Source organism: Arachis stenosperma, chromosome 8, assembly GCF_014773155.1.
Source record: "Arachis stenosperma cultivar V10309 chromosome 8, arast.V10309.gnm1.PFL2, whole genome shotgun sequence".
NCBI lineage: Eukaryota > Viridiplantae > Streptophyta > Magnoliopsida > Fabales > Fabaceae > Arachis > Arachis stenosperma.
Window position 1 is genome coordinate 32,147,803 of NC_080384.1, and position 70,652 is coordinate 32,218,454.

Below are 70,652 nucleotides of genomic sequence, written 5' to 3' on the forward strand. Positions count from 1 at the left end.
ATTATATTGTGGTATCTAGAATTAGAGATTATCCAATGTATCTGACAAAAAAAAGTCAATAAATTTAATGTATTAAACTAAAAAGGATGTGTGGATTAGTTAATCTAACTTTTTCCTAAATCATAAAATTAATTAAAATTAATTTAATAAAAAATAATAAGTAAAAAGTTAATTATTACTCAGGCATAAATAAAAAATAATTAAATTATAATATAATTTTTTAAATTCTCAATATTAATAAAATTGTCTATTAGAATATCGTTTTTAAATTAGTGTAAAGAATAAAATAAATTATGTAAAATATGTCTCATAATTAGGAGCATATATATATAATAAATAAATAAAATAACAAGTCACCAAAAATAAATAAAATAACAAAAAAATAAAATGAAAAAAAAAGTATGTTTAGATATTTAATTTTCAAATGTTGTATAGTAGCGGAATTTGAAATAAAATTTTGTGGGACAAAAATTTAACACAAATTTTAGCCTTTCCTTTAAAAAATACATCAAATTTTTTATTTTTCATGATTATTTTATATAAAAATTTGAATATATATCCTGTAAAATATGTAAAAAAGAAGTTAGAAGGATAAATATTAAAAATTATAATATTTATTAAATTTTTTTATCAATTTATACAAATACAATAATATCAATACTTATTGAATATTCTAATATTTTTTATCATATAAAAATTAAATTAGATAAATAGTGAAATATAAAATAATATTAAATTAAATAAATAAAAAATACCTAATTTTTTTATATTTGAACTCAAAGGTAGATGGAGTGTTGCTTGTTGAATAGAGAGTTACGAAATGCGAATACAGAAGCTGCTAGCAAAGCAACGTTTTTATAATGATGATTTTTATCTTTTATTTTTTTTAGATGATCTTTTTGAAAGATTACCATGTGTTCATAACACACAGCGGAAGAAAAGAAAGTAATCCTAAAGATCTATTTTGTGCTTAAACTTTATTCCAATAATAAATATATAGTAGATCAGATCTAAATACCTTTAGACACTTTAGCAAAAACTTTATTCTTCGATTGTACGAAGACTCTATGCGTATCCACACCGAGACTAATCTTTACTGTCAACTCCTTGATCAATGGACATCTGATCTAAATTGAGAAACCTCTTGCAACTCTTTGCATGCCATAAAATTCTTCTCCAAGAATTAGGCTCACATACGTTTATGTGTGTAGAGGTAAAAGAATAAAACTCTTGTTATTCGCTCCTCATCGGTAATTCCTCTACACTTAGCATACATATATATAGCATGAGATTTGTTACTGATTTTAAATTTGATTCTCAATTCAAATTTAAATCATATCTTGAAATTTCAAATCTGAATCATTCAAATTTTATCAATCATATCATAACTCAATTTGAAAATAGAATCAGTTAGGATCTCATCCAAATTTAGAAATAGAATAACTAATTATTCTCAAATCTCATTTAATATTCTCAATTATCATACTATTATTATATTCTTAGTGCTAGCAAATAATATAATAATATTCCATTTGAATTAATATAATTATTTATTTGATCAAATCAAAATAATAATTAAATAATTCTATAGCAAAGATTAGAACACTCGTTAGTGTGTGACCCCATAGGTTCAATACTAAGCGGGTAGTAAATTATCTTACTAAATTTACTAATCAAGGTTGGCGTCTAGCAACACTCCTCAACGACCCGATAGTATGAAGTAATATATTTTTACTAAGAACCTTAGAAGAACAAAGTATAATTCCTTCCATCTTTCCAACTCTTGGTTAACCCTTAGAGTATGGTTTAATTGTCAAACTCTAACTTGTTACCATTATTATAATGAACTGTGAATGACTTAAGAAACTCATTTTTTCATTCATTCAATTCCCTTGGCCAAGGTTTTATTCATCTCAATCATTATAATCATAGAGCTCAAACTCTTTACCGAGAGTTGACGGATTCCTTATTGACTAATCATTAATTCTACAAGTATTTAAATCATACCCAATATCCATTCAACTAGCACCCTAAGGTATTAGGTGTCCGGAATCAAAGTATAATAAATACATTGCTAATTACTATAACAGTCACAGGTCAAAAGAAACTCTATTACTATGTTCATCTTGAGAATATCCTATTGACAAATATGCGATAATTATAACCATTAGGAATTCTCAGAGTGAGTCAGTTCAATGGTCATATCTCTATATACACCATCTATATATATAATTTAATAAATGAGATCTATTAATCTTCATCCAATTAAGACCATTATATATATATTGATCTTTCTGGATTATTAATGTTCTTTTTAATAATCCTATGACCAAGAACAATTTAGATTAAATTATAAAAGATTTATCTCTCAATATTATGATCACTATCACAATAATAAATCTCTAAATTTAATCAAGGACTTTTATATTAACATTTTAATATAATAACAATAACAAATTATTTGATACATGATTGATTGGATTGTGGTCATACTCCTTATTCCCAACATTCTCCCACTTGCACGAGAGTCAATCATGATAGATTGGATCTTGGGCATACTATTATCTCAATATTTTTTTTATTTTTATCTCTTTTTTATTAGATAACTTTTTTTATTTGATTTGATTGTTAGATGATCTTTTTTTTATAATGAAGATTTTTATCTTTTATTTTATTAGATGATTTTTTTGTTAGATAACTTTTTTTTATTTAATTTGATTGTTAGATGATCTTTTTTTATTCTTATCTTTTTTTGTTAGATAACTTTTTTATTTGATTTGATTTTATCTTTTAATTTTGATGTGTCTTTTTTTGTTAGATAACTTTTTTATTTGATTTGATTTTATCTTTTAATTTTGATGTGTTGTAAAAACCAATAAAGATCCACTCAGTGCAATAAAAGCAAGAGATGAAGATTGAATATGAGTACTTTAAATCATAGTAAAGAATTAAAGCCAACTGAACTATTTTTTATTTTTTAAAGAAGTACTATTAATTTTTTTATAAAAAGTCTGGGGCATGGCCCCTTGTCTTAACTAAGCTCCATCCCAGGTTGTATATATATATTTTTTAAGAGTTTAATTTTGATGCACTGACAGTGTAAAATGTTTTATACATTCACACAATCACATCTGTTCTTTTAGATGATCATTCACACAGTCAATATTAAAGGTAGTTATTTTTGCTGATGTGACGTTAAGTAATTAAATACAAGAAAAATATTGAGTACCATTAGATTTACCATCAGAATTATCGTCAGAATAAATCTGACGGTATAAACCTCGTTGGTAATTGTTTACCGACAGATTTTTTTGTCTGTCCGCTAATTATCGGTGGATTTAGCAGTGGATATTAACTCTTAATTTGGCAAAATTCTGGAGCTTGTTACCGTCGAATTTATTCCCCAGTAAATCCAACAGTAATCTTAAATTTTATTTTTTTTAATTTGTTTAAAAATTCAATATATAATTTTAAATGTTTAAACTCAATAATTTTTAAACTAACAAAATTTAAAATTTTACAATTTTCTATAATAATTTGTCTATAATTTTTTATTAAAAGTTCACAAATAAGTTTACACATCAAAGTTTAAGAATAAAGAAGAAAAATAATAATTACTCAAGTATGAAAAAAAGTAGCACCATAAACATATACTCTAAATCTAGAAAAGATGAATTTACGTAAGGTTCAATATGAAAAACAAGATACCTCATGGTGGCTAAGTAAATTGCATAGTTAAAACTATCTAGACAATAAAATATTGAAAAGAAAAATTAAGTATACAAATGGTATATCTATTTAAGATTCAAAGTAATCCACTAACATGCATATGTATGTCTCTCAAATGGTATATCTATTTAAGGTTATACAATTTCAGCAACTTACAAACCTAATTAGAGGTTTTGCATCATAAACTTACTATCTATAGGCACATTTCCTAAATTACACGCAACCTAACCTAACATTATTTAATTTCTAATCACATTAAATTAATATAACAAACCCTAATCACACACTTCATTAAAAAATTTAATTAATAATTTAATAAAATACCTAACAAATTAAAATTTTAAACAAACAAAAAAAACTGAAAAAAATACAAAAACTATAAAAAAAATTTACCTCTGATAGTGGCTGCAGAATGGTAGAAGTGTGTTGGTGACAGGAGGCAGCAGTGAAACCTATAGTGGGGGAGTTAGGGTTTAGAAACAACCTTACCTTAGCATGGTGGACCCCAGCCACAGTGATAGCGACAAGGCGACGGCCTCCGATCGACGGTAAGGGACACCAACAGCGGAGGCACGGCGGAGGCTTTCCTTAGAGATTCCAGCAGCAGTGATGACGATGTGCTGATCAGCGACGACAATATGGCTTATCGGCGGCGACAACAGCTCCAGGTGGTGGCGGCGCAACCTTCTTCAATGGAGATCAGAGGGAGAAAGATGAGAGAGAGAGAGTTTGCAAATATGAGGGAGAAGGATTTCACGTTTGAATTTTATTCCAAATTTACCGTCGGATTTACCGACAGAAAAATCCAAAGGTAAAATGTTCGTCATTGCCTAAACGACGCATTTTACTAAATCCTGTTACCATCGAAATTTTTTGACAGAAAATCTGACAATAAATTCGGTGCTAATAAAATTAATTTTCATGTCTCTATTTATCGCAACTGTTCAATCATGAACGATATTACATTAGCAAAAATATTACACTCATCTTAATATTATCTTAATTAAGAGTTTTCCCAAAAAAATGCTTGGTTCATTTATATTATCAACACATTACCATTAAACTTTCAATACATAATAATTTGTAATAATATAAAAATAGTGTATATAAAAATTAATGATTTAATGTCCAAAATGGTCTTTAAAATTTTCAACTCGTTTTAGATTAGTCCCCAGAATGGCCTTTGAAATTTCTAACTCATTTTAAATTAGTTCCCCACTTTTTAAAATAACTAAATAAGTTCTTCGTTTTCAAAATCGAGAATCTCCATTGGTCTAAAAGTTACTAGATATTTTAACGTCGTTGATGTGTACAATTAAGTGTCAAGTTGGCACTTAACTACAAGCTGATGTGGACACACAATAAATTCAATTTAAATTGGTATCCCAAATTTAGTTAAAATACCTAAATTAATCTATTCACACTATAAAATTCTAACCCTCAAATATTTATGTTCGTCATTTGTTTTAATACGTTCTTTCTCTCCTTTTTTGGTGTTCTTCTCCATCTCATTTTCTATTATTTTTTCCCTCTTTTTTATGTGAAGCATGATGAGTTGTAGTGATAAAAGTCAAGCAAATTTAAACATGAACAAGATATGTGAGAATAAAAGAAAGGCAGAGATAAAATAAAAGGAGGCAGACAAAAGATGGAAGAGAGAAAATAATAGATAGTTAAGGATCGTAGTTTTTATAAAAAACTATTTTATAGTATGCTCTCTAAGTTAGGAAACTATATAAAGGAGTGAAATCAAAATGTATTCAATTTAATTAAAATCAAAGGAATTCACATCCATAACAATTATTCATTTTCTTTTTTTTCTCTTTAATAATTATATAGCGAGTATATTATTGTGAGTAATATTTAATTTTATATTACTTTTTATCTATTAGAAGTAAAAAATCCACTGTAGACTCAACAGGATATTTTAAATCAAAGTATTGGAACAAACTTTATCAAAACTTTTAAATATTCCTATACTTGCTCTTTTAATTGTCTTTATTAAAACTATGTTAGTAATACCAACATTTGGGTGGAGTAATTTGACATTTTATGGTTTTGTTCATGTTCGTTACTATTGGTTGGTTATTTGTTGGTTCCCTTTGAAAATTTGAGTAGTAATTAGTTTTCTCAAATTTGAGAAGCAGCTAATCAAAAGAGTTGTGATCATTTTTGACCCTGTTGAATTATTTTTTTTAAATAAATACTAGTGTTTATATATGTATATATAATACTAGCATCACCACCATAGAATAATTAGTAGCTAGAAGAGGTTCAAACCTGCTTTCCAATCTTTTTTTATAAATATTTCACTAATAAAATATAATATTATATTGCAGAGGTAAATTTTGAATGTAAATAAGAAGAGTTTGTGAGAGAAAAATGGATTTAAGTAATGAGATAGAAATGCAGCAAGTTTTTTATTTGGCTACGACAAACAGAAGCTCTGGTTCCTTAAGCACATACCTATCTCCATTGTTCTTAAATTGAGACTTCCTCAACGCAAACCCTTGCCACTCTTGACATAGTATCTTTTCTCAAGAACCAGCGTGATAAGATATGCATCCTCTCAATCGACGGTGGCGCGCGTCATGCGCAGAATCCTCGCCGGTAAAGCCCCAGCCTACCTTGAATATTCTCTCAAGAAGAAGTCTAAAGACACCAACGCCACAATCGCCAATTACTTCGATGTTGCCACTGGTGCTGGTGTCCGAGAAATGTTTACTGCTATGTTATTTGCCACCAAAGACCACAAACATCCGATTTTTGCCGTCGAAGCACTTGGAGGCTGCTGGCCAAGTAAGGTTAACAAGAGGATCATTTGGAATTTGTTTATTTGAAGAAGAGAGAAATTCAGTTTGAAATGGCGTCGTTTTATTGCAATTAGATGTTAGACTTAAACGATGTTATTTAGTAAATTATCAAATTGGTACTTAACTGTACATATCAGTAATGTTAAAATGGTTAATGACATTTGAACTAACAAAAATTCGTATTTTTGAGAGTGAAAAATATATTTAGTATTTTAAAAAGTGAGAAATTAAAGTGAATTAAAAATTTTAAAGACCATTTAGAACATTATTTCAATAATTAACTTGAGGAAGATATGAAAATTATAAATATATAAACGCCCCCATGGAGCATACATCAATATAGAAAAATTACATAGGTAGCTCTTTCTTAACATTTATGAAATTATTACAACATGAAAAATAAGGGTTTAAATTTTATTTCTTTTTTCTTTTGTTAAGATGTTATGAAATTAAAAGATTAAGATAGCTGAAATTATAATAACATTAAGTCATGTGTCACCCATGATTTATGTATCCCAACCTCTTTTTGTCGATAATAACGTTAAGTCAAATGATGGTTGATAATAAATATATTGTAAAGTGACTACATGGAGATATGGATACAAATTAAGAGTTAAGATTTTTAAGAAATAAGACAAGAAATATAAAACATATATTCTAGAATACAAATGTGAAGTTTAAATGAGAAAGTAAATACAAGTTAAAAAAAGAATGGAAATCGAAGGCAATAATTGAGGACCATAGATGGATAAAGTGGAGAAAGTGAGTACATTGGCTTCTCATGCAACACAGGTGATAGAAGTACACAACAAAAATCTAATTCAACATATTACATTTGAGGAATGTTTTGATTCTGTATATATTGTTTACTTGATTATTAGTTTATGTTTATGGTCTCATCTATGTTCTTGAGGCTGATTTTGGTCCTTGATGGCAATGTTAAAGGAGATTAAATTTAATCACTTGACATTAGTATTCGGTACTCTCTAAAAAAGTTGAGTTGTTCACTACTGATCTAAAAAAACCTCCTTTTGTCGAATCTAATTTTTTGGTCGCAGAAATTAAGCCTACTTCTATATTTTTCTCTTGTTACACTAAATATATATTTAATTAACAAAAAATATTAAATAACTGTTAAAATTTATTATTTTTTATTATAATATTTTTAATTATTAATATAATTTTTTTAGTTTAGTAATCTAATATAATATATATTTTAGTTTATATTTTTAAATATTAATAGCGAACTGTTCGTCAAAAAAATAAATTCTGATAGATATAATATTTTTCTATAATAGGCCAATTTTTAAAATTATCTTTACTAAACTAAGTAAATAATTTAAAATAATAAAAAAATCAAACTAAAATTACGTATAACTAATAAAATATTTTTTGTGGACATATTTATAAATATTTTTAATTTTTAAAAAATAATTTAATTTTGATATGCATCTCGATATATAATATTATAAAAAAATTAAAATATTATAAAAAATAAAATAAAATTAATAAAATAATTTTTTTAAGTCCCTAAATTTGTGCCGGTGCTACTATAAATAACAAATCTATTTCAATTGTAAATAATTTTATTTTAACATATAAAGATAAAAATTAACGATAAATAATTATTTCATATTTTAGAATAATTAACTATAAAAAATCAATTAGTAATTAATTTATCAAGTATCAATGCAACATATTGAAAATTAAAATTGAGAATATCATGTTTTATTTAATACATGCAAAAATAGAATAAGTATTTAAAAAATAAATTAAAACTAATAATTACAATTGATTAAAAATATCAATTAAATTAATTAATTAATATTTACTAATTTATTAGTAATTTGTATATTCCACACATCTGAACAAATTCTAATAATAACATCACAATCTAGTCTACATATATAACAACACTAAATCTATAAAAGTATCCTAACTATAATTACATCTTCAATCTCTTAAAAGAGAAAAAGAATCAAAGCTAACCTCAAAGTCAATCGCTCCCACAATGTGCTGAGTAGTGTTCAAGCGATTAATGTCTCTGTCCCATGTGTCCGTGTGTGTCAATTTTTGAGTATTTTACAAATATCAAGAGAAATGTTTGAGAAAGAGAAAAATGAAGGAAATGGAGGAGGAAAGGGACCAGAGGGGAACTGTGAACGAGTTTCTTACCATTTTAATCTTTCAAATTAAAAATTTACTATACTGATCACGAAATTCAGCTCCAAGCACTATATTGGTCCTTGAGCCCTTTTTGGTATTGAATCAACGAATGAAATGATGAGTTAACTCTAATTTTTCTCGCTAGACACATGGTTAAATGAAATCGTTTTGTTTTGACGCTTAAACAACACACCAAAAAGGTGATTTTGAAAAATGAATGGAGATAAACGATTTGCACATCATATAAATTCTTATTCGTCTTCTCATTTTTACCTTGTTTAAGGGCCAAAACAAAATGCCGTCGTTTAGTTCTGTATTTAGCGTAATAATTTAGGAGCAACTTAGCATTTCGTTCACTAATTCAGTACTAGAAAGGGTTCAAAAACTAATATGATGTCCAAAAAGTTGATCTTAAGAACTAATATAGTAAATTTTGAATCTAAAAGAGTAAAATGATAAAAATCATAAATTTGAGGAACCATTTTAAAAATTTAATCGGTATTTAAATAAATTTTTTTGTAAAAATTTTACAGGTCCATAGAAAAGATACTTTAATTTTCGCCTCGTCTCTATTTATTTGCAGAAGGAGTCTCTATTTTTATAAAAATTTTGCGAGTCCATTAATTTTTTCGTCGCGGATATAGATTTTCTGGATATCCCTAGGTAAAACATTCATGTTTAAAACTCTGTTAATAAAACAAGAGGAATATATATATATATATATATATATATATATTCAACAACTGAAAACACGGCGAATTTAAAAATAATTTTATTATCGAAATAATAATTTGCGTTGCATATTTTAATATTGCAAAAATAAGAAATTAAGTATTTTGCTTATTGGAAAAGCTCTGCATACAAGCCATTAGGGCTTGTATGCTTTACAAGCTCATTAAACAATAAAATCAAAATACGCGCTACTCCACGTACGTTGATTACACGCGCTATATAACATGCCGCGTATATCTAACTACCAAATTTAAAATATTTGTTTTCTTCTTCGTTTTCGTTATTTTGAGATTTGGTTGTTCTTCTTCTCGCGCGTCTTCCCTCCTTCTTCTCCATCGTTCTTTTCCTCTCGTTTTCTCACTGGTATGTTCTTCATTTACGTTATCTTTTTCCTTTTCTGTAATTCGAGCTTCGTTTTCTATTTTGATTTGTTGTTTTCTGAAATCAAAGTTTGAACTCGTTTTGAAGATAATGGATCATTCAACCTCAGATTGTCAGCTGAATCCAGGCGAAGTGGATTATGAATTTGAATCTAACGAAGTTCCTGAGGTTTGATTTACATAGGATTAGTATAAATTTTCTTTCAGTAATTTGTATAGCATTGTGTACTTGAAAAATTGCTGAACATTGATTGTGAAAGTAAGACGTCAATGTATTAGTTATGATTAATTACCTGGAATTTATAGCAGACGCTCGGGTGTAGATCAATTCTTCTTTGGGTGTATTTTAGCTAGAAGTGTGGGTGTATCTACACTTTACTGGTTTTTTGTTATTTTAATTGAGTTGTTGTTGTTCAGGTGTATTATATCAGACATGATTGGGTGTTTTTTTAGTTTTTGATATGGTGTATTCTGCAGCCTGTGTATTTACAGTTTATGGCTTTAAAGGTCATTCTGTTGTTAAGTTGTTGCGGCTCGGGTGTATCATATTAGACATAATTGGGTGTATTTGAATCATATCTATGGGTGTATTTACAGTTCTGACACGGTGTATTGTGTAGCCTCTCTCGGTTGTTGATGACGAGCTTGTTCCGAAGGTCGGAATGACCTTTACCACCCTTGAAGATGCTGGAAAATTTTACAGGGACTACGCCAAGGCTGCAGGTTTCTCTACAAGAGTTCGGTGCACAAATAGGAAGGGAAACAAGATTAAGAATCAACTGATTACATGTAGCAGAGAGGGAAAATGGAAATCTAAAATATCTCCGACCGAGAAGACCAATCCGACAGCCGGTCTAAACTGTCCTGCAAGAATTTATATGCACACATTGAAGGATGTCAGTGCTTGGATCATTTCAAAAGTTGTGCTGGATCATTCACACCCCTGCTGTCCAAGCAAAGCAGAGATGCTCAAACAGCACAGGGAACTAAGCATGTCCATTCGTCGTACGATAGAGAATAACGAGGAGGCCGGTATCAGACCAAGCAAAACCTACCAATCATTTGTTGCGGCTGCCGGGGGTCACCGCGAGTTAAACTTTATCGAAAAGGACGTGAGGAATTACATTACCAGGGAAGTGCAAAATGTTTCCGAACAAGAAGATGCAAAGGAATTCGGGAAATATTTCTTAAGAATGAAAGAGAAGAATCCGAATTTATTTTTTGAGCTCGAACTCGAGGAGGATCAATCGATTAAGCTGGCTTTTTGGGCCGATGCAAGAAGCAGAGCCGCCTTTGAGTATTTCGGAGACGTCATTTCATTCGATACCACCTACAATACAAACAGGTAACAAACTGTCCCTGTTTATGATGCTAAATTAATTTATTTTTACGAATCCGCAGCAGAGGTGTATATTGGCTGTTTCATTGGGTCTATTTCGAAGCATTTGTTGGGGTGTACCTAATGATTTTGCATTCTGGACCATGTTAATTTGTTTCAGGTATAATTTGGTCTGTGGTTCTTTTGTCGGGGTGAATCACCACGGTCAGTCAACACTTCTCGGATGCTCTTTGATGAAGAACGAAGAAATTGAATCATTCAAATGGTTATTTCAATGCTGGCTTCGTTGCATGGGAGGAAACGCTCCGAAAGGGTTTCTCACCGATCAGTGCGCATCAATGAAAAGGGCTTTAGAGGCCTGTATGCCAACAACAGTTCACCGCTGGTGTATTTGGCACATCATGAAGAAGATTCCAAGCAAATTAAACGGGTACAAGGGACATGCTGATATCGAACAAGAAATGAGCCATGTTGTTTGGAACTCTCATAGCAAAGACTCATTCGATAGGAATTGGAACGATTTTCTGCTAAATTTTGGTCTTGCGGACAACAAGTGGCTTTCAGGTAATGTGTTTTTAAAATCTGCAGCAGAGGTGTAAATTGTATGTTCTTTCGGGTGTATTTTACAGTCTGTGTTTGGGTGTATTATGCAGATCTGTATGAAGACCGTCACATATGGGTTCCTATCTATCTGGATCACCACTTCTGGGCAGGGATGAGAAGCACACAAAGGAGCGAGAGCATGCATTCATTTTTTAACAAGTACATCACTCGGAATAGCTCGCTTATTCAGTTTATCAAACAATACGATAATTGCCTCGGAAGCAGGGAGCAAGCAGAGAGAGAATCAGACGCTGCAGATTTTCATACGGTCATACCGTGTGTAACCAAATCCTCCATTGAAGCTCAGTTTCAAGATGCGTACACTCATGCAAAGTTTAGGGAAGTCCAAGCGCAATTCAGAGGAAAGGCGAATTGCATCACCAGATTAAAGAATTCCGCTCTAGGCTATTCAATATACGAAGTCGGAGAACAAGTTTCCAGCTCAATATTCAACAAGTTCGCTGTTACCTACGACTCAGTTGCAGCTGAGGTAAAATGCCAATGCTTATTATTCGAGTCGAGAGGGATACTGTGCCGTCACGCACTAAGCGTGTTAAGCTTCGAACAAGTAAGCCAAGTGTCCCCTAGATATATACTGGAACGATGGAGCAAGAAGGTAAAGAGGCGACACACACACATCAAGAGCAGCCACGACGAGCCACTAATGGAGCCAAGAAGCAAGAGGTTCGACCAATTAGTTTTTCATTCGCAAAATATTTGCGAATTTACCTCCGAATCGGAGGAGCTGACTGCAATTCTACACCGTGCGTACGATAACGTCATGGCCGAGATGGAAGCATTAAAAGCCAAAAGGAAGGGGAGATCTTCTTTATCCCACGAAGACGCCAACTTGGAATCCGTTAACGAGCTTCAAAGCCCGCCAAGGATTCGAACAAGAGGACGTCCAAAAAACAGGCTAGGTTCAAAGCTAGAGAAACAGATTGCAAATGCCACAAAGAAGAAGAAGACGAAAGTTTTAAGCGAGGTACAAGGAAATGTTCTTTAAATTTGTGGCAATTGAGTTTATTTTTCTCGTTAATAGTTTAGCTAATGTGTGAGTGTTATATTCAGATAAACGTGTTTGATGCTGCATCAGCGGCGCATTCAAATTCCAACCAATATCAAGGACACGTTATGAATTATCAGCTCAGGGTACCAGCAGCAGGGGATAACTCTTTGGGTGTATAGTTTTATAGAATATGGGTGTAAAAGCACTGTTTCTTTTGGGTGTATTTTTGTTAATTCAAAATTTACATATAGACACATATATAGATACATATAGAACAAAAGCTGTAAAAATTCGCAGGTTATGGGTGTATATTTCATTTGATATTTTTCTTCATATTTTAGTACATGTAATTCATACATTTTGAGTATAGCGCAGACAGTTGGGTGTATAGTTTATGCAATCTTGGGTGTATTATTAGACTTGCGTTGGGTGTAACAGTTTATAATTTGCGTTTACCACCTGTAATACAGTTTTTAAATACATCACAGACAGTTTACCAGCATAGATAGTTTAACTATGGGAAAAAATATACATGGAATAGAAGTTGTTGATAATTGGCAAATATTTACATCATTTGTTTAATTTACAAACTACGCAACAGTTGGATTACCCAGTTTCTATATCAGCAGAATTAATCTGACAAAACGGACTCAATAATACAGAGGATGGCTTCGACAGCCTTATAGCACTACTCTCTCTAATTGCCCGATCTCTCTGTTTATTCATCTCACTGAATAGTATCCGGGAAGCATACTCCACTCTATAGTGGTCCACCTCTTCCTACAATTAAAAAGTATATTCTGTTTAAACAGCAATATTAATTCAGTAAAGTAATACAGAGTTATATAGTTCTAAAGACAGTTACCTGTGGCCAATTATCCCATTCATACTTCCCCTTTTTTATGTTTTCCGGCTCAATTAACTCAAGCCACTTCATAACGTAGATAGTACAGTCATAGCTGAAAACGAAGAAAATAAATTACAAATCTCATTTAGGAAAGTTAAATGTTCAGAGTCACAAATTTATACCTTGTTTTTTGGCCTGATATTTTAACATATGATGCTTTAATTTCCTTTTCCTTCTCGCCTTTCTCCAGAGGTTTCCCGCCGGCATATGTTATCAATCTTGAAAATACATATCCCTTAAATACCAAAACAAATCATTAATACACCCGAATGAATGCACAGGATACACCCAACTGAATATAGAATATACACCCAACACAACCTTCGAAATAGACCTATCTATTAAAGTAAAGAAGACAGAGGCAACTTACAGTGAATTTATTAATGTCCTTTCTCTCATCGCTTGGAGCTTTTTTGTGTAGCGGGTCAAGTATTTGACATTTCTGCTTTGTTGTATTTATTAGCCATAACCACCAATGTCCCGAGTGGCAAACAGGAGCAAAAATCTGAAGGATTGCCACATTTCAACAGTGTGTTATTTTATTTGGCATATAAGTAAATAAATAAGCGTACTAACAAATTTAGCAAACGAAAACTTACATATGGATGCGAACTTAATTTTTTTCTATCTATGAAGTGAATGAAACTCGGGTAGGCTTCCACCCTGAATTCCTTTTTCGTTTTCGGGGATATGAATTCCCCCTTTGGGTGATCCGAAAGTGCCATGCTTTGCAAGAATTGCGAAACAAGAAATGAAATACTGAAAATACACAACTTACACCCAATCGAACCCAAAAAATACACCCAAATTAATGCAGAAAATACACCCAAAGTTCGTAGAAGTAACACTTACCACAATATCGGGGGGGAGACAGTATATTTGTTCCTGAAACCTCTTTTCATTTTTCTGGTTTAGGATGAGGCAGATGGCAGATACAATCTAGAAATATATGCCGAAATCAATTTTACATTAATAAACATTGCAGTTTACTTTGGTGTAAAAACATTAATGTTAGTCTAATATTACCTGAGATTCTATATCACTTTTTGCCTGGAGGGATGCAAGGTGCGATATGATCAAAATGTATTCTCCTTTGCCAATCAGAGTGCAAATCTCCTCATACTCGTCAGTATTGCCATTTGCGTCTTCCTTCAGTCTCGTCCCCCAGATGTAGCACTTTTGTTTCATATCATCTGTAATTTGATTTATTCCCCCTGGAGTTTCAAACTTTGCAAAACTTTCTCCCCCAGTCTCCCTCTGAATTTGTGGACTTTCGTTTGTTCCCTTCGCCGCATTGCTTGCTAATTTTTGGACCAAATTGTCTAATTGTTCTAGCATACTTGCAGTTTCTGGAGATTTTTCCCTTTCTGTCTCCTGCGTTGACGCCCCCTCCTGGCTTGAATCAGTCAGTCCAAGGCTGAATGATGGCATCCCTGAATCTGTTTTAGGAACATAGGTTGCTGTCCGTGCCATCATCAACAGCGCAGCAGCGTCTTCTGCGGCTGGATGACTGCGTCATGATGTATAAGAATAAGAGTAAGAATAATAATATACGGATGATAAGCAAAGATTGATTTTAGTCTGATGAACTTACATTTTAGTTGGAGCTGGGAGAAGCGTGGGTGTGGTTTCTTGAAGTTGTTTGGGGGATTCAGGAGTGCTGCACAGTTACACAAAATTAATCATGGCGTAAAAAAAAATTGATCAGGAACAATATACACCCAAACTGTTAGCAAATATACACCCAAACCCTAAACAAATATACACCCAATACTATTTCTTACGTTTCTGTAGTCCCTTCAATCCGTAGCATAGGGGTTGGTTCGAAATCTGTCTCAGGGGTTGTTTGGGATGCCGGCACAAAAACCTGGATCGGGACTCTAAACAAGAAGAAAAATGAAAGGTTAACAACGCCTTTGAAAATAATAAGGTTATAAGGTTGAAATATTCTTGGAAAACTCACATTGCAAGCGCTTCCGACGGTGTTTGTTCCCTCACAACCATCATATTCGAGTCAGTCGGACTCAACCTAAAATAACCCAAAAAAGGTAAAAAATACACCCGAACAATTCAAAAAGAAGACAAGCTTTGTTTTTTGAGAACTTACATAGTTGCAGTTTTTGCTTTTTTTTGCTGCCTTTTTTTTCTTGAATAAAATAATAAAGGGCTTTTTTTTCTAAAAAAAATATATACAGAATTAGAAGTAGAAGGTAATAGAAGAACAAAAGTAACGATTATTTAAAAGAGAAATTACATGCTCTGTGATGGCTGGTTTACGCTACTCTGTTCTGTGCGTTCTTGAGAGGAAGGATCATCACTTCCCAAGTTCACAGCCGGTAGTCTAAACATATTTCATGTTATTCAGACCAAATAAGATACAGGTATAAAATACACCCAAATGAATGCACAAGATACAACCAACCGAATGGACAATATACACCCAACAAAATAAATGAAATATCCCTAGTAAACAACATACACCCAACTTGATCCACAAAATAAACCCAAATGGTTCCACAAAATACATCCAAATCATGATAACAAGATTTTATTAAATAATAAAGCTTCTTACGTTTCAGAGGACACATAGCGACCTTCTGTCGATCGCAGGTCAGCTTGGTTCTCCCTGTGAAACAAGATACAATTATTAGCAAACAAAACACACCAAAATCTCAAATACACAGCCCCGCAAGACATACCCCTCTGCAGCAGATTTATCAACGTTTCCCCTTAGCCATTCATCGATTTCGTCACTTGATATTTCATATCTCTCACTACATTCATAAAATAAGATGTTAACAAAAATAATTACGATGATAGACCGTAATATAGCTTACGAGGTACTGTACCCGTCAAAGTATTGATCTTCTTCAGGAGGTGAATCCTCCACAACAACTTTTTTCTTTTCTTGTTGTGTTCTGGGTGGAAAAAAAAGAATACCAATCAGAAATAAAAAATTAATTTTATCACAAAATATTAATGAAAGAAGTGCTTACTCTTTTGGTGTTGTTTTTGTTTTTTTCTTTTTCTTCTCCTTCTCTGCAGGTGATGATTCTTCGCTCCTATAAGTTAATAATAGACACTTCAATTAATACATGAAATCTTTATAATGAAGCCAAAAGAAAGGAGTAATAATTTCAGGACATTACTCATCACTTGGTTCAGATTCAGATTCTGAATCAGAATCTGACTCCTCTTGCCTCTGCTTTCTTTTTCTGGAGTCCATTCTGGAAGGCAAACAATCATAATTTAGAAAATACTAAAAATACACCCAAATGAATTCACGAGATACACCCAACTGAATATTAAATATACACCCAATGCAGCAAACGAAACACACGCTGCTTAATAAACTACATACACCCAACGTGATCAAACAAAATACACCCAACTCGAAAAAGAAATTACACCCAAGTATGGTTCTTACTTTTTCCCCTTTTTGCTGGGGTGTTTTCTTCCTGAATCCTCTGAGTCTTCTTGAGCCTCAGACTCAGAGGTAGAAGTGTCACTGTCAGTAGTTTTTGCCTCCGAAGACGAAGTTGGACTCGCCTTCCTTTTTTTTGTTTTTTTAATTTCTTGTTTTTTTTTCTTTTTTTTCTTTTTTTTTTCATTTTTTCTCTTATCTCTGCTATCTTCAGAATCCCCTGAAACATGAGATATTTTAGTTAGCAGCATTCAGGTAAATAAAATACACCCAACTTATTATGTTTACTTACCAAAATTTCCTGTCTTTCTGCAGACATTCTTTCCACCAACTGCTCCTTAGTCCAGTTGGCAATCCAGGGCTTTGGTGGTCTTTGAGTCCTGTTCTTGCCTTTGTTTTTTGAAAGATGAAAGTAGATTATCATGAGGGCAAAGAGGCAGCCATTAATTGATTTCTTCTTCTTCTCCTGGTAGTCTGTGATGCCCTTGACCATGAAGGTCAAAACATGCCCCCCCCAGTTTCTCTCCGATATGCCGTCCATCTTAAAAATTGGGGCCAGGTGCACGGGCGATATTTTGTTTATCGTCGTTGGCAAAAGAAACGCCATCTGTATGTAGAGGATGAATATCCTCTTGAACATCAGGCGTTCCTCTTCATTGCCAATGCCGATTTCCATCATTTCATCAGTAAGACTTTTGAGGGTCTTACCCTGGAATCTTCTATAAATTATTTTGTCATCATCAGAAAGTTTCTTATACTCAACTTTCTCAGGAAATAGATCTCCTACAAAAAGGAAGACAACAAAGTATCCAAGTCAGTTCAAAAACACCCAAGCATCAACTTAAATAGACCCAAGCAACAACTTAATATACACCTATAATTTTAAGCTAGTTACCTGTTGCATTGATGCCAAGTGCATGACCTATTTTTCTTGGTGTTATTTGGAAAGAACCATATCCTGTCTTCAGTCTGTTCTCCCCAAGTTTGAAGTTGTTTGCCAGCTCCCTTAAGAGTTGGTGATCCACCCTTAGTGGTGGGATGTGCATCAACCCACCGAATCCGAGATCCCTCACAATTGCCCTCTTCTCCTCAGTCATGTTTCTGAACTTATCACTCAGGAGATGTGTGGCACACTTAAGGTCTTTTGTTTGGTTTCTTGCTGCCATTTTCTCTGAAACGAAAAATACACCCAAAGATATCAGTAAGATACACCCATATATATATGAGTCAGATACACCCATTAATAACAATAAAGTACACCCATTGATAACAGTAAGATACACCCATATATATGAGTCAGATACACCCAAAGATAACAACAAGATACACCCATTGATAACAGTGAGATACACGCATGGATATTATTCAGATACATCCATATATATTAGTCAGATATCACTCAAACATGCTTCAATATCAAGCCACAAGGTCAAGCAGTATACACCCCCCAATCTACGGAATATAGCCCCAAAAATCTAGAACAACAACGTAGAAGAACAGTGTAACAAAGAAACAAGAATAACAGTAAACCCTAGAACAACGACGTAGAAGAAAGGTAAAACGTAGTTTGTAATCTGGAAAATATACACGAATCTTAATGAACTTACGTCGAGTTTTGTTGCTTTGTTTTCTCTTCAGATTCTTGATGGAGAGTTTGATGGTGTTTTGATGGAGGTTTTGAACAACGAGTTGTATATTTTGAACGTCGATTTTCGCTCGAAAATGGAGGGATTTCCTTCTTTTCGAATCGCTTTGGAAAGTGGAAGAAGTGGAAGAAGTGGAAGAGTCTGTCATAACTCGTAGCATACGTAACCGTTTGAGTGTTGAGCGCGTGAATGTGACGCTCTATGTAACCTCTCTTCATGCGCGTGAGTTGTATTTGGGCTGGGCCAACTTGTAAGCTTGTAAGCTTGTATGTGTAGCAGGCCCGTTTGCTTATTATAGATATAAAAGTGGGCGGCGGTAGCCCCTGTGCTGTCCAACCAAACTCCTGTTGAAATTAGTTTGAACTTAAAGTCAATAAGTTTGTCAATAAATTATAATTTAGATGATATAATAATTTCTCTTTTTATTTAGAGATTTTGAATTTAAATTTTGTTTCTCGTAACTTATCAAAAAAATTTTAATGTATTGTAATACTTAAGATTTGGAAATAAAATCAATAAGTTTAATTTATTAAACCAAAATGGATTTGTGGATTAATCAATCTAACTTTTTTTCTAAAATCATAAAATTTATTAAAATTAATTTAAGAATTAAAGTCTTGGGTCAAAATTAAAATCTTCTCTAACCTTTTTTTCTTATTAAAATCATTCTTAACGATACAAAACATTATAAAATCATCTTTTTTATTCATGAATAATATTTTTTAGATAATTGTATCCTTAAATAAAAATAAAAAAGTCTTTTCCTTAATATAAAACACTAGGTCTGACAAGAGGCACGACTATCCTTGAACTCCACCGTTTGGTTCCACCAGATCCATCTCCCTTTTCACGCCACACTCTCTCTCTTCTTTTAAAAACCGCAAGCTCTTCCTTTTTTCCTCTACTTCCTTCTCATTCTCACATGAATATCCTTCACCATCCACCATTCCTCTTTTTTCTCCTTCGCTTGCCTCCAATGCTTTCCGTCGTCACTAATGGAATGAACCCGCGATGCTGACGGAGATGGGAAGAAAGGAAAGCGAAAATGGAAGGAGAGGAGAAATGAGGGAACGACTGGGAGGGGTTCGTTATTGCAAACAGAGAGGGGATGCCAATAGAGGAAAAACAAAAGAATTTTGGCTAAGGCATGGTGTTGCCTGTGGAAGAGAAGAAGATGTAGTTGATCCAGCAACTTTTGCCATGAGCTAAAGATGTCGTTGCTGCCAACAGCCAAACCGTGTACATGCGGTTAATAACTTGATCAAATAATAATTTGTTATTATTTCCTGGATTTTATGGATTATTTTAGCCAAACCTCTGCTTCCTCCCTTCTTCTTTTTTTTCCCTTCTATACCCTTTTCTTTTGATTTAGTGATTTACTTTCTCTTTACTTTTATTATTGTTGTTGATTTTGGGTAGAGTTAAAGTTAAATTTGTGATGATTTTTTTGCAATAAAAAAAAAGCCAAGACATAAGTGTGATGGAGGTGAGAAGAGTGTTAAGGATGAAAAGTAAATGGTATAGACAGAAAATAAAAAGAGAAAACGGAGAGAGAGAGAGAATGAAAAAGAGAGAGAAAAAAGGGACAAAATCATCATATAATTAATATTTTATGTGAAAAGAATGATTTTAAAACGATTTTTAACATTGAAAATTGTACTAATAAAAAAAATTGAGGACGATTTTAATTTTAATTCTAAATATTAAGAACAAAAAAGTACTTAATCTTTAATTTAATAAAAATAATAGATAAAAAGTTAATTATTATTTAAGCACAAATAAAAAATAATTAAATTATAATATAATTTTTTATAATTTTTTAAATTCTCAATATTAATGAAATTGTCTATTACAATATCGTTTTTAAATTACTGTAAAGAATAAAATAAATTATGTAAAATGTGTCACATAATTTGGAGCGCATATATATAAAACAACAAAAATATATATATATATATATATATATATATATATATATATATATATATATATATATATTAAGAGTTTAATTTTGATGTATTGATAGTGTAAAATATTTTATACAATTTATAATTATATCTATTTTTTTGGATGATTATTTACACAATCAATATTAAAAATAGTTATTTTTATTGATATGATATTATACAATTAAATACATATAAAACTATTTTACATTAATAATATATCAAAATTAATTTTTTTTATAGCACTCATGAAACAGTCCGCTAGACAAGCTAGTGGCCAATCCTGCCCTACAAAAACTATTGAGTTTGGCCATTTTCTTAGTTTAACTAATTTAAAATCTCAGTCTAATTCACATTTTAACAATGTAATTGTTCGGTGTCTCGGGTACCGGACGGTTCGGAGTGGTTCTCGGATGAACAGGAGGGGCGTAGCCTGGAATCGGGTCGCAAGGGCGAAGCGGGGAGGCCGACGTTCCGAGCTCTTGATGTGGAGGGGGTGTCACCTGCAAAGACACTCTGACGCCCAAGTTAGTCGAATGTGCAGGCGAAAAAGGGTAAAGTGGTATATGACGTACCTTGGGGGAAAGGTATGACCCTCCCCTTATATACTATGTCAGAGGTGGGTCCCACAAGGACAGAACCCACCTTCCTCGAAGTTTCCTTATACAGCTGTGGCGGCCAGCTGTCCCGAACGCGTGTCCAGGTCGGCAGATGAACACCTCACACCCGACCGTTCGGGTCGGCTGGTTAGTGGGTCGGGCCGGCCCAGTTTCTTTTTGGGCCAGGCCGTAACAGTGCCCCCAACACACCAGCAATAGTCGCGTGGGCTGTTGGTGGCGTGTTATCTCTTTTCTCACGCGTTGTTGCCAAGTTAGCCGTCCGTGAAGGGGACGTGCCTCTTGTGCGCGTGTTTGTTCGTTGCTAGGACGATTATTCGTCGCCTCGTTCCTCGCGCTGAGCATTAAGTGCTCATAATAGGTTAAAAAATCCCGCACGCAAAGACCATTTTGCCCTTAGTCTTTTCGTGCTTCTTTGAATGGCAGTTTTAAAACATTTTCGTATTTGTCTTCATTTCCTCGCTTTAGCTGCCTCCATCCTCTTCTTCTCCAAAAATTTCCATAACGTCGTTCTTGCCTTCTTGTGCATTCGCCTTTCTTCATTCTTCTTCAGATCTTCACAACCAATCTAGGTAAGCATTCATTCCTTTATTTTCTGCTTCGTGTTCATTTTGCATTCGCCTTTGTTCCTTCTTTATGCATGAATTTCTGTTTGCTTGAACTTGTATATTGAATGGCCTTTCGTGTCAAGTAAGTGTGTTAGGGGGGTTACCATTCCAGGGTAGGATTTTGTCAGGATTTAGCTTTAGCCATGCTTAATTTTAGTTGCAGAATAGGTTAAGTGTAGTTTCTGAGTTTTTTCGAGCTCCCGACCTCATAGACTAATCGAGTGGTAACCCCACTGTAGGTATGCCTCGCGTCGTCTCCCGAGCTTCTACCTCCGCCGCGAGTTATGACCCATGCGCTTGGGTGGTTTCTGACTTGAGGGACTCCCCGAACCAGATGGGTGAGGAGGAGCTTACTGAGTTGTGTCAGGCCGAGTACCTGTGCGGGGGTACTGACGAGGAGGCCAACTACGACGTTTTTGTCCCTGCCCCTCATGAGCAGTTATACGAGCTCAACTTCCATACCCCTCGGGTTGCCGACTAAATTTGGTTTTATAAAGCCATGTTTACCCAAGTTGGGGTCTGCATCCCCTTTTCTGCTTTTAAAATGGGGCTCCTTGGTCGGATCTCCGTGGCGACGTCGCAACTGCATCCGAACAGTTGGGTTTCAATCCGCTGTTTCGAGATGGTGTGTGAATACTTAGAGCTGCCGGTGTCCGTCGACGTTTTTCTTTACTTCTTTAATCTCACGAACCCTTCCAAAGAGGGGAAGGCGAGGAAGGGGTTCATGTCCTTCCGATCTGCCCAGGGGCGGAGGATCTTTGGCTTGTTCGAGGACTCTTATCATGGGTTCAAGGATAAGTATTTCAAAGTGCGTCCGGTTAAGGGTCGTCACCTTTTTTGGTTGTCGTTGGAGGGAGAGCGCCTCATCCCGACATATTGGAGTTTCGGGGCGGGGTCCAACGCTTTTATTAAGGTAACTTATAAGGGGATATCGGCTGTGGACCGAAAAAATGCCGACGTGCTGTGGCTGTTTTTGGGAGAAACCATGTGAACCCCCATCTCCTTATGGGTAGCCGGGAAGTTGCCAAGGATTATATTTGTGAGTCACTTTTGTCGTGTCGTTTTTTGCATGGTTGCTTCTTTGGTTTGTTATGCTGATTAATGACTAACTTGTTTGTTTTTGTTGTAGTGAGAATGTCTGCCGAAGTGACCGGCCTTGAAAGCCTGTACAAAACTTTCCTGGCGAAAAGTGATGGGGAGAAGGCCGACGAGCAAATGGTAGTTCCTCCCGGGGACGAGGGGATCATGCGGCCCCCTCACCTCACGACGTCGCCATGTCGGACAAGCTTGTCAATGCGGCGTGCGTTTCCCTTGTTCTCGAGGAGGCAACTGGTACCGGGGACTTGTCCTCCGTTCAGTAGGCTGAAGATGACGACTTGAGGGTCATTCCTACCCCTAAGAGGCAAAGGTCGCACTCCAGCCCCGAAGGAGTCCTTACCGTGATGGAGAGGAACTTCGATGTCGGGTCGTTCATAGACTTCCAATTGCTTCCTGGCACGGAGGAACACTTCCATGGTACCGATCTTGCAAGACAGGCACGATGGATGTATCGCACCCTCCTCCGCGGTGCGGTCATAGCTCGGAAGGCTGAGTTCGAGTTGTCGGGTATGCAATTGCTACGTCGGAAGCTCGAGTCTGCCGCCACAGCCAACAATAAATTCAAAGCTCAAGTTGAAACACTCGAGGGGCAGCTATCCGAGGTGAAGGAGAAGCTTAAGACTGCCGAGGAGAAGGCTGCGTCTGCTGAAGAAAAGTTGAAGACCTCCGATGCCTCCGTATCTCGTCTGACTGAGCGGGAAATGACTTTGGAAAGCCAACTGAGCGCCACGCAAGGTCGAGTGGTCGCCTTGGAAAAGGAACGGGATACGGCCGTTACGGCTGCTAAGACTGCTCAGGACGAGGTTGAGGGACTCAGGAAGAAACACAAGGAGGTCAGAGAGCAAGGAAAGAGTGCAATCTTCATGACTGAGGAGGCTCTTAAGGCTCAGGTGAAGATCGTGGCTCCTGACTTTGATACATCGGCAATCGGGGTTTTCAAGACGATCAAGGATGGCAAGATTGTTGATATGCCTAAAAAGTGAGCTCTTGTACCTTGTGTTTTTTGTGGCCTTGTTGTAGAACTTTTGAAACTATTTTGTCATACTCTATTGGCCGTTTGGTCGGCTTGTGGATATTATATTTTCCAGCTTATCTGGTAGTGTTTACATTTTGTTTCGTTTTTGTTTTGTCGTTGTATGCCTTGTTCCTCGTGTACCGATTACTCGTTATTTATTTACCGTTATGTTGGTATCTACGGCGAGGCCATGTCGTGGCTTTATTATTATCGCGGCCGTTTATTATGGCTTTTTAACTTGGTTGGCTCCCGGGTGATCAGTCCCGGGGCACCGTGCCGTTACCCTGTTTACCGTTCGTTATGAGGAACGTTTTGTTGTGGGATGCGTAGTTGAGGAAAAATAAAAGGAGAAATTTGTTAAGTAAACATTAATCAGCAATTAAACAGGTCTATAACCATGGTAAGAGTTTTAACAACAGTGAATTACTAAACTTGTCGAACCGCCTAGCCGGCGTGCTCGAGCTAGGAATAAAATCTCCTCAAGTTACCTGCATTTCATGTTCTCGGGATTTTCTTGCCGTCAAGCTTCTCCAATTTGTAGGCACCTTTGCGAGCACCTCTTTGACCTTGTAGGGGCCTTCCCAGTTTGCCACTAGTTTTCCTTCCCCTTGGGTCGGTAGCCCTATGTCGTTGCGTCGCAGAACTAGGTCATTTTTTCCAAACTCCCTCTTGAGCACTTTGGCATTGTAGCGCAGGGCCATTCTTTGTTTCAATGCTACTTCTGTCAAGTGGCCCATCTCCCTGGCCTCATCCACCAGGTCTTTCTCCACTGCTTCTTCTGTTCCCTTCAGAAGTAGCCGTGGGCTTGGCTCGCCGATTTTCACGGGTATCATCGCGTCCACCCCGTATGTCAGGCGGAATGGGGTTTCTCATGTAGAGGACTGCTCGGTTGTACGGTAAGACCGGAGGACTGAAGCGAGTTTGTCGGCCCATGCGCCTTTTTTGTCGCCGAGCCGCTTCTTGAGGCCTTGTAAGATGACCTTATTTGTGGATTCGACTTGCCCATTCGTCTGGGGGTACTCTACTGAAGAGAATTTCTGTTTTATACCCAGGCCTTCGAGGAATTCTATGAACTTCTTGTCGGTGAACTGCGTCCCGTTGTCCGAGATGTCGAATCGAGTTATCACCTGGCTCTACATGAACTTTCTACAATTGGATGAGGATATGCTAGCCAGTGGTTCGACTTCTATCCATTTGGTGTAGTAGTCGATGGCGATTATGAGATACTTGACTTGCCCTGGGTCGACCGGGAAGGGTCCCAAGAGGTCGACTCCCCATTGTGCGAAGGGTCAGGAGGACGTCAGTAGGCTTAGCTCGGAAGCGGGTGTTCTGTGGAAGTTGGCGTTCTCCTGACACTTGACGCATTTCTTCACAAATTCTTTGGAATCTACCATCATCGATGGCCAGTAGTATCCAGCTCGGATGAGCTTTCTTGCTAGGACTTTGCCTCTGATGTGGTGGTCGCAACACCCTTCGTGGACTTCCCTGAGTACGTAATCCGTCTGCTCGAGGTGCAGGCATTTCAACAGGAGTTGGCTAAGTCCTTTCTTGAACAGTTGTCCCTGTATGGTCACATATTTGGCTGCCTCCCTTATCAACGCTTTAGCTGCTTTCTCGTCGTCTGGGAGTTTGCCATTTTCCAGAAAATCGGTGACTGGGTCCAACCAAGAGGGGCCTAACTTTGTCAAGTGGAGGGCGACCGCTGGTTCCTTTACCATGCCTTGGGTGAGAGATCGGTTGTCGACTCCCGGTTTCGTACTTGCTAGCTTAGATAGGAGGTCTGCCTGTGTGTTCTTTTCCATTGGGACATGTTGGATCATGACCTCCTCGAACTGCTTGCTCAACTCCCTAACCTTCTCCAAGTACTTTTGCAAAAGCGAGTCTCTAGCTTGGTAGCTTCCATTTACTTGCAAAGTGACGACCTGTGAGTCGTTACACACCTCCAGCCTCGTCGCCCCGACTTTCTGAGCTAGGGCCAGGCCTCCCAAAAGGGCTTTATATTCCGCTTGGTTGTTTGATACTGGGAACTCAAACTTGATCAATTGCTCGTATATAACCCTAGCAGGGCTTTCCAAGATGATCCCGGCTCCTCTGGACTTTTGGATGGAGGCCCCGTCTACGTGGAGCCTCCACCGTATGCCCGTTTCCTCGGTTGGGTCCCCCGTTACTTCTACCAAGAAGTCGGCCATTGCTTGTGCCTTAATCGCATGTCGGGGTTCATACCGCAAGTCGTACTGGGAGAGTTCAATGGCCCAAGTCATCATTTTTCCCGCTAGATCGGGTTTTTGGAGTACTTGACGGATTCCCTGGTCCGTCCTCACGACGATCTGGTGGCCTTGGAAGTACTGCCTTATTCTACAGGAAGAGGTCAAGAGTGCCAGTGCTAGCTTCTCCAGCTTGTTGTACCGTGGTTCTGCTCCTTGTAGTGCTCTACTCACAAAGTAAATTGGTTATTGAGCCTTTCCTTCTTCTTGCACTAGGACTGCCGCGAGCGCCTCCTCCGTTATGGCCAGATACAGGTAGAGTGGTTCTCCGACCTTGGGCTTCTCGAGCACGGGGGTGCTGCCAGGATCTCTTTGAAGTGATTGAATGCCTCCTCGCACGCAGGGGTCCATTCAAACGCTATCCCTTTTCTCATCAGATTGAAAAAGGGTAGAGCTTTTGCCGCCGACGCTCCGAGGAAGCGAGACAGCGCGGTGAGCCTTTTTGCCAATCTCTGGATGTCTTTGACATAGCCTGGGCTCTTCATTTGGAGTATCGCTTGGCATTTTTCAAGGTTGGCTTCTACCCCCCTTTGGGTGATCATAAATCCTAAGAATTTTTCGGCCTCCATGGCAAAAGCGCACTTGAGCGGGTTGAGCCTCATGCCGTGTTGTCGGAGGGACGTGAATACGTTCCTCAAGTCGCTCAGGAGATCATCTGGTCGGGTGATCTTCGCGAGGGGTGTCGTCTACATAGACTTCCACCGTCTTGCCTATGAGATCGCTGAATATCTTGTTCATCAATCTCTGGTATGTGGCCCTCGCATTTTTCAAGCCAAAGGGCATCACCTTGTAGCAATAGATTCCTTTCGGTGTTATGAATGCTATTTTGTCCTCGTCAGCCCGGTGCATCGGTGTCTGATTGTAGTCGAAGTAGGCATCCATAAAGCTAAGATACCGGTACCCTGCTGCCGCATCAACAAGCGCGTCAATATTGGGAAGGGGGTAGCAGTCCTTAGGACATGCTTTGTTAAGATCAGAGTAATCTACACACATCCTCCATCTCCCATTGTGTTTTTTTACCAAGACTACATTCAACAACCAGGTCAAGTAGTCTAGTTCTCGGATAAAACCTACTTCTAGGAGGCTGGTCGTTTGCCTGGCCACCTCATCTGCTCTTTCCTGCGACATCTTCCTTCTCCTCTGAGCCACTGGTCGGGCTTCAGGCTTGACGGCCAGGTGGTGTGACATGAGATGAGGGTCTATCCCCGGTATGTCGGCTGGCGTCCAAGCGAACAGATCGACATTGGCCCTGATCATTTCTACCAGTGGCTCTTTCAATTCATGCGGGAGGTTTCTATTTACAAACGTGAACTTTTACTCCGTGTCCTCGACCCTAAACTTATCCAGGTCCCCCTCTGGCTCGGGTCTGGGCTTGTCGTCGACCCTAGCGTCCAGGTCGGCGAGAAACACTCCCGATGCTTCTTTGGATTTTTTCCTCAAGGAGAGGCGGTCGTTGTCGTAAGCGACTGCCGTTTCTAATTCTCCTTTAATGGATCCCACAGATCCGTCATCCGTAACAAACTTCATCACTAGCAGCTTTGTACTGATCACTGCCCCAACATCGTTAATGGTCTTCCTTCCTAAGATAATGTTGTAGGCCGTGGATGGGGCTTCGCGAAGATGAGGTGGAGACCGCCAGTACTTTGGCGTCTTTTTTGTGCGCCGATCTCGACCTTGGAGCCGTGTTTCTCGTGGTTACTACGTTCACTACGGTAAGACCGTGGTCGTTGTCCTTTGGCTCTTGCCGTCGCCTCACCGTTCGGGTCTTGTCTTCTCCATCGTGGCTGCGATTTCGTCTCCTCGGCTCTCTGATGAGGTGGGAGAATTCGGCTAGTTTTACGTCCCTAATCGCTTGTTCCAGTGCGTCCTTCAGGTCAAAGCAGTTCTGCGTTTTGTGTCCATAGCCCTTATGGTAATCACAGTAGAGGCTCTTGTTCCCCCTAGTTCGGTTCTTCAGAGGGCGGGGCTTTGACAAGATTCCCTTTTGGCTATTTGTTGGTAAACTTCTATGATGGGGAGGGCGAGGGGAGTGTAGTTGGTGAATTTTCCAACACGAGGAAACGGTCTGGGTGCCTTGCTCGGTCCGCCGTCTCTGGCGTGCTCCTTCTGTCTTTCTCCATTGCCGTGCTGCCTGGGTTGAGTGTGGGAGGGTTGCCACTTGTTGGCGGCCACAACTTGACTGACTTCCTCATCGTTAATGTATTCGCGAGCTACAGTTTGGATTTCTTGCATCGTCCAAACTGGCTTTGTGGTGAGGTGCTTTCTGAAGTCCTCATTAAGGATCCAGTTCGTCAGGCAGAGGCTGGCCACCGAATCGGTTAACCCCTCGATCTCCAAGCATTCGTCGTTGAATCGATCTAGGTACTTTGTGGTAGTCTCGCCGGTTTTTTAAGTGACGTCGAGCAGATTGATCGGGTGTTTTACCTTCGCGATTCTGGTGGTGAATTGTGCTAAGAAGGCGCGACTGATATCCGAGAACCCGGCCACGGAGCCCTGGGGGAGGCTATTGAACCACCGTATCGCAGGGCCTGCTAGGGTGACCGGGAAGGCACGGCACCTTACTTCGTCTCCCACTCCCTCCAGGTTTATTCTGGCCTCGAAGGCCGTGAGGTGCTCCTGCGGGTCTTGGGTTCCATCATACCTCATGTCCGTTGGTTTGTCAAAGTGCTTTGCCAACCGGACTTCGAGGATGGAATGATGGAATGGGGTGGCGCCCATGATCACGGGTCGCCGTGTTCCCCTAGATCTCTCTTCTTCGCTTTCGCGATCTCGCCTCATGGTGCACGCCCGCTTACCTTGGGCGTATATGATTGTGTCATTTCGCCTCCTAGGGTGTTCCCGGTCCTCCCGGCTACTTTTCGATTCCGATCTCGAGACAGGAGTACGTCAGGAGCGACCACTTCGGTGGGAGGTTCCTCCCTGACTCTCGGGAGATTGGGACTAGTCGGGGTCAGAAGTCAGCTGATGATGCTCCTGATCTGCTAATTGGCGCTCCAGGTTCTGCACCCTATGGCGCAGTTCCTGCATTATCCTAGCGTTGTCGCTACCAGTTCCCCCGAAGGGACGTCTTTCTTGGGCTCTCGACTGCAGCTCGGTTCGTCACGGAGGGGACCTTAACCGCTCGCGGGGAGAGGCAACGGAGGCTGCCCCCTCGAGGCCCGCCGTGCGGCCATGGTCCCTTGGACCTTGCACGATCTCCATTCAGGTTTCCCACAGACGGCGCCAATGTTCGGTGTCTCGGGTACCGGACGGTTCGGAGTGGTTCTCGGATGAACAGGAGGAGCGTAGCCTGGAATCGGGTCGCAAGGGCGAAGCGGGGAGGCCGACGTTTCGAGCTCTTGATGTGGAGGGGGTGTCACCTGCAAAGACACTCTGACGCCCAAGTCAGTCGAATATGCAGGCGAGAAAGGGGTAAAGTGGTGTATGACGTACCTTGGAGGAAGGGTAGGACCCTCCCCTTATATACTATGTCAGAGGTGGGTCCTACAAAGACAGAACCCACCTTCCTCGAAGCTTCCTTATACAGCTGTGGCTGCCAGCTGTCCCGAACGCGTGTCCGGGTCGGCAGATGAACGCCTCACACCCGACCGTTTGAGTCGGGTGATTAGTGGGTCGGGCCAGCCCAGGTTCCTTTTGAGCCAAGCCATAACAATAATCTATCATATTCTTTTATTTCGATAATCTTATTATTTATTTAATTCCAACTTACTTGTATATTTTAATAATTTAATTATAAATATTCAGGCAGTGTAGATAAAGTAAATGATATTAATGACTAATTTTATATCGTTTTCTAATAAAAACAAGAAAGGAATAAATGCCTAATTCATCTTAAAACGCTCCTTATCAAATAAAGAATATTACACTTTTTATTAATTAACAAATATAAACTATTAATTTATTATATTTTATATTAATGACTCAAATTTAAAATTTAGAATTTAGAATTTACGATTTATAATTTAAAATTTAAAGAGTAGAATTTATTATTTTATGATTTAGAATTTAAGGTTTAAAATGTAAAATTTAGAATTTAGAGTCACTACAAAAAAATGTTGAGTATCGTTGGAATTACCGTCGAAATAAATTCAACGGTATAAATCTCGTCAGTAATTGTTTATCGACAATTTTTTCATCCGCTGCTAATTACCGACAAATTTAGCGGGCGGGTATTAACTCTCAATTGGAGAAATTGTAGAACTTATTACTGTCGGATAAATCCGACGGTAATGTTAAATTTTATTTATTTAAAAATTTAACATATAAAAAAATAAAAAAATTTAAATGTACATTGATGGTTTTGTAGCCAATGACTCCAATATATGCATAAAAACAAGAATAAAAAAAATTCCATTTACATAAAAAAAAAAAAAAAAACTTTTGAGAAAACTAAGGTATCATCATCAAGCTCCTTAAACACAGAAGATAGGCACCAAGTCTGCAATTTTCTCAAGCAGCCAACAAAACAACCTGTTCTATGTTGCATGAAAGAAAAGAAAGATCAATCATAATGACAAAAGCAATAAGTAACAATAATCATGAGATGATAAATTTGCAAATTGATACAAAAAATGCTGAATATCTACAAATTGATAAATGATATAATATGACATTTAGCTAAATATCTTTTTGAATACCAGATTAATGATATACAAGGGCAACGATTAACCACAGAGGCTACATGCATTAGTAAAAAAATATTTAGGCTCTATTTTTATTATCATCTTTTTAGGAAAAAAACTGTCTCGCATGTATAAGAAATCTAACATTCAATATTTATGCTATAAAACACCTGTACAAGACATGATGTCGACCGGTGCTACTAATTTAAAATTCCAATATGTGCCTCATATCCTATATTTCACAACAAATGTATCATTGCCAGTGAGTTAAAAATGGTAATCTGCATGGATTTATTATTGATGCATTCATATTAGGGGATAGGAACTGATAACAAATGAAGCACTATAGCCTACAATTTCGGTGAAAGTGCTGAAAGTTGAGCATCTCAACTATAAAATCCATTTCAACACAAACAGAAAAATAATGAAAGAAGGAGCAAGCCTGCTGGAAATTAATCATCAAGAAAACTAATAAATATTCAAAGGGGAGTTTATATCTTGCCATGTAAAACTTCTGTGAACCACATAAATTGCTGTGTATTTGCTTGTTCTTTATTCTACTTTTTATTTGTTTTCCTGATTCTATATTGGCACAAATATTCCAACCAAACAATGCTAGCAGCAGTGCTCTATAAAATTTTTTCTTTTTTAATTAACACGACCCAGCCAACTAGAAAATCAGATGCTCAATGTAGCATAATTTCTTAGACAACATAGATTTTTTTTTCCAAAAGAGACACAGAACTACAGAAGCCTTTCTGCCAATTAGCATAGACTATCCCAATTCTTCCACAAAAATAATAACTTTTTTCAGCGGATACTCAATGAAACCTACCTTTGCTACTGCTGCCAGACAGAGTGGCACAAATGGCATCAATGACGCATGTTCTCTTCTTTCTTCAATTTTAAAGATACTAAACCTAATTGAACTAACACATTCAAGAAACAAAAAGAAACCAACTTCTACAAAAAGCTACAGTGATGGACAAATTAGCACTAATAATCCAGAATTATCACTTTCCAATCCAAGATTCACATAACTAAATTCAATCACAAGGTACAAAAGATCATCAAATAACCTGATGGTAATCAGTGGTTAAGAGAAGAGGAGTTGAATCTTAGCCTCCCTTTTTGCTGAATATTACTTTCTGACTTTTAAAGGAACTTTAGGAGATATTTTCACTTTTTGTCTCATAACAAGTTAAGAGACATTTTTGTTTTGCATCGTAACAAGTTGAGAGACATTTTTCATTTTGTCTCCTGCGAATCAGAAACAGAGAAAAAACAGAGAAAAGAGAATCACACCAAGAAATATCCTGGTTCAGCTGCTAAGTTCAATGCAGCTTACATCCAGTCTCCATCACAACAATAATAGAATTTCACTATCTTTTACAAGATTACAAACACCAATTCTTTCCCTAGGATCTACCTAATCCTATCAGGGACAAACCCAGATTCTACACCCAATTTGAATTTGACTAGGACTTAAAACCTAGCTTTCAACCGCAAAGTGCTAACGCAACTTACAAGAAAATCCCCAAAAGATCATGAAACACAACATACAGATGTATAAATAAACTCTGAGACATCTATGACTTTTTTTCTAATATTGATCACTACCTTTTTCCTCTCACTGGCTTTTTCTTACAAATCTCACCATGTTTTCCTTTTTTACCATGAGACTCAGACGGACAATACTAAGAAAAAGAAAACAAAATGAACATCTTTGTAGGAGAAGAACACTGTTAGCTTCAGGTAGCTATGAGAACGGTGTGCTTTACACTTTCTCTCCTTCATCTCAACCCTTGGCCGTTAACCCTTAATATAGAATGGAAAAAGCTTTCAAGGTTGAAACCGGTTCAACCAAGCAACTTCTTCTCCAATAAAAACAGCAGCGGTTCTGACAGAGAGAAGAGAGAGAGAAAACCAAAAACCAACATGCATGTACCTCTCTCAACCCTTTTCATTCAGTTCCTTCAATCTGAACCCTTGATCTTGTCTTTGGCTCCAAAAAAGGATTCGGACCCTTGATAATCTTCTGACCCAGGACAGCTCCTTGCTTTCCATTTTTGCTTCTTCCTACGTGTAGCTCGGCGGCTACCTTCTTTCTTTGATGAACGAAAATGGAAGTGAGCTTTTGCAACTGAGATCTTCTTCTCTGACAGAGGCGGATTCTTTCTTTTCTTGGTATGGAGGATCTTGAAGCTCTTATTCAAAATCTTGCCTTCAATGGCAAAGATCTTGCCATGCCTTTCTTCAGATATTCTTTCTATGAAGTTAAAATATTCTTTTCTTCTTCATAGCCTTTTTCTTCCATAGGCTTTTGATAACTTCTTCAATCTTCTTTCTCTGATGGATGTGACCGAATTGCAAAGAGAGAGAGGAGAGAGAAGAGAGAAAAGACTTTGAAAGCAATAAATGGAATTAAACCCAATTGAATTCTTACTTCTTGTTACCAATGCATAGAGTAACGTATGGATCTTTCAATGTGAATTAATGAAATTGAATTTTAACTTCTTGTTACCAAGGCATAAACTTAATTGAGTTAAAATTTAAAATTCATTAGTTCATGGGAGTAGGTAACCGTAGCATGCTTAAAGTTCTTGGGCCACTTCCTTCTTTTTCTTTTGCTTTGTCAATATTAGTCCATGGGCTTGTGATTTGGCCTTGTCTCAATCTCAAGGTTCAGCTACTTTGAATGATTTAATTTTGCACAAGGCTAAATTAATTTATTGATAAAATTGGGCTGTTCTAGCTTCTTGGCCCAATAGGAAATTAATTTATTCTTCCTGCACACTAACAAAAACATCAACCAAACAATTGGAAGTAATTTAATTGTTTAAACATTAATAATTTTTAATTTATATTTTAATAATATTTGATCATCATTTTAATTAGATTTATCTTTTTCAAACTCAACAATCTCTCCCTTGATGACAAATATTATTAAAACTGAATTGAAAGGATTAGGATTAGAAAACTTCCCTTTGAAGATTTTCACGTTTTCTCCTCCTTTCTTTTGTTCAATATGCTCCCCCTTAATGTGTGCCCAATTACCAAAAAATATTCAAGGAAGCAATACATGTATGCATGCTCTAAAAGTTCCAAAAAGATAAAAAATTCAAAACATGGAACCTTTAATAACAGAGCTATATTTTATCAAGAAAAATGTTTATACTTGAGCAAACACATTTATCAAAATAATCAAGGCTCAAGTTGATATTAATCCACTAACACAGAGTGCTCAAAAATAAAGATTCAAAATAGAACACAAACAGAGCACAAAATAGAGTAAAATAATAAAACAGAGCATACAAAAATAATAAAACGGAGCAACCAACAACAACAATTTCAGTTTCAATTCAGCCCTATTTTCAATATTTTCCTCCCTCTTTTATCATCAAGAAGGGACCATGCAAATAAAATATAGAAAAGCAATGCAGTCCATAATATTTAAAACATAAACAATATCAAAGTAATTAATTACAGTCCACAGTTCAACTGAAAATAAGTTCAAAGATAACAAAATAAAAGTGTTCAGCAGCAGACATATCAGGGAGCAAATCTTAGGCATCAGAAGACTCAGCATTAGATTTTAGAACATCATCTTCTATCTCAGAATGAGCCATGTCCTCATCAATAGAATTCAAATGCTTTAAGAGCAACTTTACCCTTTCATGAGACTTAAGCCAAGCCTTTTATTTTGCACTGCAAGATTTGTAGCTTCTTTGCTGGATTTTACCATTTGCTTGGACATGGCAGCAAACTCTAAGAGAACATCTTTACCTTTAGTATGTTGCGGTACACCACCACCTTCAATTGTGGACACTTTATTCTCAACAGGCTCATTACTCAAATCAACATTAAAATGCTCAATCAAGCAAGTAAAAAACATACCATATGGCAAGTTACTCCTTTTATCACTTTTCACACAGTCTCGCATATGACGAATCATAAAGTAAGCTAAAGATATGAAAATGGAGTTCAAAATAGCATAAAGAACAAGGGTGTCACAAACAGCTAGCCTCTGATATAATCCATTTTTTAGGAGTAAAAGAGCTGTCATTAATGCTAGGAACAAACCTTCTCTTTCAAAGCAAAATCATTAATGAAAAATGTTTTAAAAAATTAATTTGAATTTTTTAAAACATGAAAATTGAAAATACAAGTCACGAAGAATGACAAAAGATTAAAACTGACATGACTTGAAATGGAGTAAAGTGATGGCATGTTGACAAATTAATTTCAAAAATTAACAGATTTTTATGATTTAAAGATAATGAACCCATATCATGTGAACTAAGTTTGTCTTACATAGGCCCAAAAGGTGGTTACAGCATGCTGGGCAATAGGGCATAGTTCTTCATTTTTAATTCACAAATTTTCTAGGCTTTATACAAGTCTTCCTTTGAAGAGTTCATCACTTGTTCAGATTTGTCTCCCTGCTGCCTACGAGACAAAAATAAATAGAGGCATGAAATTCACAATTTTTCAATAGAACTTAAATCTATCATCCCTAAACTATTTCTTAATAAACAAAATCTGTCTTCACACAGAGGTTTAGTAAAAATGTCAGCAAGTTGCTCTTCAGATTTTACAAATTGGATATCAATAGTACCCTTTTGCACATGTTCCCTAATAAAGTGATATCTCACTTCAATGTGCTTTGTTCTAGAGTGCAATACAGGATTTTTTGAAATATTTATTGCACTCATATTATCACAAAATAAAGGTATATTATTGATTTTCAATTTGTAATCTTCCAATTGAGTTTTAAGACATAAAAGTTGAGAGCAACAAGCAGCCACGGATATGTATTCAGCTTCAGTCATGGATAAAGCAACAGTTGCTTACTTTTTATTTGACCACATGTTAAGTGAACTTCTAAGAAAGCAACACATTATGGACGTGCTTCTTCTATCCACTCGGTCTCCCGCGCAATCTGCATCACAAAATCCTACTGCACAAAATTCATTAGATTTAGGATACCATAAGCCAAGATCACATGTGCCCTTAATGTATCTAATGATTCTTTTGACAGCTGAAAGATGGGATTCTTTTGGATGAGATTGAAATCTAGAACAAACACCCACACTTTAAACAATATCCGGCCTAGAGAATGTAAGATACATAAGTGAACCTATCATTCCTCTATACCGTATTTTATCCACATCTTTACCACTTTCATCTTTGTCAAGTTTAGTGTTTGGATGCATAGGAGTTTTCATTGGTTTGGAGTTTTCTAGACCAAATTTATTGATTAACTCTTTGGCATATTTTCCTTGGTAAATAAAGATACTACTAGGAGTTTATTTGATTTGAAGACTAAGAAAGAAAGTTAATTCTCCCATCAAACTCATTTCAAACTCACTAGTCATTAGTTTTCCAAACTCTTCACGCAAAGATTCATTGGCCGATCCAAATAAAATGTCATCCACATAAACTTGAACAAGTAAAATATCATCATTAGATTCTTTTATAAACAAAGTAGTATCGGTGGTACCCCTTTAAAAATTATTTTCCAACAAGAAGGTACTAAACCTTTCATACCAAGCTCTAAAAGCTTGCCTAAGACCATAAACGGCCTTTGAAAGTTTAAAAACATGATTTGAAAAATCTTTGCTTTCAAAACCGGAGAGTTGTTCCACAAATACTTCCTTATCTATAAAACCATTAAGAAAAGCACATTTGACATCCATTTGAAACATTTTAAAGCACTTGTGGACAGCATAGGCAAGAAGCAACCTAATTGCTTCCATTTTTGCTACCGGAGTAAATGACTCATCAAAATCAATACTTTCCTCTTGATTGTAACCTTACTAGTCTAGCCTTGTTACGAAAAACACTACCATCCTCACCCAATTTATTTTTGAAAATCCATTTTGTACCGGTTACCTTTTTACCATAGGGATTCGGTACAAGGGTCCAAACTTTAATCTTATCAAATTGTGATAGCTCTTCTTCCATGGCTTTAACCCATGATGGGTCTTCAAGAACTTGCTTCACATTAAGAGGTTCCAATTGGGACAAGAAGGCCACATTGCTTGATTCCATTTGCTTCTTGCTTGAGGATCTAGTGGTTATGCCTTGTGAAGGATCTCCAATGATGAATTCATGAGGGTAATCCTTCAGAAATTTCCATTCATGTGGCCTTTGAGGAAAGGTTTTACCTTGACGAGTTTTAGTAGGCAACTCTATTCTAGATTCTCTAGTTTGTTCAGGAGACAAAACAGAAATGTCTCTTTCATTCTGAAGAGAAGTTTTGGGATAGATAGATTCAACAACTGGAATAGATTTGGGATTTTTTTGATTGACTTGTTGGTTCACATCAGTTTCACTACCTACATCATCATCTAACACAGCACTTGGAATAGAGTTAGAATCACAAAAAGACACATGTATGGATTCCTCAATGGTTCTATGTTCTTTGAGGTAAACCCTAAACGTTTTGCTAGTGGTGGAGTATCCAACAAACATTCTTTCATAAGATTTTGGATCAAATTTTTCAAGATTTTTTTTATTGTTAAGTACAAAACATTTGCATCCAGAAATATGGAAATACTTAAGATTAGGTGGGGTTCCTTTCCAAAGCTCATATGGAGTTTTCTTAAATCTTTTCTAATAATGGTTCTATTTAAAATATAACAAGTTGTATTTACAGCTTCAGCCCACAAAAACTTTGGAATATCATTTTCACAAAGCATTTCCCTGGTCATTTCTTGAAGGCTTCTATTCCTTCTTTCAATAACCCCATTTTGTTGAGGTGTTCTTAGGCATGAAAAGTTATGTCTTATTCCAAATTCATCACAAAATTTTATAAAATATTAATTTTCAAACTCCTTTCCATGATCACTTCTCAAGTGGGCAATTTTAAATCTTTTTCATTTTGGATCTTTTTGCAAAGAGAGGAGAAAGCATAGAACGCATCATTTTTGTTAGCTAATATAAGAAAAGAACCCAACGAAATCTAGAGTAATCATCCACCACTACTAAACCATAATATTTTCCTCCCAAACTTTGAGTTATAGTAGGACCAAAAAGATTAATATGTAACATTTTCAATGGCCTTTTAGTAGAAATTCCATCTTTGGGTTTAAAAGATGATCTTACTTGTTTGCCTAGTTGATAAGCATCACAAGTAATATCTTTATCAAATTTAATATTTGGAATTCCTCTAACTAAATTCCTTTTAACAAGCTTAGAGATTTGATACGTGCTTGTATGTCCCAATTTCTTATGTCAAAGCCATTTTTCAGATTCAAGAGAGGTAAAACAAGTTACTTTTTTATCCTTTAACTCCTCTAGAGTTAATTCATACACATTATTGCATCTTTTTGCTTCAAACAATATCACCAGATTTTTCATAAATAACCAAGCAATCCAATTAGGTTGGCATGCATTAGGAGTTGGATTGTACCCATAAGGAACCAGAGGAGGTTGTTGCCAAGAAGGTTGGCTATATGATTGAGACTCCTCCCATTTTTGATTTCTAAATCCTTAATGCAAACCCTCATTAAAGCTTTCATTTTCTACAACATAATTTGAACCAAACTCATAGCCAAAAGGGTGAGAATTTATAGTAAAAAGGGAAATAAAAAACAAAAGCTACTAAGAAAAACAAGGAAAACAAGCTTCTAAACCAAAACTAGCAAGCAAGCAAAAAGAAACTATTCACAATATTCACATATGAACAATAACCAATAACAAGCATACATTGCAACTCCCGGGTAACGGCGCCAAAAACTTGATGTGAAGGTTATCTCCGGTCTAGAATTTCTTCTCAATAAAAGAAATTGCTTCGTTGCAAGTATAGTTCCAAACCAACAAACAACCTTCAATCAAAGTTTAATTCTGGTTGTCACAAGTTCAACTCAATAAAAATAATCGAGAGTATTGCTCCGGATCGTTCTCACTAGGAATTACATTCGAGTGCTCAATTATTGGTTATGAGGTTCAAATGGGGGTGGGTTGATAAAACAAGAAATTAGAAAGGCAAGAATTTAAATGACAAGAAAATAATTCAAGCAACTAAAGATAACAAATGCTAAAAAGAGGCATTCATGGAAAGGATTGAGAATCAAGATTTTCTATCCTAGTCACTAATCATAACACAATAATTAACAAGAGATAATCCTATTTCGTTATCTCCAATATCGGGAGAATATCAAATAAGCCTAGTTAATTCTAATCCATAAGTAATGTTAATGGAAATAAGATCAACTAACAACTCTAGATCACCAATCTTAATTGGGTATTAATGACTCAAGAGCACCTAATTTTTCTTTCCAAGCCAAGAATGCACAAAATTATATTCTAAACCTAAGCCAAGCATTTTATCAAACACTTGGTGTGCATAAAAATAAAGGCATAATAAATTGCAATAATAATAAATTCTAAAACTACCAAGTGCAAGAAAATAAAAACAAGAACTCAAGCAAACATCAAAGAAACATAAAACATCAAAATGCATTAAATAAAATTAAAAGTAACAAGAGTTCATAAACATAAAAATGACCAAAATGAGAAGTTAATTAAATAAACTAAGAGAATTAAAGCAAAAGAACAAGGAAAGATAAAAGAAACTAGATGAAAAGATTAAAACCTAAATCTAAGATGAAATTAAACTATGAACCCTAATTTCTAGAGAGAAGATGGAGCTTCTCTCTCTAGAACTAACCTAAAGCATGTTTCCTACACTACACTAATTGCTCCCCCTTCATCCTCCTTCAATTTGGCATGGAATAGCTTCAGAAATGAGTTGGATTCGGCTTGGGAAGCCCTGAAATCGTGACCCATGTGTTGCAATTAATGAGGTCACGTGCTGAGTGTCACGCATACGTGTCGCTTGATGAACTCTGGTCACGCGTACGTGTGGGTCACGCGTATGCCTCGCATGGCAGATTTCTAAAACTTCATTTCTTCATGATTTCTCCACTTTTGCATGCTTTTTTTTTCTTCATTCCTTCAATCAAATGTTTGCCTTCTAAACCTGAAATCACTTAACAAATATATCAAGGCATCGAATGAAATTAAAGTGAATTAAATTTGACAAATTAAGGGTCTAAAAAGCATGTTTTCAATCTTAAGCACAATTTAGGGAGAATTTACAAAACCATGCTATTTTATTGAATAAATGTGAGAAAAGTTGATAAAATCTACTAAATTCAACACACAAGATAAACACAAAATTGGGGTTTATCAATTACCTTTACTAACCTAACCTTAACCCTTCCTTTTCAAATTTTTCCTTCTTATCATCAGAAAACTAAACCCTAACAGAGCCCATCATCCATGAAAACCAAACCTTAGCAGTGTTTTTTTCCCAAATTCATGGAGGCTCCACCGGTGTCGGCTCTGCCTCACCGCCAATTTGGATTTGCACAACCACCACACACCTCATTCTAGAAGGAAGATTCACTGCTTCTACGCTTTTTTGTTCGCGTTCGTATTTCTTCTTTTGCCACTGCAAGGTCGTGCGTAACGGTGACGAGCTCGATTTCTCTATTGGGTTCACTTCAGCTTCGTTCCCGCTCGATATCTTCTTCGTGTCACCAAGGTGCGGTTGCAGATTGAACTGCGATGATGAAGACAATGACGAATTCAGAGTGAGGAAGCTTAAGTTGAGGATTTCGTGTCGCCAAGGTGTAGTTGGAAAATTTTTTTATTTTTTAGAAATGTAATTAGGTTTCTCTGTGGATGTTGTGTTACTTATAGCTGAATAGTGTTTTGGTAAATCAATTGTATATTTTGATTTGTGACACTGTATTTTGTTTTCTAGAAAATGATCTGTATTTGGCTTGAGCTAGGTTGAATGGGCTATGTTGTGCTCAATGCTGGCTGAAATTAGCACTAGTTATTTTGTTTTGGTGGGGCCTAACTTCTCCAGTTAATGATTTCTTAGTTAGTAAACTAGCTAATTATGATTTGGCTTGTTGTTTGGACTAGCATTGTGTAATCTATACATTTGTTGACTATGACTGAAATGTTTCAGTTAGAGGTTGGGAAAGGATCTTCTAAGCTGGTTTGATTGAGAATTTTATGTTATGATTTTTCCAGTTGTTTAAATGAAATAAAATTTGAATGATGTTTGGTTAATGCTTGACTTACTTGATTGGAAAAAATATTAAGGGGTGCTTCGGTGCCTCATCGCTTAAAGCTTTTAAACGTTCCAATATGGAGAAGGATATGTTGTGATGATGATTTTCCCTCTTGTCTCTTTCATCCTCTTCTAGCAATTGCATGTGGTGCTTATTAATATGCAAGAGTTTTTATTACATTTTTTTTCTTGAACCTATTATTTTTGTTATTGATTCTTATAATCTCCAAATAGATCCTGCTACTGCTGGTGCAAGTCAGAGTAATAGAGTGGAAGTAGATATTTGGTCAGTCTTTATAGGCAATGTGAGCAGTCTCTTCCCCTGTTTACATCAAAAGCTTTTTTTCCTGCTTAATTGTCTCATTTTTGTGATAAATAATATGGTTAGGTATGTTAATGAAATTAAATGTTTTTTGAATGTAAAATATATGTAAAAGGTCAGACAAATATATGTCAACTAGGAACTTATGATATTAGCTTCGGCAAAATGTTCTTGTTGCACTGCACTACTATCTTTATGGCCAAGGCCAAATAACTTGAAATTTAATTTGTAGGGCAAGTGAAAATTCATGGTAAGTTTGATGTGCATTAAGCTAGAATAATATGTTATGTTACTCTGACTATTGATCTATTGCATTAAGCATTATGTGCTCCTATTTATATAAATATATTGTTTATGTGTAATAATATGGTAACAAGTTAAAATATATCATAATTCTCTGGTGATTATATTAGCCTTGATGTTTCCTTTTTTTATTTTTATGTTATTTTATATGGTTGATTGTTTATGTCTATCGGACTGGTTTGATTTATATATATATATACACACACATTTGTATTGTAGTATGCTTGACCTGTTGCTTATGGTTTAACGGTGAAGTTATTAGTGATACATCTATTAAAATGAAGAAACTTTATTTTAATGAGTGTAGTTTTCAATTCTAGAGTGAAGTAGCACTCATATGTATTGCATATATGGCTTGAAGATGAAACTGAATTATAAGATCTGTATTATGTATTGCATATTTGAATTGATTTACAAAGTTTGAATGTTTTCTAACTAAATATTTTAATATTTTCTTCTTTTTTGACAGAATGAATCTCAAACAGAAGATGAGAGTTATTGCCTGCTTGATTTTATGTTTCGAATTAATGAACAACCTTATGGTTAAGTTGTTGATGATTTGCTATGTTTTGACTATATTGCAATTGAGAAAAAAGAAAAGAAAATGGAATGATAGTTATAGTAGGCAAGTAGTAAGGGATGTTAGTGTTGATAGGATTATTTATTTTAGTGATCTAGCTTGTATAGAAAATATAATAATGGATAGACGTGTCTTTCATGCATTGTATAATATTCTTAGAGGGGTTGGAAGGTTAGAACCAAGTAGGAATATGGGTGTAGAAGAAATCATTGCCATGTTTTTACATATTATAGCACATGACGTCAAAATTAGAGTAATAAAGAGACAATTTGTGAGATCTGAAGAAACAATTAATAGGCAGTTTAATGATGTATTGCTTGTTATTTTGAGATGTCATAATCTCTTACTGAAAAAACCTCAACCAATTAGCCAGGATAAAATAGATGAACAATGGAAATTGTTCAAGGTAATTTATCTTGCTAATGCTATTAAACCTAATATGCTTGATGTGCTTTCAGATTGAGTTAATTGATCTTTTTTTTTTTTGGATTTTAGAATTGTCTAGGAGCCTTAGATGGTATCCATATCAAGGTCAATGTCCTTGAGGCTGATAAGCCTAGATATTGAAACAGAATAGGTGACATAACAACCAATGTGCTTGGAGTGGTTGCTCCAAAAATGCAATTTATCTATATATTGACGGGTTGGGAGGATTTAGCTGCAGATTCTAGCAGTATTGCAAGATGAACTATTTCGCAATGGGTTTAGTGTTCTCTAAGGTATTTTATTGAGACTTTAGTATGTTATCAAAGTAACTATTTGATCTTTCATTAATTTTCTTCAATTTTATATGTCACACTAGGTCATTACTACTTATGTGATGCTAGATACATGAATTGTAAAGGATTTTTACCACCTTATAGAGGACAAAAATATCATTTGGGTGAGTATAATCCACATAATCAACCCAGTATAGCTCAAGAATTTTTTAATATGAAACACTCACAAGTTAGAAGTATCATTGAAAGGGCATTTGGAGTATTAAAAATGAGATAAAAAATTTTAAGAAAAATGTCATTTTATCCTATTAAGACTGAAGGAAGAGTTATAAATGCATGTTGTGTTTTGCATAATCACATTAGAAGAGTGATGGTTGTTCTTCCTATTGATAAGATAGTAGATCAAAATATGCTTGGAGTAGATGGTGGGACGATCCACCAAATTGAGACGAGAGATGCTTGGAGTAGATGGAGGGATCAACTTGCACAAGAAATGTGAAACTAATGGAGGAGAAGACATCATGCTCCATTATTGTGATCATTGTTTTATGTGTGAGGTTGTCTATCATAACATTGATTTCATTTTGTTGATGTGTATGTGTTCTTGTACAAGAGTTATGCATGTATGTTTATTAGTGCTAGTAATTTTTGTCATTTGAGATTTTTTTTTGTAACTTTGATTTGGATAATAGTAAAACTTTTTAATACATGTGGTTTGAATTTTTGAGATTTGTTTAAAATAAATTCAACTATGAATTATGAGAAAATTATGAATTATGGTCTAGGTAAGTATTTTGTGCTAACTTTAATTATGATAATGTTAATTTGAATTAAAGATATTTAATATTAGGAATATTTTAATAAATTTTAAAAAATTAAAATCATTAATAACTTTAATTGAACATATTTGTTGTTAAGAGTATTTTAATAAATTTATTATCAGAGATATTTTATAAATTTAAAATGTAAAAAAATAATAATATTTGATTAGATTTATATTTAATTTTTTAAGAAAAAATCAATAATAATTTTGATTGAAAATATTTGATATAGGGATATTTTTGGAAATAAAAAGTTTTTTTGTCCAACAATAATAATATTAACCTTTTAATTGAAAATATATTTATATGTAAATTTTTTATGTGTTTATTAAGTTTAATCGTTAATCTGAATGATTAAGAATAATTTTAACATATTACATAATATTGCCAAAAACCTTAGATTCAACCAAACAAAAAATTATTTATTCCTACGATTATTACATAATATTTTAAAGTATTGAATTTTATAAACAAACATAGGAATTTTACATATCAAGTAATCTCATTCTTAGGCATTATATTCCTAGGAATAATATTCTTGGTAATAAAAACTAATTCTTGAACCTCACACACCCTTAGTTTCATTCAATTCGACTTATTTTCTTTCTTCTAAATTCTTTCTAGTTTAACCATGTACCATTAGATTAATACTATTAGTATATATTTTTGGAAGATCCCCGCCTTTTATTATGAGATATTATTTTTTATTAATTAATAAAATATAGAATTATACTCTACATCCAAGCAATTTTAACATTCAAATCCATTCAAGTGATTTAGAGTCACACGCTTCTTCTTTCATTATCTTTTTCTTTTGTTATCATCATCACCAACAACACCACTACCTCATCCTCCTTCTTTTCTCATTTGAATTTCTTCTTCTTCTTCTTCTTCTTCTTCTTCTTCTTCTTCTTCTTCTTCTTCTTCTTCTTCTTCTTCTTCTTCTTCTTCTTCTTCTTCTTCTTCTTCTTCTTCTTCTTCTTCTTCTTCTTCTTCTTCTTCTTCTTCTTCTTATGTGATTGTTTTCGAACTGAGTTAATTTTGTTGCAATTGTTATGTAACTTCAGTTCATTTCTAAGTTAATTGTGTCGCAATTCATTATGTAATTTTGGTTCATTTCTGAGTTAATCATGTCGCAATCATTATATAATTTTTGTTCATTTCTGAGTGAATTAAGGTGCATTTGGACTCGTTGTCCTACATAATTCAAAACTCTTTCTCTCCTTTCTCCTCATCTTCTTCTTCTTCATCATCTTCTTCTTCTTCTTCTTATTTTTCATCTTTTTCTTCACCTTCTTATTTCATTTTCTCAAAATTCTTTTTGATTTACTCTCTTGAGAGGAGTAAAACCAAGAAAAAGAGAAGAAAATATCAAACAAAAAGAAGAAAAACATATTAATTGATTTTGAATGTGTTTTTGTTCATGATTCAGTCTTGTTTGTATACTTGTTTTCGAACTGAGTTTATGTGTTGCAATCATTATGGTAAATTTTAGTTCATTTCTGAATTAATTATGTCACAATTATTATGTAATTTTGATTCATTTCTGAGTTAATTGTGAGTTAATTGTGTCGCAATCATTATATAATTTTGATTCATTTCTGAGTAAATTAAGATGTATTTACACTCGGTTGTCCTGTACAATTCAAAATTCTTTCTCCTCTTTCTCCTCATCTTCTATTGTTTCTTCTTCTTTTTCACCTTTTTCTTCTTCATCTTCTCCTTCTTATTTTATTTTTTCAAAATTCTTTTTGATTTACTCAAATTTAACACAATTTCTAAGTTTATGTGTTAAATTTGAGTTTATCTCTTGGACAAGGCCTTAGAAAATTAGTAAAATTAAATAGAAAAAATATAACAAGAAATAATGAATTATGAATTTAATATAAAATACCATGAATATACTTATTTTCTTTAAAAGGCATTTTTTTAAAAATCTTTTTCTCTGTTGTAGCTAAATTCTCCTCAGTTAAACTTGAAATCTACATGCAAAAATCTCTTAGTTCATGTTGAAAATCTTTTATTATTAACATCCATTGCTTCTCAAACCTGTAGATTCTTTACCGTTGTTCTCTGCTTCACTTTCTTTCTGAGTTAATTGTGTCAAAATCATATGTAATTTCGGTTCATTTCTGAGTTAATTGCATCGTAATTGTTATGTGATTTCAGTTCATTTCTAAGTAAATTAAGGTGCATTTAGACTCGTTGTTCTGCACAATTTAAAATTCTTTTTTCTCACCTTCTACTGCAATAATAACAGTAACAGTAGCAATAAAAGAATGACGATGAGAAGAAAATACGCGAAAAAGAAGGAGAAGGAGGAGGAGGAACATAAAGAAGAAGAAGAAGACGACGACGATAACGTAAAGCTCCGCGCGTGAATGTAGATGACTTGACTGGAATCAAAGAATTATGTGTGTATGTATAATCACACTCCTTTTAACGAAAATAATTTTTGTTAGCGTTGAGTCTACTTAGTTAAACTTGGATAACAATATTACTTAAATGTGTAGCAAATCTGTAAAATATAAGTTATTACTCTTAAAAAAAATAATACAATAACAAAAAAAATGCATATTCATACTAAGGCATTAATGGATACGTAAAGCATTTACTTTTCAAATTTTATCATTAATGAAGAAAGAGATAATATATGTTCAAATTCAAAATAATGATAACAAAAAGAATAAAAAATAATTTTATTATTAAAATAATAATTTAAGTTGCATATCTTAATATTGCAAAAATAAGTAGATTAAAGGCTTGTGTTTGATAGATTTATAAGTAATTTTTTATTTTTAATTTATAAAAAAGTATAATATTAATATTTGATATAATTTTTAAATTTAATTGTAACTTTTTAAAAAGATATTTAAGTACTTGTGAAGAAGTTAAAAAAATAATTTTTTTATAATAATTTTTTTATTATATTTTTTATAAATATTTATTATTTATTTTTTTTAAATTTAATTAAATTATTATCTAAATTGGAGCCTTAGCACTTTACTTATTATGGGGATGAAAGTGGCAGTAAGTAGCGTGCTATTCAATCAAAAGTCTGTTAAAATTTATTCAAAGTTACTGTGAATAAGTCCAATTTATTAAAATAAAATAAATTTAAAATATTAATTTATCTTATTTTATAGTCCGTTGGTAGTTTTATAAGACAGTCAATCTAATTCTTTTAAATTATAAAATTAATTAAAATTAATTTAATAAAAATAATAAATTAAAATATAATTATTATTCAAACATAAATAAAAAGTAATTAATTATAACATAAAGTTTTTGTCATTTTTTAAATTCTTAATATTAATAAAATTGCTTATCAGAATATTTATTTTTAAATTATTATGAAGAATAAAATAAAATATAATTTTGATTAAATTTATAAATAAATAAATAAATTGAAAGAAGTATATTTAGATATTTAATTTTCAAATTTTATGTATATATTCTTGTAATACTAGAAAAAAATCTTCTAGACAAATTAGTTAGTTGTACTCTACAAAAATTCGTGAATTAGACCAATTTTTTAGGTTAACAGATTTAAAATTTCAATTTATTCCACCTTCTAACAATTCAATCCAACATATTCCATTGTTTTGAAAATCTTATTACTAATTTAGTTCCAATTTACATGTATATTTTAATGATTTAATTACAAATATTTTATACTATTATTTAATCAATTTTTCCTATACAATTATTCAATGGCGGCATATAAAGCAAATGATATTAATAACTAATTTTACATTATTAGTATATCTTTTTTTAATTAAAAAAAAGTGATAGATGCGTGGTTCATTTTAAAAAAATTTATTAAGTAAAGAGTATTGTACTCTTTAGTTAATTTAAATTTAATTTATTTATTTATTATATTTTATATTAATGACTCAAATTTAAATTTTAAAATTTACGATATATAATTTAAAATGTAAAATATAGAATTTTTTTTTTGTGACCGTAAAATATAGAGTTTAAAATATACTATTTAGAATTTAGATTTTAAAATTCAAATATGAATACAATATTATATACATACTATCTAGGATTTAGATTTTAAAATTTAAATATGCAATTATACAATATTATATATAATGAAATAAAATTTTTGTCTAATGAAATGTTACCAAATTAAATAAGTATAATTTTACAGAATTATATTATTAATTGTGTTTTGAATCATTTTAATTTATGCAATATTAAATTCTATATATGAATCATAATATTATTATTATTATTATTATTATTATTATTATTATTATTATTATTATTATTATTATTATTATTATTATTTTCAACGTAAAAAAATTAATTAAGTACTGCAAGTGTTCAATCATGCACTATATTACATCAGCAAAAGTATTACATTCATCTTAGTGTTATCTTAATTAAAAGTTTTCCAAAAAAAATAGTACTTGATTTATTTATATTATTAACATATTACAATTAATTTTTCAATATATAATAATTTATAATAATGTAATAAAAATAGCTTGTATAATAATTAAGTTGAAGAATACATGAAAATTATGAAAATTATAAATATATAGACGCGCCTATAAGACCATACATCAATATGGAAAAAACTACGTAGATAGCCCTTTCTTAATATCGTCATCGTCATGTTTGTTTTTAATTAAGACGAAAATAATTTGAAATTATAATAAGATTAAGAGTTTACATGAGTGTTCTTAAGTTATTAAAAAAAATAAAAAAATAGATTTTTTTTATATTTGATAAATTTTTAATAATAAAAATAAAAATATTTAAAAAATTAATTTTTTTAAATTTATAATTTATATTATTTTTAAAAAGATTTTTTATTTAAAAAATATTTCTTATATAATAAATAAAAATATTTTTATATTATTATATTTAAATATAATTGTTAAATAATTTTTTATATAAAATATTTAAATATATAATTAATTTTATTTTTTAAAAATATTTTTTAAAACTCACTCAAACAATACGTTAAGACATATGTCACTAATTTATTCCAACCTTTCTTGTGTGGCTCCTATTTTTTTTTCTTCTTTGATCACAGAAATTAACCTCTATTTATATGTGTATTTTTTTCTTGTTACACCAAAAATATATTTGATTAATAGGCCAATTTCTAAAAGAAGTTTTTATTAATAAATTAGTCTCTAAAATATTTTTATTAATACTAAGTAAATAATTAAAAATTATTAAAAAAACTAAAAATATGTATAACTAATAAAATATCTTTAATTTTGTGGACATATTTATAAATACTTTATAGTTTTTAAAAAAATTTCATTTTCATGCACATTATTTATTTTGTCAATGTAAAATAATTTTACACATACATCTAATTACGTAATTAAATTAGTCATATAAATGATAATACAAAAAAATTGGATGTAATTAGACGATTGTATAAAATATTATGTACCATTAATCAAGGTATCAAAATTAAACTCTTTAAAAAATATAAATCATAAAAAAATAGATTATAAAAAGAAATTAAATTAATAAAATTATTTTTTTAAGTCCCTTAATTCGTGCAGGTGCTGCTATATATAACGCGGAAGAATTATGAAGTGTTAGCTCTCATACCTCACTTTTCTTCTGTCTCTCTAAAACACTAAACACCAAAACAAAACAAAACAAAACCCCACATCTTTCTCTAACTTCATTTCTTTCTTGTTTCATCGATCAAATTTTTAGTCCTTACATACCCATATCAAAACAAATATAGATTGGTGCAATTAAGAAGCAGCAGCAGCCATATATATATATAAGGTCAAAATGATCTCCAATAATAACAAGAACAATGAGGATGGTGAGTCTTGGAGAGATTATTTGAGAAAGGGGCCTTGGACGCCGAGAGAGGACGCCATACTTATCGAGCAGGTAAAGAAGTGGGGCAAAGGTAATTGGAGTTTAATTCGAAAGAATTCTGAGTTGAGGAGAAGTGGCAAAAGTTGTAGGCTTAGATGGTCGAACCATCTAAATCCTGACTTGAAGAAGGGTCCTTTCTCTGAAGAAGAGGAGAAAACCATTGATGATCTTCATGCTAAGTTTGGAAACAAATGGGCTCTAATGGCTACCCAGGTATCGCTTAGCTATATATATAGAGTTTATATTGCGATATATACTAAAAATTTTATTTGTTCATTTATTTATTCTAAATGCATGTTTGGGGTCTATATTCATGTGACCGACTCTTTTCCGTGCGTCTATTGTCTTTTGGTGCAATAATCATCTTGTTCCATAAGTCGCTTTTGTTGATGTATATATATACACAATTTTTTTTTAATATATAAAATCGACATTTGTATTACGTCTACATTTTCCATAATAAATATCATTTTGACATTAATATTTTTTAATAATCAAACATGTATTCTTTTTATTTTATTAATTAAAATATAATTTAAATACATAATTAATTCGTAATAATGTATTTTATGCAAATATTAAAAGTGTTTGATGCAAATATTTTTCTAAAATTGAAGCATTTTTTTTTGTAATGATTTATAATCACCATTTTAACTAGGGGTGTACATAGATTGAGTGAATCTAAGTTCGTCTTAGCTCAGATCCAACTCTAAATATATATACCGGTCTATTTTTTAGACCATAATCCGATCTTAAATCCGATGAAACTTATACATATTCAGTCCACATTTATATCGGATAAAAATCGGATGATCTATCAAAACTAATTAATTTTTTTAGCAAAAAATTAATTTTTTTTTCAGATTCAACAATAATCAACAATAGATATTTTCATATTCTAATTTAGATTAGAATCAGCAATACATTAGATTCAACTAAAAAAAGAAATAAAAGGAATCAAAACTAATTAATTTTTTCAGATTCAGTAATAATTAGCAATATTTAATTTACTGGTAATCAGATCACCAAAATACAATTACTAATTAATTTTTTCCAAAAAAAAAGAAACTACCGTCGTTGATAATAAAAAATCAGAACAATAATCAACACTTCTGATCAGAAGTTCCAATAATCAAAATTCTTAGTCAAAGAATAGATGTTAGAAAAGAGAAGAAGACGACTAGAAAAGAGAGCAGAGCAGAAATGGTGACTTCTAGTGGCTGATTGATGGTGGCAGAGAAGAAGAAGATGACTGGAGCAGCAGAGAAATGCCATCGCACTTCGTTGAGAGTCGTCGTCGAGAAGCAATCAAATAGAGGAGCTTTTTCATGGGGCAAGGTGACTTTGAGGTTGGTGAGTGGTGTCGGTGGCTGGTGAGAGAGAGAGGGTTGAGAGGGAAAGGGTGGCGTCGTCGCCGCCATGCGTGAGGGGACGAGGGGGCGTGGTTCAGTGGTTGCGTGCTGAGGAGAGAAGACAGAGTTCAGGCTTCAGGGTTGTGCCTCAGCCTCGCTGGATGCCTTCAATCTTCATTGTGCACTACATGAATGCGTGCCCTAATTTTGAGAAGTGTATGTTCGCCGGGCCGGGTCCGGGTGACTCAAGCTATGGCCCAGTCTCAGTTTAAGTATCCTTCCAAGTTTCATTCTCTTTTTTCGGATTAGACCCAGGCCACTTTAGGTCCGGGCCAACATGTCCTAAAATGCTTTAGGCATGGGCCAGATTTTTAGATCGGGTCGAACTATATGTACACTCCTAATTTCAACTAATAGAGTTAGACTCAATTTTGACTAAAAAAAAGGTTTGATTACAGATCTTGTGAAATTGAATTTGTAATCTATTGTTATTAAATTTGTTATTGATTTGCTTGTTAAATCTAGATTTACATAGACTTCTACCTCTTGTTTTTCTTGAATTTTTGCTGATGCTGCTGCGATTTCATGTTTTGTTGATTCTTCTTGTTGCTGTTGTGATTGAAATTTAAACTTGAAATTTGATGATGATTCTTTTTCTTCTATGATGATGTATTGTGGTTATTATGTTTGATAGTTTTCCAAATATGCTCCAAGTTCTTCCAAAATTACATCTAAATCTAAAACTTCATTCCAAGAAATTTTCGATAGGATTAGACGAGAATTTGGCTGATATCTATACAAAAAAGCTATATCAAATACCATTCTGGCTGTAGTTGGATTGCATTGTTTCCATAATCGGAACCAGGCAATAGCCTTTTCCATTACAATGTTATTATATATATGTTTTCCATTTTCAGGTTTCTGGAAGATCAGACAATAACATCAAAAACTTTTGGAACTCAAGAATGAAGAAGCGCCTAAGAGAATATCCTCCACAAATAACGGTTCAACAAGCACAACACTTTTCTTCATCACCATTTTATTCGGTCTTAGCTTCATGTTACCCTAAAAATAATCTCAGTGTTGAACTACCTTCAAACATTTCTGCTGCCAATCCTCCACCAAATCATAATCAGAAACAACCTAATCAAAATGATTCTTCTTCTTCTTCTTCTTCTTTCTCTTGCACCAATAATAATGCAAGTTTTGTATTGCCATTAATTCCTGTGTCTCCCTATTGTAAGAGTAGTGGTTTATTGAATGATGTGGTGATGGAGGGTAATGCTCTTTGTCGCAAGGGAAAGTCAAAGATGGATGCAACCATTGTTATTGGTAGGGAGGAAGAAGAATTAGCTGATAAGAGAAAAATTATTGAAGAGCCACCATTGCCACCAGTTGGAACCAGTAAAGAGGAAGAAACAGCCACCATTATTGCAACTCAAAGCTCTTCTCATCAATTGATTTCAACAGGTGAAATTAAACTAACTTATTTATGATTCACGAGTTTGATTATTATGATTGATAATTCATGATTGTGTGTTATATTGTATACAGAGAAGAATGATAATGGAGGTTGTAACAATAACAAGGAGGCATTGAATAATTCTATGCCACAAATGGACGATGAATTGCTTAGCATACTTAAAAATTGTCCAATATATTCGCCAATGCGAAAGTGGTACAAAGTTGATGATGATGAGGACTCCCTGATGATGATGATGGAGATTTGAATCTTGGTAACTTACGGAATATTGATGGATGGTAATAACTAAAGAAATCGTATATGCGTTCATTCATATATTTAGAACAATTAGAAATCCAATATGCTGTGTTAGGATTTTAAGTTAGGTAAGCAGAAGAACACACTGCAACTTCAAAGTGTGCAGGTTAGGGCAATCAAATTTATTGAGTGTTTTTTAGATGTCCTTAACAAATGTCATGCCTTAGCTTGTTAATAATGTTTTCTTTTTTGTTTTTATACATGCAGTTGAATGAAATTACATTTAAGCAATAATTGATATATTGTATAAATATGTTTTAAAATAAATTCCTCAACACAATATTTATTATAAAACTAATTTTAGGATTAGCCATATATCTTGTGCCCTAATAAAAATATTTCTTAAAAATATAATAATATAAATTTTTTTATCTTTTATGTACTCAATAATACTTTAAAAATTAAAATATTTTACATTTTTAATAATTTTTAGTAAAATATTTTTTATAATATTTTAAAAATGTGTTCTTAAGTTACATGTTAGCAATAACAAAAATTTTAATTAATAACACATGCATGTTGAGAAAAAAATTTTGCAGCAATTCCTTACGTCACAAGTAAAAATCATGTTATGTCAATAATATTTTTGCTGTAATACCAAGTTTTTTGCCAACAACTTTGATTCCTGGCATAACTCAGCATCGCTTGCAACTTTGATCGCTAGTATAACTAGTCTTTGCCAACAATTTCATTTGCTGACATAAACTATGTAATTTTTTCAGTCACTGACTTAACTCGCATTTGTCAACAATTTGAATTGTTGGTATATAGCTATAAACTTTTGTTGTTATCATAACTCGCGTTTGTCAACTATTTGGATTGATGACTCAACTATTTTTTCACGACAATCTTTGTGTTGTAAAAACTGCACTTATTATGCGACAACTTTAATTGCTGCTAAAATTAATATTTGTGTCTACTACCCTTAAATGACATTATACTATTTAATAAATAATTTTATGGAATCAATATAACAAATGTGAGTTACATGTTATAAAATGTGTTCTTAAGTTACATGTTAGCAATACCAAAAATTTTAATTAATAACACATGCATGTTGAGAAAAAAATTTTGCAGCAATTCCTTACGTCACAAGTAAAAATCATGTTATGTCAGTAATATTTTTGCTGTAATACCAAGTTTTTTGCCAACAACTTCGATTCCTGGCATAACTCAGCATCGCTTGCAACTTTGATCACTAGTATAACTTGTCTTTGCCAACAATTTCATTTGCTGACATAAACTATGTAATTTTTTCAGTCACTGACTTAACTCGCATTTGTCAACAATTTGAATTGTTGGTATATAGCTATAAACTTTTGTTGTTATCATAACTCGCGTTTGTCAACTATTTGGATTGATGACTCAACTATTTTTTCACGACAATCTTTGTGTTGTAAAAACCGCACTTATTATGCGACAACTTTAATTGCTGCTAAAATTAATATTTGTGTTTACTACCCTTAAATGACATTATACTATTTAATAAATAATTTTATGGAATCAATATAACAAATAATTTTTTTATGTTTATTAAATATATAAAAATTATTATTATAAGAGAAAATAGAGAAATAAAATAATAATCTCTATAGAAAGTTGGATTAAAAATTAGTAAAATACTCTCCGTCGTTCCTATCTCATTATCGTTACGGGTTTCCGTTTATTTTTTCTTACAGAAAAGGCAAATACCCGTGTGTATCCATGAATAATTGAATATTATAAGTTTTAATTTTTTTTTAAAAAATTAACATAACTATAATAAAATCCTATACAATTCAGCTAAATATATCAAATCAAACACAAATTTAACAAAATAACATACACATGAAATTTTTAACATATAAATTAAAATAATGTGAATTAGGATTACTTACACAACATATATATAAGAGATTTTTTAAATAAATAAAATAAACTTTTTATTTACTAAAATATGTAATTTGTAGCGTTTTTACCCAAATTCATCTTTTTACCTATCTCGTTTACGCGGTAGATAATTTCACTTTGAGCATATCTCGTTTACAGTAAGACACAACACAGCTTGCACGTATCACGTTTATACACGTGATACGTATAATAAAGTGGGATCTAAGTATCTTGTTTACACTGTAAACAAGATATACTTAAAGTGAAATCGTTTACATTATAAACAAGATACATGCTGAATTAAAAGGTTTTCACTGTAAATGAGATATAGTACGACAAAATTCATTCAGTTGCAAACTGTTGGTATTCTCCACAAATATCTCAATTATTCTTCTCATCCGTTTCTTCGATAAATTTAGTATGAATGTCTAGTATCAGTGGTTATTTTGTTGTGACAGTGTATCCCAACTATCACATAAAGAACAGTGACACTGTGCTGGTTGTATTCAAGTGTGAAAATTCTATTCTACTGCACACTCGGAGAGTATGTTTTTTGTCAGAGTTAACAAATCTGATATTGACACATGTCAGTGGTCATGGGAGAAAAGAGATTGGGAAGTGTGGGTCTTCGGACGCCACCACTCCACGAATGCAGTAATCAAGAAGCTGTCAAAGACAAAGTTCCTGAGTTGCACTGTGTCACTGATGCCAGCCTCCCTCAAGTAAGGGACAATGGCATCTGGAGGTGCAAGAGTGTGGCTCACTCGCCTAGGAAATAGTAGGTATAGCCTCTGTTAAAAGCAAGGTTGCGAGAATTGAATTGATTACTGTAAATCCTGCTAAATTAGTAAATAATTAGCCAATAAATTAGATTTTTAATGAGGAAAACTAGAAATGTAAATCTAATATTAAAATAGCAAAGAACTCTTCAAAACAAGAATTTTGACATTAATTTCGAAAAATTTGGCTCAAGATTGGGCCAAACGGGCCAAACCAATTAAACCGGGTCCAAAATGGGCCCAAGGCCCAACCAAGCCCATCCATTAAGTGAGAACCCAGCCTCCTCTTTCCCTTCTCTTCATCATTCACACTGGGAAACATTCCATGAAGGGGGAAGAACAAGAGCAAACCTAACCCTCACTCATATAATCAAACCACTATAACTTCTTCATCCGAGCTCCGATCGTCACACCGTTTGTGGCTACGCGTCCAGCGCGTCGAGCTCTACAATTCTAATGGAACAATTTCTTTGGTAAGTCACTCTAACACTCCAGCCTCTCCTTCCCTTCAATTTTCGAAAATTATGTGTGCGCAAGTTGAAAATTTGTTAATTTTGATTCTCTAGGTTCAAATTAGCTTGTGGTACTTGTTGATTTAGGCTCTCTTGGTCTGTGAGTACGATGAGGTTTCTCGCCTTGACCAATTCTTGGTTTTGAGTATGTAAATTCTGAATTTTGAATCCTATATGTATGATAGGTGTGAACTAGGTGTATATATACAAGTATTGGAATTGAATTGTGGACATTTGAAGGCTTGGTAGAGAATTGGCGCCAAGGTCTTGGTGATTTTGTGAATTGTGGGGTTGTGTGTGTGTGTGGCATAAGTGTCGCCCTAGACCACGTGGGGAAGCGGCCAAGATATGGTTTAGGTTTTGCGTATTTAATATATAATGTCGTGTGAATACTTAGGCTAGAGAATTATAGGATAAGTTGGAATGATCATGTAAACTGGAGGCTTAGCATTAATTATGTTGATTGATGATATAAGTATATTGTGTTGGTAACCATAATCCTTGGTATGTGAATATTGTTGGCAAGTTGATGAAATTGATTGTAAATGTATGTATGGAAAAATATTGATGGTTATGTTGATGGAGGTAAAAGATCTAAGGTATGGACTTGGTAAGAATTTGATGTTTGATGGGTTTTAAATTGGCAAGTGGAGTGTAAAGTTGTTTGGACATGTTATGCTAGGTGTTGTGTTGAATATATGTATAGGAAGTGGATATTGAACATAATGTTGAAGAAAATGGAGGTTTAAGGTTTTGAACGAAAACTTAATTTTTACGAACTTTAGCAGTCCATAACTCGAGCCTAAAATTTTGGGTGAAGGTGAGATTTGTTTCAAATCAAAGAGGGTTTTATAAGCTTGAGAACCGTATAAATTTTGTGAAAAATCAAATTCTGTAGAGAAAGTTATGGACACCAGAAATCTTGTGCAAAAACTGAAATCTATTAAGTACAGCAGGATCAAAATTTCTGGTTTGTGTGCATACGCACACTGATGTGCGCACGCACCCAGCAGTAGCAACAATTTCATTTGTGCGTACGCACGCCTTTGTGCACACGTACACCTTGTGTTTTACAGAAAACGTGCGGCACGCCATGGTGCGCACGCACACGCAGGGGTACACTTACTACTGGTAGCGCTCGCATATGTGAGGCGCATGCACACTAAGTAGTTTCTAGCTGGTGTGCGCACGGACACGCTCTGCCTTTCACAAATTGTGCACACGCACACTTGTGTACATCCGCACACACTCTGTTTTTCCAACACTTATATTTTTGTGATTCAAACATGGTTTCGAACCTCTAAACCTCTATTTTTATCCTTTTAACCCTAGATCTTATTAGTAAGCTTAGAATTTAGTTGAAGCTAGGGAATTGAGGTAACTTAGGAATTAAGAAAGGAGATAAACATGATAAATTATAAGAGAATGATGTGAAGGTTAAAAATAAGTTATGATGCCATGGCTATGATAAAAGATTACATGATGAATATGAACGGTTATGAATATTATGCGGCTTATGAAATTAATGATATCTGATATACGAGTTTTCTTGGATAACAGAACCGTGGCTTGCTACCACATGTTCCAGGTTGAAACTCGATACTCTGTTGACCCTACGTCGTAAGGGTGACCGGGCACGTATAAATTCCCGGGAACGGATATCCCCCATTTAGTGAGTTATATATGAATGAATGAATGTATGAATTATGAATGAAATGAGAAAATTTATGCATAGACTCATGGGAATGCCCGACGAGGGACAAGCTAAGGGTTTCCAACTAGTCGGCTTGGCTGGATAACCGACAGATGAGCCTCATCATTCATAGGACAGGTATACATCATGTGCATTCTATTTTTTTTGTCTGCTATGCATTACTTGGGATTGCTTAACTGAATATATATTATGCTAATTGTTATATTTGCTACTTACACTACCTGTTTTCTACTTGTGCTTGAAATTGTTTGGTTGTCTGTCTCTGCTAAAGCATTGGTGCTGGAAGAGCGGAGGAAAGGTTAACCGGATTGGTGATAAAGTTAGGTTTAAGTAAGTAAGTTTAGTATTCCTTAGAACATCGACCCTTTTTATGGCTTCTATATAGAATCTAAGTTTTATAACTGAGTGTTGGCGTTTTAGGATTGCCTCTGGCATTCCCAGGACCTTATATATTATATGTGTGGCACCTTTACATGCTAAGAACCTCCGGTTCTCACCCCATACTGTGTTGTTGTTTTCAGATGCAGGTCGAGAGTCACCTTACTAGGCGTCTGGATTCCTGAAGCGGAGCAGTTCTGGGTTCTTTTGTTATGTAGTTCATGTGTATATGTACTTAGCTTTCTCTCCAAGAAACTTGTTTATTTTTCCCCTCTTAGAGGTTTAAGGATAATTAAGGTTTTATTTCTGTATTTTGGATATTTTAGGATACTTGTATATGTATGTAAATATTCTCCTACCATTAGTAAATTCTAATCAAATAATCAGCAACAACACTTGTCACATTAGTAACGAAAATTTTAAATTTTAAATTTAAAAATTTCAACAAAAAATTCTAATAATAATCAAATAATCATCAACAAAATAAATAAAAATTCACAAAAATAGAAAAATAGCAACTCCAAATTAGAATCAGATTCCAGCAACTGAGAATCAGTAAAAATAATAAAATAAACAATAAAGTAATATGAAAGAGCAAAAGCTAACTTGCAACACATAATATTCTATGATAGTTGTTTACAAAGTCAAGATGTTAGAGCCTTAAAATGCAGATTTATTGTCCTTCAGAAAAAAAGGAACAGAAATAAAATTTAATCTTAGTGAATCACAAGTTCAAAAAGTTAAGAAGCAACAATTTCAATTGTTATGAATCAATAAAGGTTTATTATAACACCATCAAAAGGCTCACAAAATTCATAATAGATGATAATATCTAAAAAACTTGCAAAAACTAACTCAAAATTAGAAATTCAGAACAATAATACAAAATTAATTCCGAAATTTGACAAAATTCAATAATAATTAACTCAATATAAATAACAATCAACAATTCTTCTTGTTAACAACAATTAACAATCAAAGAAATTAACTCAGAAAAACAAGAATAATCAAAGAAATTAACTCAAGGAAGTGCGCTGGGGCGCGGCAGAATAGGGAATGTGTGCGACAGAAGAATGAGACGGGGAAGACGAGATGCGACACCACATAAGTTGAGACGCAAGACGCATTGCGATGGAGGAGCCGAGATTGAGCAGTGGGCCGGCAAAATAGGGGCCATGCAGCGAAGGAGGAATGAGACAAAGACATGTTGCGAAGCAAGACACATTACGACAGAGGAAAAGAGATTAAACAGTGGGGACAACAGCTGGAGGAGATGCGACAACAATGCCAATAGTGGTAAGGATGGCTAGCTGCTACTCTACTCTGATAGGGTTTTTACTTTATAGGGTTGGGTTTGGTCTGCTTGTGGAGAAAGAAGGAGAGGGGCTATTGTGCTGCGTTTGTTTTTCTTTTTTAATGAATCAAACGGTGCTGTTTGATGGATAGAGAAACAAACCAGGGTGCATAAATACCGGGCCGGTTCACTGGTTAACTATCAGTTCATCTGATTTTCTAACCATTTTTTTGCAGAACGATTCTATACATCAACCGAATTGACTAAAAAACCGGTTTTTGATTAATCTGGTCAAACCGATAGGTCCTATTCGATTTTCATAACACTGATTAAAAGATGAATGTATTTCAATAATAAATCTATTTCAATTGTAAATAATTTTATTTCAACATATAAAAATAAAAATTAACAATAAATAATTATTTCACATTTCAGAATAATTAATTATAAAAAAATCTAATTGATAATTAATTTATCAAATATCAATACAACATATTGAAAATTAAAATTGAGAATATAATGTTTTATTTAAATATATGTAAAAATAGAATAAACATTTTAAAAATAAATTAAAACTAATAATTACAATTAAATTAATTAATAATTTTAATTAAATTAATTAATTACATTTACTAATTCAGTAATTTGTACATTCTACACAATCGAACAAATTCTAATAACATGACAATCTAATCTACATATATAACGACACTACGTTTATAAAAATACCCAAACTATAATTACATGCTCAATCTCTTAAAAGAGAAAAAGAATCAAAACTAACTTCGAAGTCAATCACTCCCGTAATGTGCCAAATAGCGTTCAGGTGGTTGATGTCTCCATTCTGTGTGTCTAGTCTGAGTATCTCACAAATATCAAGAGAAACGTTCGAGAAAGAGAAAAATGAAGGAAATGGGGGAGGAAAGGGACCAGAAGGGTGTTGTGAACGAGTTTCTTATATAAGTGCATCTACGCCTTATCTCCTTTACAGTATAAACGAGATAAACTGTAAACGAGATAAGGCACCTTACATAACATGTTTATAAACATGATACATCTAAGTCATGTTGTGTCGTATTTCGTTTACACTGTAAACAAGATATGCTCAAAGTGAAATCGTTTACAGAGTAAATAGGATAAGTAAAAAGATGGATTTCGGTAAAAACGATATAATTTACATATTTCAATAAATAAAATATTTATTTTATTTATTAAAAAATCCTATATATAAAGACATTTAAAGACTAAATCTTCATAGTGGTCCTTGAGATTCACGGATTATACCATTTTAGTCATTAAGATTCAAAATTCACTATACTGCTCTCCGAAATTTAGTTTCAAGCACTATATTGGTCCCTGAGCCCTTTTTGGCATTGAATCAACGAATGAAATGCTGAGTTAACTTTGATTTTCCACGTTAGACACATGGTTAAATGACATCTTTTCGTTTTGACGCTTAAACAACGCAAAAACAAGGTCGTTTTGGAGAATGGGAGAAATAAACGGTTTACACATCATATAAACTCTTATTCGTCTTCTCGTTTTTACCTTATTTAAATGTCAAAATGAAATGCCGTCGTTTAGTCCTGTATTTAGCGTGATAATTTAGAGCCATCTTAGCACTACTTCGTTCATTAATTCAGTGCTAGAAAGAGTTCAGGGACTAATATAGTACTTAAAAACTAGATTTCAGAGACTAATATAATAAATTTTGGATTTAAATGACTGAAATGATAAAAGTTGTGAATTTAAGGGATAGTTTTAGAGATTTAATCAGCATTTAAGTAAATTTTCTTTTGTAGAGATTTTACGAATCTCCATGAGATAAGTACCTCAATCCCCACCCCGTTTCCATTTATTTGCAGGACGAGTCTCCATCCTTATAAAAACTTTGCGAGTCCCATTAACTTTTTTGTTGTAGGTAATCTCCTATATAAATTTTTTAGATATTTCTATGTAAAACATTCATATTTAAAACTTTGTCACTAATAAAGCAAGAGGAATATAAGTTTAAATTCAAAAACTGAAAACACGACGAATTTAAAAATTATTTATAATCGAAATAATAATTTACGTGACATATTTTAATATTGCAAAAATAAGAAGTTAAATACTTTGCTTATTATGGACATCAAAGTAGGCGGTAGTTCCTGCCTTCTGTGTGGTCTAACCAAAAGTCCGTTAAAATTAATTTGAACATAAAGTTAATAAATTTATCGACGAGTTATAATTTAAATGGAATTATTTTTTTATTTAAAAAATGTGAGTTCAAATTTTATTTATTATTATATTACGGTATTTAAAATTGAAGATTATTCAATGTATCTAACAAAAAAATTAATAAATTTAATTTATTAAACTAAAAAGGATGTGTGGATTAGTCAATCTAACCTTTTTCTAAAATCATAAAATTAATTAAAATTAATTTAATAAAAATAATAAGTAAAAAGTTAATTATTACTCAGACACAAATAAAAAATAATTAAATTATAATATAATTTTTAAATTCATAATATTAATAAAATTTTCTATTAGAATATCGTTTTTAAATTAGTGTAAAGAATAAAATAAATTATGTAAAATATGTCTCACAATTTAGAGCATATATATATAATAAATAAATAAATAAATAAATAAAATAACAAAAAAATAAAATGAAAAAAAAGAGGTATGTTTAGATATTTAATTTTCAAATGTTATATACAGTGTCGGAGTTTGAAATAAATTTTTGGGGCAAAAAATTTAACATAAATTTTAGTCTTTCTCTTAAAAAATACATCAAGTTTTTTTATTTTTTATAATTATTTTATATAAAAATTTAAATATATCGTGTAAAATATATAAAAAAGAAGTTAGAAGGATAAATATTAAAAATTATAATACTTATTAAACTTTTTTATCAATTTGTACAAATACAATAATATCAATACTTATTAAATATTCTAATATTTTTTATCATATAAAAAATTAAATTAAATAAACAGTGAAATATAAAATAATATCGAATTAAATAAATAAAAAATACTTAATTTTTTATATTTGAACTTAAAGGTAGAGGGAGTGTTGCTTGTTGAATAAAGAACTGCAAAATGCGAATAGAGAAGCTGCTAGTAAAGCAACATTTTTATAATGATGATTTTTATCTTTTATTTTGTTAGATGATTTTTTTATTTTTATCTTTTTTGTTAGATAATTTTTTTATTTGATTTGATTGTTAGATGATTTTTTTATAATGATGATTTTTATTTTTTATTTTATTAGATGATTTTTTTGTTAGATAACTTTTTTTATTTAATTTGATTGTTAGATGATCTTTTTTTATTCTTATCTTTTTTGTTAGATAATTTTTTTATTTGATCTTTTAATTTTTATGTAATTTGAAAACCAACAAATACTCACTCAGTGCAATAAAAACAAGAGATGAAGATTGAATATGAGTACTTTAAACCATACTAAAGTATTTAAAGCCAAACTGAACTATTTTTTATTTTTTGAAGAAGTACTATTAATTTTTTTATAAAAAGTTTGGGGCATGCCTCCCTTGTCTCAACTAAATTCCGCTCCTGGTTGTATATATGTAAACCCCAGTTAAATTAGTAGACTTCAGGGAATCACAAATAGCTTAATGCAGGGCAGCAACTCTTTCCTTGAGGATCTTCAAGTGCAGCTTTGGATGGAATACGAGGAAGTGTTGACACAAGAAGAAATTCTTTGGTACCAGAAATCAAGATGCAAATGGGTCGAGTTTGGTGATAGGAATACCAGGTATTTTCATGGTTCAACTATGGTGAGGAGACGAAAAAATAAAATCCACTCTTTGCAGGACTCTGGAGGTAATCTAGTTACTGATAAAAATGTACTCGAAAGTATGGCTCTCTCTTTCTACTCAGACCTCTATACAGACTCTCTACCTGCTGTTCCCTTTGTTCTTAATAATGCTTTTCCCTGTTTAAGTATGGCTGACCATAACATAATAGGGGGAAGTATCTCTGTTCAGGAGATAAAAGAGGTCGTTTTTGCTATGGAGAGCTTTAAAGCTCCTGGAAGAGATGGTTTACAAGCAGTTTTCTATCAGAATCAGTGGGATAGAGTTGGGCCTGATCTTTGCAACCTTATTCAATGCATCTACACAGAACCTCAGAGAATTCATGAGATTAACGAGACTCTTATCACCCTTATTCCTAAAGTGGAACCTATCACAAGCCTCAAGCAGATGAGACCGATAAGTTTGTGTAACGTCTCATATAAAGTTGTTACTAAAGTCTTGGCGAATCGGATTAGAAATCTTATGGGAAAGCTGGTGAAGCCTATGCAATGCAGTTTTGTTCCGGGTAGGCATAGCTCGGACAACATTATTATTGCTCAGGAAGTCATACATTCTATGAGAACTAAGAAAGGACCGAAAGGTTGGATGGCTATTAAAATTGATTTAGAAAAGGCATATGATAGAGTGAAGTGGAGTTTTGTGCAAGAGACTCCTGAAGATATTGGGTTCCCTGATCAGGTTACCAACCTTATCATGTCATGCATTTCTACGGCTAGGATGCGAATCCTGTGGAACGGGGAGGAGTTGAATGAATTTAAGCCGTCCAGAGGCATCCGTCAAGGAGACCCTATTTCACCATACATTTTTGTTCTGTGCATGGAGCGTCTCTCACAGCTTATCAGTGCTGCAGTTGACCATGGCTTCTGAAAACCTATCAAACTAAATAGAAATGGTCCTAGTCTTTTCCATTTGTGCTTTGCGGACGATCTTATTCTTTTTGCTGAAGCCAATCTCCAACAAGTTGACATCATCAAGAGATGTCTCAAGGCGTTCTGTGATAGTTCGGGGCAGAAAGTTAATAATGAGAAGACTCGGGTCTATTTTTCCAAGAATGTGGGTAACCAAGTCAGAACTGAGATCAGTGAAACCCTCCAGTTTGCAAGGACGGATAACCTTGGGAAGTACCTAGGAGTTCCTCTCTTGCATTCCAAAGTATCTAAGCGCACTTATGATGATATTATCAACAAGCTTAACTCCAGACTCAACTCTTGGAAAGCCTCTTCCTTGTCGTTAGCTGGGAGGACAACTCTGGTGAAATCTGTCCTTTCTTCTATTCCTCTTTATACTATGCAAACTGCACTATTACCTGTGTCTGCTTGTAATGCCATTGACCGTAAATGCAGGAGCTTTCTCTGGGGTGATACAAAACACTCAAAGAAAATTCATCTCATAGACTGGCAAAGAGTCTGCCTTCCCAAAAAAGCGGGTGGACTTGGCATTAGGCATGCAAGTTTGATGAACCATGCATTTCTGATGAAAGCTGGATGGGGCCTGGTGGAGAAGAGAAACTCCTTATGGGCTAGAGTGCTTCATTCTAAGTATAAAGCAGGGAACGATATTATTCCTATCGTGGATAGAAAACCAAAGAGCTCTAACATTTGGAAGGGAGTTTGTAAGGCATGGCCCGATATTTTGCAAAACCATATTTGGAGGATAGGAGATGGCACTGAGATCAGTTTTTGGAAGCATAATTGGGTCCCTAACTTGGGCAAGCTGGAACAATATGTTACACAGGTAAATAACTCTCCTTTTGATACATCTAGTTCTCTTATGGATTTTCTTGATGTTTCAGGAAACTGGGATGTGAACAAGCTAAATGGTTGGCTTTCGGAGGATGTTGTAAAGAAGATTGTGGCCATCTCCTCGCCTTCCCCTTGGAAAATGCCGGACCAAGTGGCATGGAACCTGTCATCGGATGGTTCTTTCAACCTCAAACTGTCATACCAAGCCCTTTGTACTAATCAGCCTCCTCACAATGACATATTCGATCTTGTTTGGCGTTGGAGAGGACCCGAACGTATCAGGTATTTCCTGTGGTTAGTTGCTAATAATGCAATCCTAACTAACGCAGAGAGACATCATCGTCACTTATCAAACTCCCCTCTCTGTCCAAGATGTAGCAGTCACAGTGAAACCACACTTCATGTACTAAGAGATTGTGCTTTTGCGTCTAGCATCTGGAATGCCCTTTTACCCCCAATGTGGAAACAAGATTTCTTTAATTCAAGCTTGCATGATTGGATTAAAGCTAACATTTTCGCACACAACAACTGGCAATTCATTTTTGGTGTCACTACATCCTCAATCTGGTTCTTCCGCAACAAGCTAATTTTCGAAGGTAAAGACAGTCCTACACCTTCAGTCCTAGCTCAAATTCGAACCCGAAGTGATGAGTTCAGCCGATTCACAAGGAATACGACTCAGTTAAGCACCTATAGTGCCAAGCATGATCGTCTAATATGCTGGACTCCCCCTAGCGAAGGTGTTGTGAAACTAAATGTTGATGGCTCTCTTTTTGTGCATATAAATAATGCGGCGTGTGGTGAAATTGTTAGGAACAATCTTGGAGGCTTCGTGAAAGGCTTCTCTTGTAACCTTGGAAGTTGCTCAATTATGCATGCTGAGCTTTGGGGTATAATCCATGGTCTTAAAATTGCCTCTAATCTTACTCAGTCTATTGTTATCGTGGAATCTGATTCGGCTGCTGCTCTGAAATTTATCTCTCATGGATGTCCTGCGGGCCACCCGTGCTCTTCCCTTGTTGAAGAGATTAAGATCCATGCTAATCGAATTCCTTAAGTGTATTGGAGTCATGTTCCCAGGGAAGCAAACTTTGCTGCTGATCATTTAGCAAAGAAAGGACAACACCTCCCATTTGGATTGCATATTTTTTATTCGGCCCCTGCTGAGAATGCACACATTCTTGTCACTGATATAGCTGTTGTTCCCCTCTTTAGAGGACTGGTCTAGTTGTTTTTCTTTGTTCTGTTTGGGGTCTTTGAACCCCCCTTTCTCACAAAAAAAAAATTAGTAGATAATTAGTCAATAAATTATTTTTTTAATAAGAAAGATTAGAAATGTGAAAATTATATTAAATTAGGATAGAGCTCGTTGAAACGAGAATTTTGACACCAATTTTAAAGAAAATGGTCTAAGATTAGACCGAACGGGTCAAACCGGTTGAACTGGATCCGAACCGGGCCGTCGGTTCAACCGGACCAACTCATTAAAAGAAGCCGAACTCCTTTCTCTCCCTCATTTGGATGCAGCAGCGTGAAACACTTCCAGGGAGGGGAGAAAGCTTCCGTAACCTTACGATAAATTTCCGATCCACGTAACTTCTCCGTCCGAGCTCCAATCGCCGCACCGTTTGCGGCCACGCGTTCACCACGTCGAGCTCTACGTTTCTACCAGAACAATTTCACTGGTAACTTGTTTAATCACTCTCAGCCTTCTCTTCCCCCAATTTTCGAATTTTAAGTGGGAATGTTGAATTTCTTTGATTTCTGATGTTTTAGGATCCAATTAGCTTGAGAAAAATGTTTACTCTTGCTTATGTGAAGCTTGGGTATGGTGAGGATACGATAATTTTATTTTAATTTCATTGAATTTAAGCTTTGAGTATTAAATTGGATATATATGTGTTATGAATGTGTATTAGGTTGTGAATAAATAATTGGAGCTTGAAATTGTGAATACTGGAACTTGGAGGAAGCAGATTAGTTGAGGTTTTGAGGGCTGTGTTCTTTTAGGAAAATTGTCTTGGAGTAATACTTGGGAATCGGCTAAGGTATGGTTTAGGTTTCTTGCATTTAATATATAATGTTCTGTGAAAATTTAGGCTAGATGACCATAGGATAAGTTGGATTGCATGTGTATATTTAATATTTAGTATCCTGTTGATGAATATGGTTGGTTTGGTGCTTGAGGATTAATCGGTGATTTAGTGAATTATTGATTTTGAGGTATAATTATTGTGGAGGTTGTTGTGATAATGAGGTATTTTGTGTTATGAGCCTAGGATTTGTGAACTATGATTCTTAGTTGAATTTTGGTTGTTGGATTTGAATTTTGTATGAGTATAATTGTTGATCTGAGGTAGATTTATTATGGTGATTGTTATGATGATAAGGAAGGGTATGTTGGATTGAACAAAAAGCAGGTTTGGACCCGAAAAGGGTGGCAAAGTCCGAGTTTTAGAGGAGATGCCACCAAAATTTTATAAAAATTAGAGATTTTGTTTATATGATTATTTAAAAAGATTTAGATTCAAAAGTTATATGGTTTGATTTAGAGTTACTAAGAAAATGAGCATGTTTTAAGTTTGATTCATTTAGAAAAGAATGAACTATGTTTTGAATAGGAACTATTGATGGACGGAATAGAAGGTGTGGCAATGAAGGATAAGGATTGAACATAATTGACGTATAATGATGAATGAGATGCGATTGAGAATGATGTGGATGTTGCTAAATTATAATTGAATTATTTATATGGCTTATGAATTTGAATAATCTGATATACGAGATTCCCTGGATCAAGTGCCGTGGCTTGCCACCACGTGTACCAGGTTGAATACTCGATACTCTGTTGACCCTACGACGTAAGTGTGACCGGGCACTATATAAATTCCCGGGTATGTTACCCCCATTGAGCAATATTGATTATTTGAGATAAAGCTATGCATAGACTCTTGGGGATGCACGTCGGGGGACAGTCTAAGTGCAATTCAGACTTGTCGGGTTGGCTGGATAACCGACAGATGAGCCTCATCAGCCATAGGACAGGCATGCATCATATGCATATTACTTGAATTACTTGCTTGTGCTTTAATTGGGTGTGTCTACATGTACTTGCCATGTTAAATGTGTATTTGTTACCTGCAGTATTTGTAACCTTCTTGTGCTTGCCTTTATCTGTCTATTTGTCTGTGAAAATGCATGATGGAGTTGGAGGTATGGAGGAATGACAGTATGAGATTTAGAATTAAGATTAAGTTAAGTTAGGTATAGATGCTCATAGAAAACCACCTTTTATGGCTTCTGTTTAATACTTTAAGCTCTATAATCTGAGTGTCGGCGTTCTAGGATTGCCTTTGGCATTCCCAGGACCTTATATATTATGTGTGTGGCACCTTTACCATACTGAGAACCTCCGGTTCTCATTCCATACTATGTTGTTGTTTTTCAGATGCAGGTCGAGAGGCATCTCGTTAGGCGTCTGGACTCTTAAAGCGGAGTGGTTACTGGGTTATTTTGTTATGCTATGACGTATATATATGTACTTAGCTTTCTCTCCACATAACTTATTCTTTTTTATCCTCCTAGAGGTGTATGGAGAGGCAGGATTTTGTTTATGTACATTTGAGTTTTGGATATGTATATATATGTATATATGTGTGTATATTCTCCGGCCAGTCTTGACTTTGCAGGCTGAGTCAGGAGCTCGTTATTTTGTATCTTTGACTCTCTGTTCCTGTTTTGGGTTTCTTTACACTTGATAGCTGTAGTTTTCTTAGCACGCAAGTTAACTCGTTCCTTGAGCGTTGCGCTTTTATTTTTGTGATTTTTATTTCCTCTATTCTTCAAGGCTCCTAGCATATTATAATTCTTCTGCTATTATGAGTACTCATTTTATTTTAGAGGTCGTAATACCATACCACCTTTGTTTTACGACTTAAGCGTAAAGTTTAATGTGGTAGGATGTTACAATATATATTTTGTAAGAGTTTAATTTTGATGTACTGATAATATAAAATGTTTTATACATTCGCACAATCACATCTGTTCTTTTAAATGATTATTCACACAATCAATATTAAAAAAAGTTATTTTTATTAATATGACGTTACGTAATTAAATACACTTATAAAACTATTTTATACTAATCATACATCAAAATTAAATTATTTTTTATAGCACTCATGAAACAGTCCGCTAGACAAGCTGGTGGCCGGTCTTGCCCTACAAAAACTCGTGAGTTTGGCCATTTTCTTAGTTTAACTAATTTAAAATCTCAATCTAATTCACATTTTAACAATTTGATCTATCAGATTCTATTATTTTAATAATCTTATTACTTATTTAATTTCAACTTATTTGTATATTTCAATAGTTTAATTATAAATATTTAGGCGGTGTAGATAAAGTAAATGATATTAATGATTAACTTTATATTGTTTTCTAATAAAAACAAGAAGGTAATAAATGCATGATTTATCTTAAAATACTCTTTATTAAGTAAGAAGTATTGTACTCTTTATTAATTAAATAAATATGAACTATTAATTTATTATATTTTATGTTAATGACTCAAATTTAAAATTTAAAATTTAAAATTTACGATTTATAATTTAGAATTTAGAGAGTAGAGTTTATTATTTTATAATTTAAAATTTAGGAATTTAAAATATAAAATATAAAATTTAAAATTTAGAGTCACTATAAAAAAAACATTGAGTATCATTAGATTTACCATCAGAATTATCGTCAAAATAAATCTGACGGTATAAATCTCGTTGGTAATTGTTTACCGACAGATTTTTCATTTGTCCGCTAATTACTGGTGGATTTAGCAGTGGATATTAACTCTTAATTTGACGAAATTCTAGAGCTTGTTACCGTCGAATTTATTTTCCATTATTGACAGTAATCTTAAATTTTATTTTTTTAAATTTGTTTAAAAATTCAATATATAATTTTAAATGTTTAAATTCAATAATTTTGAAACTAACAAAATTTAAAATTTTACAATTTTCTATAATAATTTGTCTATAATTTTTCATTAAAAGTTCACAAATAAGTTGACACATCAAAGTTTAAGAATAAAGAAGAAAAATAATAATTACTCAAGTATGAAAAAAAGTAGCACCATAAACATATACTTTAAATCTAGAAAAGATGAATTTACGTATGGTTCGATATGAAAAATAAGATACCTCATGGTGGCTAAGTAAATTGTATAGTTAAGACTATCTAGACAATAAAATATTGAAAAAAAATTAATTATACAAATAATATATCTATTTAAGATTCAAAGTAATCCACTAACATGCATATGTATGTCTCTCATCAAATGGTATATCTGTAAGACCCATAATTTTCAAAAAATATTATTATGAGTTAATTTTAATTCATTTATAAATTAAAGACTTTATTTTAAAAATTATTTTACTAGAAGTAATTAAATCAAGTTTTGACAATTAAATTAAAAATTTTACTTAATTTTATAGTTATTGAATACTTTTCTATATTTAAATTATACAGCTTAACAGTTGTAAAAGAATAAAAATTTCATACGATTTAGTTAAATAATTGAGATTCTAAAATTTAATACTTTAATTTTATAAACAAAGAAAATTAATTATATTATCTTTAATTTTAAATTAAAATATTTGATTAAAAGTTAATTAATAAATTAATAATCAAATAACATTTTCAAAATAATTTTAATAGATTAAATTAGGTTTTAAACTAATACTCTATACCCCTAATTTTATTAAAATTACCTAAACTA

The 70,652-nt window shown here is 33.7% G+C and overlaps 2 protein-coding genes and 2 long non-coding RNA genes across 4 annotated transcripts; 1 reads left to right on the forward strand and 3 right to left on the reverse strand.

Moving 5' to 3' along the window:
- Window positions 1-15,473: 15,473 nt before the first annotated feature.
- Window positions 15,474-16,295, reverse strand: LOC130944008 (uncharacterized). The gene is made up of 3 exons (XR_009071948.1): window positions 16,251-16,295; window positions 15,642-15,707; window positions 15,474-15,558 (listed from the first exon to the last, which is right to left on the reverse strand). It is a non-coding gene; the product is annotated as an uncharacterized LOC130944008 (long non-coding RNA).
- An 83-nt stretch (window positions 16,296-16,378) lies between these two features.
- Window positions 16,379-16,713, reverse strand: LOC130944144 (uncharacterized). Its single transcript, XR_009071975.1, has 3 exons — window positions 16,675-16,713; window positions 16,528-16,596; window positions 16,379-16,452 (listed from the first exon to the last, which is right to left on the reverse strand). It is a non-coding gene; the product is annotated as an uncharacterized LOC130944144 (long non-coding RNA).
- An 8,608-nt stretch (window positions 16,714-25,321) lies between these two features.
- Window positions 25,322-26,781, reverse strand: LOC130945809 (uncharacterized). The gene is made up of 2 exons (XM_057874504.1): window positions 26,570-26,781; window positions 25,322-26,462 (listed from the first exon to the last, which is right to left on the reverse strand). The coding sequence occupies exons 1-2, from the start codon at window positions 26,779-26,781 to the stop codon at window positions 25,322-25,324; spliced, it is 1,353 nt and encodes a 450-aa protein (XP_057730487.1).
- Window positions 26,782-49,540: 22,759 nt separating this feature from the next.
- On the forward strand, window positions 49,541-52,715 carry LOC130945810 (transcription factor MYB101-like). The gene is made up of 3 exons (XM_057874505.1): window positions 49,541-49,846; window positions 51,903-52,455; window positions 52,540-52,715. Exons 1-3 carry the CDS (start codon window positions 49,541-49,543, stop codon window positions 52,713-52,715), a joined length of 1,035 nt encoding a protein of 344 aa, XP_057730488.1.
- The last annotated feature ends 17,937 nt before the right edge of the window (window positions 52,716-70,652 follow it).

Bases quoted from the DNA above. Each gene is read 5' to 3' on its own strand.
- LOC130945809 (XM_057874504.1), bottom strand. From the start codon at position 26,781: ATGAAGAGCCCAGGCTATGTCAAAGACATCCAGAGATTGGCAAAAAGG. The intron at 26,463-26,569 runs GTCGGAGAACCA...CTTTGTGAGTAG, and splicing joins CCGTGCTCGAGAAGCCCAAG to AGCACTACAAGGAGCAGAAC.
- LOC130945810 (XM_057874505.1), top strand. From the start codon at position 49,541: ATGATCTCCAATAATAACAAGAACAATGAGGATGGTGAGTCTTGGAGA. The intron at 49,847-51,902 runs GTATCGCTTAGC...TTCCATTTTCAG, and splicing joins GGGCTCTAATGGCTACCCAG to GTTTCTGGAAGATCAGACAA. The intron at 52,456-52,539 runs GTGAAATTAAAC...TATTGTATACAG, and splicing joins TCATCAATTGATTTCAACAG to AGAAGAATGATAATGGAGGT.